The 72,089-nt window shown below is 46.8% G+C and overlaps 1 long non-coding RNA gene across 1 annotated transcript; it reads left to right on the top strand.

Annotated features, from left to right (window-relative positions):
- The first annotated feature begins 17,500 nt into the window (after nucleotides 1-17,500).
- LOC125945191 (uncharacterized) lies at nucleotides 17,501-39,495 on the top strand. Its single transcript, XR_007466685.1, has 3 exons — nucleotides 17,501-17,681; nucleotides 38,371-38,528; nucleotides 39,392-39,495. It is a non-coding gene; the product is annotated as an uncharacterized LOC125945191 (long non-coding RNA).
- The last annotated feature ends 32,594 nt before the right edge of the window (nucleotides 39,496-72,089 follow it).

Genomic DNA, 72,089 nt, shown 5'->3' with positions numbered 1-72,089 from the left:
GGGTCCCGTCGAGGAGACGGCCAGGAGTTCTTGAGTCCTGGCGGCTTCCTCGGCCCGCTGGACAGCCCAAAGTTGATCGTCAAGGGCAGAGCTGACCAACACAGTCTCCCAGCGCACGCGGAGGCGTTCGCGAGAGGCTGAATCCCCATTATTGTTTGTTATGCCTCGACATTCCCATAGCTTATGTTCCAGATTGGTTCTAGAACAACAGTTGTTGCATTTATTTGTCTTGCACATGTTTGGGTAAATGATGTGCGAGATTGCCGGGTTCGGATAAGTTGTGGTCTGTAACTGCCGCCATATTCGACAGACTGCTTTTTGCTGAGCTTTTGTGAGGTGGTTGTAAAATGCACCTTTGCAATTTGTTGATGGTGAGAATTTATTGCCATCCCCTTTGAAACAAAGCGGTGACAAATGGTCACCTAGCCAGCTAATGATGATGATTACTATTATTTATTGGCATCCCCTTCGAAACTCGTTGGGGTCATAGTCATCTAGCTAGCTTGATTTAATCAGGTACACAATCTAGCAATTTCTAACATTTTTGTATACATCTCCTTAAAGTTATTTTCCTTCCTCAAACCTTCTACCTTGTACCGCTACCTGTGCATCTGCTGCATGCAATACAAAGTGTGCACGCATGTGACATACGCGGCGCGCATGTCACATCATGGGCAAAGCCCATGGCTTTAATCGCGTGTTTTCTCGCCCGCTATAGGGCATTCTTCCGCTGCAAATTAGCAAGCTTTGGAATGGCTAAGTTGCAGGATATCTCACTCCCCCGCAGCGGGCCCGGGTTCGATCCCGGCGGGTACTTGGTTTTTTTTTTCTCATTCCCGGCGACAGCAGCTACGGACACCGGACACCACCACCGGCGGCGGCGGTGGACACCATCGCCAACCGAAACGGCTATTGGAATGAGCCCATAACAGCCCACGCAGTAAAAGCGAGGCGCACTGGCAGAGAGAGGGGAGTTCCAGCGCCCAGCTGCCTGGCCAGAACGCCGCCTCCATCTGCCCGCTCCATCAAGCCGTCTGCGTCCCTTCTCGAAGCCGGAGCTCCCGTGCTTTGGTCGCCTGTTCGACTGTCAACCACATCGACCTTTTGGTGAGACTAACTTCGCTTCTCCAGGCCGAACTGCTGCACGGACACAGACTCATGGTCTGCCCTAACTCGTGTCATTTAGATACTGTTCTAGCTCCGAGTGCATTGGTTTCTTGTGAATTTTTCATTGAGTGTTTGTTCTGTTTCTTTTACCCTAGTTGTTTTAAGAGTTTCGTGTACGTTTTTGAAACAAACGGCTTTGTACTCAATTGGGTTCTCGGAGGCTCCGCCTCAGGGAACCGTATAAAACGATAAATAAAAAACCTGCATCACAGTGCTCGCACTCAACACTGCTGGTAATCCTAGCACTGCTCAGCGGCTGCGGTCGTCTTGGCGCCATTACGGTATATGCGACAGCGCTGCGGCGCCATGAACTGCTGCGGAAGGCGGCGCAACGTGAACTGATGAGGCAAGCAAACTACTGCAGGTGGCGGCGCCAGGTGCGCTGGTGACGTTCCGGTCCGAAGCCACGGCTGCTCAACAGTTTTGGGTTAAGGTGTGCGTACGGCGTTCCTGAGTGCATACGTCACGAGCGCAGAGACGCGCTCGTGCCACTGCTCACGCGTTCGTCGTCGTCGTCTTCCAAGCCGGCGAAAACATTGCTGCTGGTTCTATCTTGAAAGCGATCGTCTTACGCGAAGGACGGACGGACGCTCGGGTAGTTTTCTCGCTGGGTAACCACATAAATGTATGAGCATTTAGAAAAGACCATTGAGATTTACAAGAATGAGAAGAAAGAAATTAGAAGGGAAAATCTGTACTAAAACACAAAGGGTAGTTAGTGCCTTGCTATCTGAGGCTTGAGCCGGTTCCCTAAGGACAAAAACTTACCGGAGCAAATATTCGCAACAAGATGAGGCATGTGTATGCTGCATCAAATATCCGGAGACCACTCAGCACATCCTAATGGAATGCGAAGGGATTCACCCAGCGAGAGGCGTAGGTAACGTACACCTTCCAGAAGCGCTTGGATTTGAAGTGGATGGAAGCGTGAACCGGTCATAACTCGAGATAAGCAAGAGACGTTTAGAGTATTGGTGGAAAAAAAGTAGGGAAGAGATTGATACGAGTGGATCTCTGACAGTCATAGGCAGCGGTACAAGGTAGATTTTGAAGGAAAAATAAAGATTAAGGAGATGTATACAAAAATGATAGATAAAAATTGTAAAGCATAGCTGATTAAATCAAGCAGGCTAGGTGACCATTTGTCACCGCCCCGTTTCAGAGGGGATGCCATTCAATCATCATCGTTATCATCATCGGTGGAGAGGAGTAAAGGGGCAGGAACCAGGTTCTCGGAACACGCGGCAGGCATCTTCCTAAGGAGGCATTGACCCCGGCCAAGAAAGGCAAGTACGCCCCAGCGCAAAGGTGAGGGTCGCTAACCATAAGTCCCTAGATATGTTTGCTTTTTTTAGAAGTAACGACAAGCTTTGAAGCGCGGCCGACGAATCTCATTGGGCGGCTCTCGTTCCGGCAGCCATGTTCTTCCTAATGCAGTTCTCCCCGCAGTCACTTGCACGCTGCTGCGAGCAAACGTTTTGTCTTTTCCTTGTGCGAATGATTTTATACGGCGAGTGTTACTTCTGTAAGAAGCAATATATCGGTGAAACAGGACAATAAATGAACGTCAGGCTAAACGGACATCGCGCGGACACAGCTAAAAAGCTTCCCAAAACCGTCGCCGAGCATTTCAACCAATCAGGTCATAACTTTGATGAACTTAAACTCTACATACTGCAGTGAAATTTTCCTTCTGCGTGAGACAGATAATATAGAGAATCGTACCTCATTCATAAGTCTAAGACATTGCAACCAATAGGCATGAACGTTTGAAAGGGGGCTTTAGAATCTATACGCTATGCTAAATTGAAAAGCATAGGCAACAGCCCTTGGTTATTGTAAATTGAGTTGCTTATTTTTTCCTTTTTACTTCGTTATTCGATTGTCAATACTATTCCAACCTCCTTTTGCTTTCACTCAATCCTCTCGTTCTTTTATCTATTTATCTACGCCCCCCCTCCCCCCGCTTCACCTTTTTGTGTGTGCGCCCGAACACCATTTTTCTACCGCTACTTTTATTCTCCGGGCCCTGTCAGACACGATAGTTCACTCACCTCCAGCGAAGCAGAACCCCCCCCCCCCCCCCCGTTGTCAAAACCCCTTCCATGAAAAGAGGAACCTGCTAGAGCACTGCATGGGCCGATTTTTGCGGCCCGGGCCCGGCCCGGGCCCGTTTTCACATTGGGCGGCCCGCCCGAGCCCGATCAAAACTTTTATGGCGAGACCCGGGCCCGGCCCGGGCCCGGAAATAATATACGTTACCCGCCCGGCCCAGCCCGCCACCCCTTTACCTTAAGCCCGAGCCCGGCCCGAGCCCGACTCGAAACTGGCCCGAACCCGGCCCGAGACCGAAAAATACATGTTTTTCAGAGTTGAGAAGCCCGAGAATAACTCGCAGAAAGCCCGAGCCCGGCCCGGGCCCACGTCAAAAAACCCGAGCCCGGCCCGGGCCCGGGTCAAAAAGCACACGCCGTGCCCGAGCCCGGCCCGAGCCCGTGAAAAAACTGGCTTTCGGGTAAGCCCGAGCCCGTGCAGTGCTCTAGAACCTGCCATGACACGTCAACCTGCTAACACATGGCGCTGCCTCAAACTACTCCTCCACCGACTATCAGTAGTGCGTTCTGTTTCTTTTCAATTCTACACGCTCGCCGCCAACACACTCTCGCTCGTTACCTCACCCACCCGGTTTACCTTCTCTCCCCTTTAAAAGAACCCTACCTATATATACTGTGCCGAGGAGAGCATATGTCGCCTTGAAGAAGACAAGTCCTCTTGTCGAACCGTTGGCTCCTGCTCTCACCTTGTTCTCGTGTTACTCATCAAAAGGGAGCGTTGGTTCTCGTCCATATAGAAGATAGAAGGGAGAGTAGCCGGCGGTGTCATGGCGTGCGGAGTTTTACACAAGGGTGACAAAAGGTAGCGCGGTGCCCCAGTCACGGTGATCAGAAGAAACATACATAGAGAGCATATCAGTGATAGTGCGATTCAGACGTTCAATAAGACCATTCGTTTGAGGGTGGTACGCAGTCGTAAGTTTGTGTTTGGTGACACACGATCGAACTAAGTCTTCGATGACTTTAGATAAGAAGTAGCGACCCCGGTCGGTGAGAACCTGACGAGGAGCGCCGTGATGTAAAATTACATCTTGCATCAAGAAGTGGGCGACGTCTGTAGCGTAACTGGTAGTGAGAGGTCTTGTGATAGCGTAACGGGTCACATAATCTGCAGTAATGGCAATCCATTTATTGCCAGCGGTGGAAAGAGGGAAGGGGCCGAGAAGTTCGAGGCCAACACGAAAAAATGGCTCGGCTGGTATGTCAATAGGCTGGAAGAGCCCAGCTGGAGGAAGAGCTGGCCTTTTTCGGGAGTTGGCACGACTCGCAGGCAGCGACATAACCTTGAACAGAACGGTAGAGACCGGGCCAGAAAAAGCGCCGCCGTACACGGTCATACGTCCTGGAAACACCAAGGTGGCCGGCTGTTTGGCTCGAGTACGATCGCCCGAAGGTGTGCTGGAACGACTAAGAGTAGTTCCTGTCCCTCGGGGTGCATGTTACGGCGATAATGTGCCATTTACAATGACGAGCAGGCGAAGTGACCGGTCCGACGAGCCAGACTGCAGGCGGTTGATGAGATCATTTAGGGACGTGTCCCCCCGTTGCTCGTCACCAATGTGGCTGAAAGCGGAGAGCGAGAAAAGGCCGGACGGTGTATCCTCCGTGGTAGCTTCGGGGGTGTCAGCGGGGCGCCGAGACAAGCAGTCGGCGTCCTGGTGTAGTCGGCCGGACTTGTACACCAAAGTGTAAGTGAATTCATGGAGACGTAGAGCCCAGCGACCTAACCGTCCAGTGGGGTCCTTGAGGCGCTAAAGCCAGCACAGAGCGTGGTGGTCAGTGGTAACAGTAAAAGGCCGCCCGTATAAGTAGGGGCGAACTTTGCTAACTGCCCGAAACAAGAGTGAGGCACTCGCGCTCGGTAATGGAATAATTGCGCTCGGCAAGGGAAAGAAGCCGGCTGGCGTGTGCAATAACTCCATCAGAACCACGTTTGCGTTGGGCTAAAAGAGCGCCAATGCCAAGCCACTCGCATATGTGCGTACTTCAGGTGGAGCATTGGGATCAAAGTGGGAGAGAATCGGCGGGGTTGTGAGTAGCGTAATAAGGTGTGAAAAGGCTGTGGCTTGAGCCAAACCCCACGAAAACGGAGCGTCTTTCCTAAGAAGATCTGTTAGTGGACGGGCTATGTCTGCAAAATTTCTGACAAATCGGCGGAAATACGAGCACAAGCCTGTGCACAAATCTCCGAACATCCTTGGCACAAGTTGGTACAGGGAACTCGATGACAGCACGAACCTTGGCGGGATCGGGAGGGACGCCAGTTGAGTCGATGAGATGCCCGAGGATGGTAATTTGGCGGCGACCGAAGTGGCATTTCGAAGAATTAAGTTGTAGCCCAGCCGCACGAAACACCAACAGGATGGATGAAAGACGTGAGAGATGTGTGGCAAATGTGGGGAAGAACACGATCACGTCGTCCAGGTAGCACAGGCAGATAGACCATTTAAAGCTGTGCAATAGCGGGTCCATCATTCGCTCGAACGATGGCCGGGGCATTGCACAAGCCAAATGGCATAACTTTCAACTGATAGAGGCCGTCAGCTGTAACAAATGCTGTCTTTTCACGGTCCCTGTAGTCGACGGCAATCTTCCAGTAACCAGAGCGCAGGTCGATAGATGAAAAAATAGGTCGCGCCGTGAAGGAAATCCAGAACGTCATCAATTCGTGGAAGAGGATAGACATCCGGATCTTGGTGATCTAATTGAGATGCTGATAATCAAAGCAGAATCGCCAACTGTTGTCTTTCTTTTTAACTAAGACAACAGGGGAAGCCCACGGATTCGCGGACGGCTCAATAATGCCTTTTGAAAGCATCTTGTCAACCTCTTGTTGAATAACTTGGCGCTTGGGTGGTGACACGCGATAAGGTCGCCGGTGAATCGGAGCCGCATCGCCAGTATGTATGCGAGGTTTCACGAGAGAGGTTTGACCTAAGAGCTGGCCGTCAAAGTCGAAGATGTCGGAGTATGTGAAGAGCAAATGACGAAGGTCGTCTACTTGAGAGGGCAGAAGGTCCGGGGCAATCATCTTTGTGATAGCGCTCTGTACTGACGGAGAAGTGGGCCCGTCGGCGGACAAAATTGCTGATGTAGGATCAGGGGACAGTGACGAAATCTGGCACTTATCTAATGGCGACAGAGTGGCCGAAACTATGCCTTGGGGAAGAACTTGAGGACAAAAATAATTAAATTATGGGGTTTTACGTCTGGTTGGTCACAACAGTGTGGGGAAAGGAAATGTGCGGCCGAAGGAGACTGGTAGACGGAGTAACCACATAGTCACCATCCAGTACACTGGGGCAGTGTACAGCGACAATACAGGTGAGTGCTTGGAGCGGCAAACGAACAAACTCGGCACAAGAGAGTTGGCTCTGGACTGCGCCAGGAACATCTGGTGAAGCGGGGAAGTCAAGTTCAACGACACCGGCCGAGCAGTGAATTACAGCGGAGTGGTCAGTGAAGAAATCAAGTCCAAGGATTACATCATAAGGGCAGTGGCGAAGAACATGAAACAACGCGCAAGTGTGCCGGCCAGCGCCGCTCACGCGTGCGGTGCATATTCCAAGCGCGGCAGGAATTCCGCCGTCAGCGACACGCACAACGCGGGACTCTGGAGGTTTTAGCATTTTGTGTAAGCGTTCACGGAGATCAGAGCTCATGATAGAAATATGTGCACCGGTGTCGATAAGGGCAGTAACGGGTAGGCCATCTACTTCAACGGCAAGTTGGTTCTCGTGCGTGGGCAAGGTTAAAAGAGGCTTTGCAGGTCGTGCGTCGAATGCAGCGTTACCTCCGGGAGCTGCATTGCTTAGTTTTCTTGGGAAGAGCGGCCAGAGGGGTGCGGCGATGAGTAGCGGCGCGGCAGAGGTGGCCGGGAAAGACGATCCTGCGGAGAAGGTGAACGGCTGGAGCTGCGGGTTGGTGCAGGAGTTCCTCGGAGCGTGGAGTTGTTACGAACAGGAAACTGCAGGGGCGGATTGTCGTTGCGGCGAATGCCAAAAAATGAGCGAGGGGAGGAAGGTAGGCGATACGGGCAGTGACGGGAAATATGTCCAACGCCATATGGCAATGAAAACATATGGGCTTATTATCCTGGGTTCTCCACTGGACCGGATTACGATAGCGGCGCAACGTTGCTGTATTTGTGTAAGGCGGAAGAACAGGACTGACCCGAGGGTGAGGAAGGGATGCAACAGGCTGGAGTCCTGCGTTAGCCAGCTATTCCCTCACGATGGCTTGGATTAAAAAGGCTGTCGGTCGGGAATCGTCGGAAGGGACGTGTGAAATAGGAAGGTGGCGACGCCAGCCTCAATTTCACGACGCACAATGCGGACAAGGCCATCGGTGGTCGGTTGCTGATTAGGTGGCGGAACGTCCGCGCAAGACAATGTAGCGGCCGTGTTTGGAAGCCGCATGATTGTTGGGCGATGCGGCGACTCTTCAGTGCTTCAAAACGCCGGCATTCCTTGATAATGTCTTCAACGGTCGAGCAGTCCTTAAAGACCAGCAAGTTGAAAGCATCGTCAGCAATGCCTGTCAGGACGTGACTTACTTTGACCGCCTCGGTCATGGTACCATCAACTCGGCGGCAAAGGGCGATAACGTCAAGGATGCACGACACGTACGACTCCGTGGGAGATTGGGCGCGACAGGAGAGATCTTGCGAAGAGGCGCGCTGGCAGCCAATTGGTTTGCCAAATAGTTCACGAAGCTTCTGCTTACTTAGATCCCAGCTGGTCAACTCCGTTTCGTGAGTGTCAAACCAGACGCGCGCTGTCCAACTGAGGTAGAAACCGACATTGGTGAGTGTCACTGTCGGGTCCCACCGATTGTTCGTTGCGACGCGCTCGTAATTCCCAAGCCAGTCATCGAAGTCGACGTTTTCGGCGCCGCAAAAAGAACCAAGGTCGCGGGGTTGGATCAAGATCACTGGCTGGGGTGCCGGTGTTGCGGTTGACGCATATCCCCGCCTGTTGACATGGTGGAGCTTGCCAAGACACCTGCACTGCGGAGTTCCGTCTTCAGTAGTACCCAGCACCTCCACCAAAATGCCACGGGAAACGGCATAAGTGAAAATATATTTACAAGCTATTTACAGCGAGTTGTAGCACTGTCCAGATGGCGGGAAGACAATATTTTCAATCGTCGTCTTCTTCACCCCAGTGGTCAACGTCGTCTTTGTCCCATTGCGCGCAGTCTCGTGACAATATGGCTAGGTTTGCTAGGTGGGTCAATTGGATTCAGCAATCCCGCAGGCTTCACAGCTGGCGACTTTCGGCGCTGGCATTCACGCAGGCTTGGACGTACCGCTTAACACACTGGGTAAGTTTCGGCCAGTAGTAGGATTTGCGCACTCTATCAAGCGTTCGCGTAAAACCCAAATGGCCAGACGTAGGCTCGTCATGACAGGCGAACAAAACTTCGGCACGGAGGTCTGCTGGAACGACCAAAAGGTAGGTCTTGTTGCTGGCAGCGGAGTTCTTCTTATACAAGACGCCATCTCGTAAACAAAAAGACGACAATACTCGAGCGATATGCCGCGGTACTGATGGGTTTCGTCCTTCCAGATGTTCGAATATAGGCCGTAGTGCGTCGTCTGCGCGCTGCCGTGTGGACAAATCAGTAACGCTTACGAACGACCTCAAGGAAAGCGCCGTCGTCCTCAATGTCTTGGTCGGTAGTGTCGATAGGGGCGCGCGAGAGTACATCAGCGTCTTCGTGTATGCGACCCGACTTGTACACGATGGTCACGTCGTACTCCTGCAAACGTAGACTCCACCGTGCCAGTCGTCCAGAAGGGTCCCGCAGATTTGCAAGCCAGCATAAGGAGTGATGATCGGTTACCACTTTGAATGGGCGGCCGTAGAGATAAGGTCGAAATTTGGCCAGTGCCCATACGACGGCAAGACACTTTCTCTGTGGTGTAGTTGCTCTCTGCACGCGATAGCGTGCGACTTGCGTATGCGATCACTCTTTCAATGCTTTCCTGCCGTTGTACAAGCACCGCACCAAGACCAACGTTACTGGCGTCTGTATGAACTTCCGTCTCCGCCTCCTCGTCAAGAGCCAAAACTGGTGCTGACACCAGACGCTGTCGAAGCTCGGTGAAAGCAGTCTCTTGCTCTGCGGCCCAGACGAACGATACATCGTCTCTCGCGAGGCGAGTCAGCGGCTCCTCCATCTTCGAAAAATTTTCGATGAAACGCCGGTAGTATGCCCAAAGACCCAGGAAGCGTCGGACACCCTTCTTGTCGGTCGGTGTTGGAAACGTGGCTACAGCGGCAGTTTTCGCGGGATCGGGGCTAACGCCTTCCGCGCTGACGACGTGTCCCAGAAATATCAGCTCCTTGTAGCCGAAATGACACTTCTGGGGCTTAAGGGTGAGGTTAGCCGATCGGATGGCTTCGAGAACTTGCCGCAGTCGTTTCAGGTGGTCGTACAAATGTCGCCGCAAAAACAACCACATCGTCGACGTAGACGAGGTAGCTTTGCCACTGCAGCCCAGCGAGAACGGTGTCCATCATTCGCTGGAAAGTTGCCGGTGCCGAACAGAGACCGAAAAGAAGTACTCTGAATTCGTAAAGGCCATCTGGAGTGACGAAAGCAGTTTTTTCGCGGTCTCGTTCATCTACCTCAATTTGCCAGTAACCTCTCTTGAGATCGAGAGACGAAAAATAGCTTAGCTCGCAGCAACCTGTCTAAAGAGTCATCAATACGTGGTAGTGGGTACACGTCCTTCTTGGTAACATCGTTCAGGCGTCGATAATCAACACAGAAACGAAGCGTTCCGTCTTTTTTCCTGACCAGAACGACCGGTGAAGACCACGGACTGTGCGAAGGCTGAATGACACCATCATCTAGCATCTCCTTGACTTGGGCTTGAATTGCCTCACGTTCTTTCGGCGAGACACGATAAGGCTGTTGTTTGATGGGGCGTGCGTCGTCGGATGTCGTTATTCGGTGCTTCGTGATTGGCGTTTGGCCCACCTTAGTAGACCGAGCGAAGCACTGCGCGGAATTCGTTCAAGAGTTCCTGCAGTGCGTTCTTTTGGTCGTCCATAAGCTCAGAGTTTACATCGATGTCTCTGAGCGAACCGTCGTCTGTGTCCACTTCAGAAACAAAACACTCGACGATCTCCGTGGATGGTTCCGCGTAGGCGACGGCAGTGCCACGAAAAATGTGCCGATGCTCAAAAGTGAAGTTGGTAACGAGGACCGCTGTCTGGCTATCACGAAGTTCCACAAGGCTTCGCGCTACACAAATACCTTGGGTCAGCAGCATAGAAATGTTGCCTTCTACAATGGCTTGACCGTCGTGTAGCTCGTCGGACTTGACCGGAACCATAACACTCGCACGCGGCGGTATCGTGATGCTGTCGTCCGAAACGCGAAGTGCGGATCTGTATCCAACGGCGTCGGTCTGTGCTGATGCCCTTTGTGTCGAAAACGTGATGCAGCGCTCGCGGAGGTCAATAATGGCGCCATATTCCCGGAGAAAGTCCATCCCAAGAATTAAATCGTGGGAACACTCGCGTAGAACCAGACAAGTGGCGAGAAAAGCAGCACCAAGAATTTCTACTCTGGCGGTGCATAAGCCAAGCGGAGTGACGACATGGCCACCCGCCGTACGAGCTGGTGCCCCATCCCAGGGCAACGTTACTTTTTTCAGAACGCTCGCCAGTTTGCCACTAAGAATGAAGTAATCGGCGCCGGTATCTACAAGCGCACTCATCTTTCTGCCGTCGATCAACACAGGTATGTCCAGTGACATCTTGTTCGCGGGGACTGGTTCTGGCGTCATCGTGTTTTCGTTGTTCTGCGGTCGTCGGGACGATACGAGGTCTTCAGCGCGTCGAGTATCAGCGGCCCCGCCTCGGAAGGTCGCTGACGTCAGTTTTCCCGGCGTGGACTTGGTGATCTCCCTTGCGTCGTCCTCGAGGTGGTATCACGAGCAGGGAAATATCGCCGCGGTGAGGATGAACGTGACTGCCGCTGCGATGTGTCCGGCCTGCGCTGCTGGTCGAGGAATTCTGCAATGTCGGGAGGCTGTTGGCCGAACCTAGGTCGAGATGAATCGACAGAAAAACCGCGCAGTCCGAGTCGTCGGTAGGGGCACTCGCGATACACATGATCCGCTTCGCCGCAGTGGTAGCACAGCGGCCGTCGATCGGGTGCTCGCCAAACCTCCAATTTCCTCGCGGGTATTCGGCGGTCGTCGAAGTACGGTAGCGGGGTTGTCGGAGCGGCTTGCGCCGCCTGCAACGCGACTGGCGACGCAACATAAGTAGGTGCAAAAGCTTGGGCGGGGCTCAGCAATGTTTCCGCGTAAGTCTTGCGCCGGGACTCCCTTGGCAGAGGTGATGCTTCGCTGCTGGAAAGAGATGCCTGTAGTGCCTCCTTTACTTCTTTACGTACGACGCTGGCGAGGGAGCTGACTGGAGGTGGCGACGTACCGTGGTGCTTCTGCAGCTCGTCGCGCACCACGGAGCGAATCAGCTCGCAAAGCAAGGCGACGTCGCACCCGAGGCCTACCGGCGTATCCGGAGTGCAGGCGGCATTGACTTGCCGGTTGTACATGTTCGACCGTTGCTGAAGCGTCTTCTCCATCGCGGTGGCTTCGGTGAGGAACTCCGCAACAGTCTTGGGCGTATTCCGAACAAGACCGCCAAAGAGCTGCTCCTTAACGCCTCTCATCAGATGACGCATCTTCTTCTCTTCCGACATGCTCGGGTCGGCACGCTGAAAGAGACGCGTCATGTCCTCCACGTACATCGTGACGCTCTCGTTGGGCTTTTGAACGCGTGATTGGAGGGCCCGCTCCGCTTTTTCCCGGCGATCGGGGCTGGAGAAGTCTCCAGTAGCTTGCGCTGGAACTCGGGCCAGGATGACAGGGCACTTTCGCGGTTCATAAACCACGTGCGAGCACCATCCTGGAGACTGAAGTAGACGCGCCTGAGTTTGGTGTTGTTGTCCCACTCGTTACACGCAGCCACGCGCTCGAACTCCGCCAGCCAGTCTTCCACGTCTTTAAATGTGTCGCCATGAAAAGCCGTTGGCACTTGGGGGTTCAGCACCGTTAGGTAAGTCGGTGTCACCCTTTCCGTAGAATTCGTAGTGGTCGCAGTCATCCCTTGTTTCTGGAGGTTTCCAAATTCTGGGGCGAGGCCTCGGATTCGCCGGCTTGTGCGGTGAACTGGAGTCAGCTACAATTGTGGGGCGAGGTTCTTGCTGTCCAGTGGGGTCTCCTACATAAGTTGGGCGTACCCAGCAAGCTCCACCGAATTGTCGCGTATACTCTGCTATAGAAAACACGCTGAATAAGAATCCAGGCAAGCGTAAGCGTCGACGCGCGATGCCGAGACGAACCTCGTTCTCTTATTTTCTCAATCCCCTCGCTGTGCCACACCATGTGGCAATATGTAGAATAAACCCTTTTTTTTCTCTCGCTCTTACTCTCTCCTGGACGTACTCATCCCTTTGGCTGACGGATCACCGGCCCAAACGCTACCGCGAGTCCCAAGAGCCCCGCATCGCAAACAATTCGGTGTCGGCGTCGACGCCAGCAGTGGAGTCCCGTGAGCGAAAATTGCCGTATATATTTAGGTATATGTATATGCCACGCTTTGCTATACGAAATGCGGTATATGTGGGTTATATTGCCGCTACCTTTTGTCCCTAAAGTTGCTCATAGCTTGTTTTACATTCTTGACAAAGCTATTCCTCGGAATTTTGAGAATGACAGCCCACAAAAAAATGTCTTGAAACAAAACGCTGACAGCGCATGCCTTTTATGTTACACCCTCTCAGACTTAGATCTCCGGGATCCGCCCACGCAAGCGGTCGCGTTTCTACCAGAAAGCTCGCCTTCGTGCATAGCGTTCGCCGCCAGCTTTTCCTTGTAAACATTACGGTTACATTGGTGGCCGTTGCCGGGAAGCGTGAGAAGGAGTCAGGGACCTTTGAATGCTATCTCCACCTTTCAAAGGCGAAGCTTAAGCGTCCTCCGAATTTTTTACTCTTGATACTTGAAGTGGGTATGCCGCTCTCTCCATTGCGCATGGGAACGCTCAACGTTAGAGGTCTCGGCGATACGCAGGCAGCGTCAGCTCCGACGCGTAATGGTGGCGGAAGACTTGCATATCTTGGTGATTCACTAGACTAAAATAGAGAGTGAGAGTCAGACTGTCGGTTTGGTTTTGCACTTTAGTACCTGCTATAGTGCATGCTCCTTGATTACGCGATGCCTCTATGACTGCTGGAATCTGTACTAATCAAATGCCTTTTCATATGGCTATGAAAGCCATATATAGAGGTTTATTGTACTCCGGAGATTTCTTGATTACCTGATTGATGGTAATTACCTGATTACCTGATTGATGGTAAGAATACCCCTTCCTGAAACCAGCATGTTCTCTTGGTTGATTGAAGTCAAGTGTTACCCTGATTCTATTAAAATTAGCTTGGTGAATATTTTATACAGTACAGAAAGCAAGCTAATGGGCCTATAATTTTCCAATTCTCGAACGTCTCCCTTCTTATGGATGAGTATAATGTTGGCTTTCTTCCAGTTTTCTGGTACACTTGAAGTTATGAGGCATTGTGTATCAAGGGCCGCAAGCTTTTCAAGCATGACATCTCCTCCATCTTTTATTAAATGACTGTTATTCCATCTTCTGCAGCCGGTTTTCCCCTCGTAATGTCTTGCAAGGCCGTTCTAACTTCATCGCTACTTGTAGAAGGAGCCTCTGTATCCTGTTTATCGCTACATCGAATGAAAGTAGCTTGGCTTCTCTGGGTGCTGTACAGGTCAGTGTAGAATTCTTTCGCTGTTTTTACTATGTCATCGAAATTGCTGATGAAATTACCCTGCCTATCTTTCAGTGCATACATCTTGCCTGGTCCTATGCCAAGTTTTCTTCTCACTGATTTAACGCTGCGTCCATATTTTACGGCTTCCTCAATCTTGCCCACGTTATAATTTCGAATATCCCTTACGTTCTTCTTGTTGATCAGTTTTGACAGTTCAGCGAATTCTATCTGACCTCTCGAGTTTGACACTTTCATAATATGTCGTTTATTTATTAGGTCCTTTGTTAGGCCCTTTGGTCCTGCGTCATCAAGGATTACAGGAGGTATACGTGAATATCTTGAGAAATATCTACAAAAATTCCACAACTACACTGGTTCTCCACAAGAAAAGTAGAAAGTTACCTATCAAGAAAGGGGTCAAGCAAAAAGACACAATCTCTCCAATGCTATTCACTGCATGCTTAGAAGAAGCATTCAAGCTCTTAGACTGGGAAGGCTTTGGAGTGAGGATCAACGGCGAATATCTCAACAACCTTCGGTTTGCAGATGACATTGTCATATTCAGCAACAATGGGGACGAATTACAGCAAATAATTGAGGACCTTGACCAAGAAAGTGTAGGTGTGTGGTTGAAGATTAATATGCAGAAGACAAAGATAATGTTAAATAGCCTGGCAAGAGAACAAGAATTCAGGATCGCCAGTCAGCCTCCAGAGTTTGTAAAGGAGTACGTTTATCTAGGTCAATTACTCACAGGGTGCCCTGATCATAAGAAAGAAATTTACAGCAGAATAAAATTGAGTTGGAGTGCATACGGCAGACATTGCCAAATCCTGACTGGGCGCTTACCACTGTCGTTGAAAAGAAAAGTGTACAATCATTGCATTCTACCGGTGCTAACATAAGGGGCAGAAACTTGGAGGTTAACAAAGAAGCTCGCGAGCAAGTTCAGGACCGCACAAATAGCGATGGAACGAAAATTGTTAGGCCTAACGCTAAGAGACACGAAAAGAGCGGTGTGGATCATAGAGCAAACGGGGATAGCTGATATTATAATTGACATTAAGAGACAAAAAATGGAACCGGGCAGTGCATGTAATGCGTAGGATGGATAACCGGTTGACGATTAGAGTTACAGAATGGGTTCCAAGAGAAAGGAAGCGCAGTCGAGGGCGGCAGAAAACTAGGAGGGGTGATGAAGTAAGAAAATTTGCAGGCGCAAGTTGGAATCAGCTAGCGCAGGACGGGGGGTATTGGAGATCACAGGGAGAGGCCTACGTCCTGCAGTGGACATAATTACAGGATGATGAGGATACTGTATGCGCTAGCCATGTTGTTGGCACAACGTCCGGCTGCTGCATGTTTATTAAGAAAGGTTTCGGCATAGTGAAAGAAACAGTTATAAGTTGTCAGAGTGGACGATTCGTGCTGTGCGGTTTTGTAAATCGCAACATGGAATTTGGAACATTGTGTGTGTACGCACCAACAAAAGTGAATGACCGGCTGAGTTTCTTTCAAGAAATATTGCATTATATGAAAACAGACAGATGTTTGATAGCATTAGAAGATTTAAATTTCGTTCTGAACTCGTTCGCGTGATGGATACTGGGCTGACAAGAGCGTTGGGTTCCTGAAGGGGGTCATAGAAAGAGCAGTGTTGGTGCACATTGCATATTGCGAGGATGCAGCTAGGTAATAATCGGCATTATACTAATTTTAAAAGCAACAACCGTGCAAGGTTAGACAGAGCTTATCGTTCGTAAGAAATTACTGCACTGTGTGATGATTACAAGGTGATGAACATAGCATTTAGCGGCCATTGTTTAGTACCCTTCATGATAGAGAAAAAGATTACCGTAAGGCCTAGAATGAAGCGGGCAACATGGAAATTAAACGCGAAACTCTTAAAGGACGCTCAATTTCTAAAAAAAGGTGTACGAAGAGAAATTGCTTCATGAAATAGTCACTGTGAAAGCAGATGGGGTGAGCGAGGTTTAAGGACGCCGCAAAAATGAACGCCATACAGCGAGCAGTAGAAATACGTTTTGAAGAGCGCTAAGATGAAATTAACCTCAAAAAAATGCCGCAGGAATTGGTGGATACTGTAAGTGTGAGGCCAGGCACCTTTATGGAAGAAATAAGAGAAACAAAGAATAAAATTGAGGCTGTTGACGCGGGAAAATACCGTGGCGCACTTGTTCGCGCACGGACGGAAAAGGTCTTGGCCGATGAAATGCCATAAAAGCGTTCTTAGAGAGCTGATAAAGTATGTGAGGACGAACCAAGCAGTTGAGATTGAATACCAAAAGAAAATATCTAGAGATACAGAAGAAATCAATTATGCCTTTAAGGAATATTACTGAGAGCTGTTCAAGTGAAGAATACCGAGCAAGCCTGGTTATGAGAGCCCTTTTCTAACCATTATACCTAGATTCGACGCCGATGAAACTGAAAGATTATCGGTAGATATCACAGCAAAGGAGACTGAAATGGCCACAGAACACTTTAACTGTAGAAAATTGCCAGGACTGACGGCTTAACAGCAGCTTTCATTGCCATAATAATTATATGGACACTCCAAGCGGATTTCTGCTGTCGGCGTCGTCGCCGTGAGGTTCCGTATAAAGCCCAAGGGCGATAATATCGCTGCCGTTTGGCGTGCGAAATGACGTGCGACAGCTAGCTTTGCTGAGATAAGCAAACGGCAACATGTTTTCTGGGCGCGCGTGAGACCGCAGCCACGAGCGAAACGTGGCGAAACAGGCTTGACAAGTGAGTGCACTCTCCCCGCCGGTCAGACACATGCGAAACACAAGTCAAGCAGTCAAATCGAGCTGCGCTCCAGCTATCGTCAGCAGCCGCAAACATACCGAGATAACAGCGCTTCGTGGCGCTGGCGTCAGTCCAAGTCGGTTCATGCCACGCTGCGCAGCATTCGTGTTAAGCGTGCTGACGGCGCTACATAAAGTTGAGTTAAAAATGTGACTATGGCAGGGTGCTCAGAGTGATAGAAGTAATGCTGTCGTGCAGCCTCAGTCAACGACTCCTGCGTTTCACCGGCGCTAGGAAGTGTATTCATTCGTTTGGGTGTTCGGGGAAGCTTCTACCCTCTGTGAATCATGAATGAGACATTTAAAGCAGCAGAAAAAGTTGACATTAACATCGTTGTTGGCATCGTGCCGTTGTGGTTAATATCAAGCAGGGATAATTGTGATCATTAAAGTCTTGCAATTTAATTTTTTCATGGAAGCGGTGGGCGACGTAGGTGTGTTTAAAGAGTTGACGCAGTTTCGAAAGAAATATCGTAAGGCAACCGTTTTGAGAGAAGCGCGCACGCGAGCAAACTTATTGGACAAATGGCCTTTCACGTATGATTCCTCTACCCGTCCAGGCAGTGTTTATAAAAATGTGCCGCAAAGGATAGAAAATGGCATAAAATAGATCGCCAAGGGAGGAAACCGTAACGACCAAATGAAGATTTTAAAGGCAATTATTGTATTGGCTCTTTCTATTGTAGCGACACGATGTCACAAGGAAGTGAATATTTCCAGTTTGTCTGACCTTGCTAAGTTCCAAGACCCATGGAAGGTAAGGCATTTTTATTTACCAGTAGTATGTACTTTCTTGTGTATAGTATGTGCTTTGTAGTGCCGTGTGTGCTGTAGTATGAGCTGTATAGTGCTAATAGTGTATGCAGTATACTATGCGCTTTCTTTCGATAGTATGTACTTTCTTCATCATTGTGAGGGACATTGATCCAGTTGGGCTAAGAGGACTGGTGACTATCATATAGTATTTCTCCATCATCCTTACTCATCCTCTTTGACTTTTTGTTTTCCCGTTTACCTCAGTGTGGAGTAGCAGGCCAGAGTCACGCTCCTCCGGTCGACCTATCGTAATAAAATCACACGTTTTCAAAAATAATGCTTGTTATATAATATAATGTGGTACCTCTGAGTTCTATCGTTCTGACTAAACGTTTGTTCTGAGACGCACGAGAATGCAGACGCCTTTCCTTCTTTAATATTTTACACGGGATGTCCTCATCCCAATAAAAATTGGCAGACCCCTTTCATATGTGAAATTGATGATAGCGAAGCTTCCCTTCATGATTTCTAAAGTGTCTTCATTTCACGCCCCCTCTGTGTTGCTCAAGGCTTGTCGCTCACTGAACGCTCTCGTTGCACACACTCGGCTGTTTCTGATGCTGACTTCTTCACTTCTCTGTAGTCGACTTTATTGCAGGCACACGATTAGGTGTAGTGACGATTTATCACAGAGATCAAGGGAAACGAAAGCGCTCCGATCACCGGCCAAGCAGGAGCGGGCCGTGACCCTTCGACTTTTACAAGCTCGTGCGTAGCTTAACCTTGTGGTTGTTCACGCTATATGCCCTGAAAGGTATCCCAGTGCGGACTGCCCTGCCTGTGGACTAACGGCAACATTGAACCATGTGTTGTGGGAGTGTGAAGGCATCGGCTCCGCCTTCAGCGAGGATAGGTGGGCTAGACTTTTGGGCAGCCCCGAATTCAATGACCAAACCCTGGCCCCAGAGTGCCCGCGATTGGGCCGTCAAGCTCGGCTTGGCGGTCCCTATGTGGGACTAGCCGGGTGACACGGGGTCTCCCCTGTGTCTTCTCTGGACCTAAATAAAGTTATTTCACTCACTCACTTACCGGCCAAGCAGGGTGAGCGCGAGCACCAACAACAGTCGTCTTTTACGTCTTTTGCTGATGTTGGTATATATCACTACGATCACCCCCCGGTGAAAAAGGAGCCACTCTGGCGACCTAAGGAAACGGCGATACTGGAGATTCGCAGTGCGATTTCAGCTGTTCGACGTGAACCGTATCGCGGCCGCGGCTCCGTTGGTCCGTAGGTGGCTGGAAGGGCTCAATGACGTAGTTGACAGGGGACGTCTGATGTAGAACCCGGTAAGGACCGTCATACTTGGCAGCAGCTTGAGGAAAGGCCGGGAGCGGAGAAGGGAACGCGGAGCCATACGAATCTGCCAGGCGAATGCGACGGCGAAGAGGAGCTACGGTCATGACAGTCTTTCTGGATGGCCTGGACTTGCGAGGCAAGTGAGTGCGCGAGGTGGCATTCCTCAGCTTAGGTGGCTACTTCAGATAGTGTAGTGGTTTCGGAGGCATCAGAGCGATATGGCAGGATAGTGTCCATGAAGGTGGAAGGTTCACGGCCGTAAAGAAGGGAGAAAGGGTACATCATATTGAGTTTACCCTCTGACACCACGAGCGCACCGGTACGGCGCCTCACGAATTGCGCGCGCACAGATCCTCGATTCTCTTCGGGGCGATCGGTGGTTCGAGAGCATCTGTCGTTGCGGCTTCTCTTCGGCGATGGTGCTCGACATCGCGGTGGAGCGGTTTTACGTCATTTAAATAGTGTCCTCTGCAAGCGCAACTTGCGAAAAGTGAAGCCACGCAGCGAGGGAGCGAAGTCGTGGTGGACACCTCAGTTGAGCGGGGTATGCCTGAGGGTATGCGGGATGCGCAGGCGTTACCAGCGCGCGAGTGATCTATGCGCGAGCTCTTGCGGGAGCAGTATGCCAGCGCCTTTGCCGTTTATAAGGGTAACATCCGCCGGGCTACTAACGCCGCCGATCGGGCACTGTGCAACGATGCTGCGGCGAAGAATATCTTTGGCGAACCTTTTAAAGTCGCCTTCGAGGAACTTCCACCTGCCTCGCATCTCCCCCCACTTGAGGGCCCGGACGGCACATTCACTGTCTCGATTTTGAACTCCGATGCGCTGTTACTGCATTAACATGTTGCCGCGGACGACCCCAACGCAGACAGCAACTTCCATCGTAGCATTCCTGCTGTCGCAGCGAGTCCTTTATCCACCGATACCCAACGATCATCTGTTCACGACGACTGAAGTAGAGCACGCATTGCATCAGGGAAACGAGCGTGGGACGCTAGAGCTGGACGAGCTCACCGCCATGTTTGTGCGAAAGTTATATAATTTGTATCCCCACTTATTTCTACTCATCTTTCCCTGTGCTTGGAAGGTAGGCCGTGTCATCTTTATTCCAAAACCCGCCGTCCCCCTCATCTACCTTCCGCTTATCGACCCATAGTCATGAACGCAATATTGGGCAAGGTTTTGGAACGCTCACTAAATCCCCGATTTTATTATTTCTTAACTTCCCGTAGCCTCATACACGCACACCAATTCGGTTTTACGCACGCGCGGAGCGCCCCTCTGACCCTGCACGCCCTGAAGCAGCGGCTGTGCGCGCTAAAGGCCACGAAGACTCCGGCTGTCTTAATCTCTTTAGACGTCACCGGAGCTTTTAATAGCGTGTGACATGACGCGGTTCTCTTCTACCTACGCCAACACTAATGCTCTGCGAGCCTCTACCACCTGCTCAAGTCATAATGACAGGTCGCAAGGTGGTGTTTCGCGCGAACGCGGGCGAGGTATCGGCCCGTCCGTACATTGGCAGTCCGCAGGGCTCGCCGATTAGCCACCTGCTTTGTAATCTGGTAATTACTTCCTGCTCGACCTCCACGTCCCGCAGGGCGTGCACATTCAGGCGTATGTGGATGACGCTATCGTACTCCTTTCGGGATCATAGCACTTGCAACTGCAGGCTCTTGCAGAATCTGTAATCACCTTGGTTTTTAATTGCGCCCGTCAAAAACAAGGTCAAAATCAGTCAACAAAATTCATTTTTCGCCTTCAACAATGGACACATTGGCACATCCAAGCGCCGTCCGTCTATTACGTTAGACGGCGCCTTCTAAAACACAAGGACCAAAATGAACTCCTCTGTGTGGTCTTTCGTGACAAACGGAATTTCCACGCCCATGTTGATTACATGAAGACTAAATCCGAGGTATTGGTCGCGTGATTGATCGATTTGATTCGCATGCATCTCACGCTACATACCGTGATTATACGGGCGTTTATACAGGCAGGTTCTGTTGCCTGCGGTTGCATACGCGTCCGCCGTCTGGTGGCCCGCTTTCCCAACGGCGCACTTGACCACCCGAGTGCTGTCAGTGCAGCGCTCGATTCTGGTGGCGCAAGGTCTTGAAATGTTCGACACGAGCGCAGTTCTTGCCTCCAGGACTGCGACAATCAGTTTTCCGCTTGAGCGGGCTGGGGTCGATGGAGCATAGGGGGAAGTGAACAACAACGTGGGGATGTTGACCGGCGTGTGTCGAAGGCGCGCTGACCCGACGATAAAGAATCAGGCGCTGGACTAGATGAAACCGGGCGTGGTGGTGGCTCAGGATGAGCGTAGCCTTGAAAGTGGTCGCCATTACGTATGCGGAAGACGCGGCGATGGCAAAAGCGTGTTACATGGCCAGGAAGATGGCAGAAATAACAGATTAGCCTGTTGTCCGCAGTTCGCCAAGGGTTGGTCGGCATCGGGGTGGGAAGCAGAATAGAGAGCGGAGCCGGAAGTACAGGTGGCTGCGCCCCCTAAGAGGCGTTGGGTGGTTGCTCGGGATCCGTGGCGAATGAAGCTCGAGGTCTGGCTGTGATTTCAGCGAAGGTCAAAGGCGCGGAGACAGGCGGATGCAGTTGAGTATTAGGCATGAGGCATTAGGGACTGGGCAGCGTCTCAGAAACTTGCTATTGAGTTACCTGTCGAAGCACTGGGGCGAGCGATTGCGTAGGATCCGGAATGACGGGCACGAGGGACAACTGTCGTGCCACTTCCTCGCGAACAAACTGATGTATTTGCTGCAGCAAGGAAGTGTGGTCCCCGGAAACATTACCAGCACAGAGAGCCTAAATGCTTGCCGTGTCAAAAATAGAGCGCCGTGTGCAAATGCGCTGTTTCCGCAGCTCGTCGTAACTTTGACAGAGCTGAATGATGTCGGCGACCGTTTGAGGGCTTTTGGAAACGAGTATGTGTAAAGCGGCGTCCTCAATCCTCTTCATTATGTGCCTGATTTTTTTAACTTCCGACATGGCGGTGTTCGATGCGGCGGCGGAGGTCGACATCTTCAATGTAGGACGTAAAGTTTTCGCCTGATTGCTGCGCGCCACCACGCAAGCACAGCGGGTCGGCCGAATACCTCCGAGAAACTAGTCTTAAAAGACGACCAGTTGGCAATGTCAACTTCGTGGTTGCGAAACCATAGATGGGTCACATCGCTCAAGTCAAAGACAACGTTGTTTAGTTTGGGGGCGTCATGCCACTTGTTGTGCACCCTCACTCGACCGTAGGACAGCCAGTCCTCCATGTCGTGGTCGTCGGTGCCGTTGAATTTAACAGGGTCACGCTGTCTAGGAACGCCGGAACAAATGACAATCGAGGCTGAACTAGCCTCTTGTGCTGACGCGTCGGCAGGCATAGTAGAGGCTGGAGGTAGAGTCCGGGTACGGAGTTCCACGGTGAAGAGGAAAGCCAGCACCTCCACCAAATGCAGGCACACGTTTAGGTGTAGTTGCAATTTATCGCAGCGATCAAGGGAAACGAAAGCACTCCAACCAGCGGCCAAGCAGGGCGAGCATCAACAACACTCTTCTTTTACGTCTTTTGCTTGTGTTCCTATATAACACTGCAGCCGTTTTTGTTGCCGACTTATTTACTGCTCCTTAGCTCAACGCTCCTCGCTCACTGCGCGCTCTGGTCTAATTTCGTACTTCTTGCTTCTTTCTCCGCACTCCGCTTTTGTTGCCGGCTTCGCCACTTTTTGCCTCTTGTTCTAACCGTCTATTCGGGCACAGCCCCAGTGGCATAGTCGCCGAAGCTGTCTATTCGGAAACATACCAAATTGCACGTAACCAGTGGCCCAAGCTTTCCGTTCGGAAACCTACGCAATGACACATACCCTGTCGCTCCTACTCATTGCCCCAAGTTGTATATTCGGCAGCATACCCACTTGAACATGCCAAGTTGTGCTTTCCCGATGGCCAAATTTTCTATTGCTGCTTATAGCCAGTGGCAAACGCGCAGTGCTCAAATTCGTAAAATGGGAAAGACACGAGCTGCCAGCAGGAAGAGGCAGAGAAAGGTTGGCTTTAATATATGAATGTGATTCGAATTCTTTTTATGCCGCAAAGTCCGCCATGCACGGGCTTTGACACTAAATGACCCAGCGTGGAAAGCGGGAGCGAGGAACCCGGCGGCATACACGCCTCACACATCAGCTAATCCACCACTGAGCCACGCCAGCGCTTGCTAACTTGCAAGGGAAACATGCAGCCTATACACGATTCCTTGCGCGCGAGACGACACGTGGCATAAGGTGCGCGCCGCGTAGCCTCGATACGTGCACACTTTGCATTGCAGTTGCATATTATTACACCAGGTTGCACGCCATGTAGCAATTGCATAAGTAGCGGTACAAGGTAGATAGGGAAGGTTTGATGAAGAAAAAGAAGATGAGGTGATGTATATAAAAATGCTAGGACGAAAAACATGTATAGCATACCTGATTAAATCAAGCAGGCTAGGTGACTGTTTGTCACCGCCCCGTTTCCAAGGTGATGCTAATAAATCATCATCACCACCATCATCATCAGCATCGTATCGTGCCACTTGTAACGCGATGTGACATGCGCTCCGCATAGCGTCCCTACGTGGAAACTATGGATTGCAGTTGTGTTGTATTCCACCAGGCGTCACGGCCTGCAGCAGTTGCATCTAATTGTGCCACGTGTCAATATATGTAACATGTGCGCCGAGTAGTCTCGATGCCTGTTTTCCGACCTGTGGCATTTGCATGTTGCATGTAACTGGACGTGGTTAGCAATAGACCGATAATTTTCGACTAGCAATTTACTATCCTCCTTAAGTGTCGGCGTTATTTGGCTAAGTTATAGTGCTCAGAGAAAAATGCCGCATGAGAACACTGTATTTGGAGAGTGTACTAAAGGCTCCACAACAAAATTTACTGACTGTTTCAAGAGGAGCACGTAAATTTTTGCAATAGCAGATGATTGAATTATTATGTTGTTTTCATCATCAATAGCTAGTAGTGTTGTTGGCTGCGTCCTGTCCTTCATTGCAGAGCTTAGAACTTTACAGGTTTGAGTCATATTATTAGCGGCTTTCAACATATTCGAGTGATTGCAAGGAGCTTTCGAAATCTGTAAAAGGCAATAATCAAATTGCGAGACGTTTTTTTTTATAGATTTGGTATTTTGCAACTGAGTCTATTTTTTAAGGGCATAGCTTACGTTCCTAATGGAATTATTCTTATGATTTATAGATTGTAAACGACCTTGTGTGAGCCACGTCTTTTCCTTAAGCCTCTTCGGCTGCCAGATGCTACGTATAGTACGCTAACAAATGCTTCTAGTTTTTGTAAGCAGTATTGACTTCAGTAGGATGAGCAGGAGTTCGATTAAAGTGTTTGCATGGTGTATTATTGTAATTGGATCATCAGGTGCTCAATCTTCGAGAATTTTTGTGACGCAGTTAGACTTGGCGGTACTCGTGGGATAGAGAATGATTGAAGTGAACATTGTTCCGAATGATCCTGCTGCTAGAGGACTACGCTTGTTGCGCAGACAGACAGACAGACAGACAGACAGACAGACAGACAGACAGACAGACAGACAGACAGACAGACAGACAGACAGACAGAAGACAGACAGACAGACAGAAGACAGACAGAAACAGACAGACAGACAGACAGACAGACAGACAGACAGACAGACAGACAGACAGACAGACAGACAGACAGACAGACAGACAGACAGACAGACAGACAGACAGACAGACAGACAGACAGACAGACAGACAGACAGACAGACAGACAGACAGACAGACAGACAGACAGACAGACAGACAGACAGACAGACAGACAGACAGACAGACAGACAGACAGACAGACAGACAGACAGACAGACAGACAGACAGACAGACAGACAGACAGACAGACAGACAGACAGACAGACAGACAGACAGACAGACAGACAGACAGACAGACAGACAGACAGACAGACAGACAGACAGACAGACAGACAGACAGACAGACAGACAGACAGACAGACAGACAGACAGACAGACAGACAGACAGACAGACAGACAGACAGACAGACAGACAGACAGACAGACAGACAGACAGACAGACAGACAGACAGACAGACAGACAGACAGACAGACAGACAGACAGACAGACAGACAGACAGACAGACAGACAGACAGACAGACAGACAGACAGACAGACAGACAGACAGACAGACAGACAGACAGACAGACAGACAGACAGACAGACAGACAGACAGACAGACAGACAGACAGACAGACAGACAGACAGACAGACAGACAGACAGACAGACAGACAGACAGACAGACAGACAGACAGACAGACAGACAGACAGACAGACAGACAGACAGACAGACAGACAGACAGACAGACAGACAGACAGACAGACAGACAGACAGACAGACAGACAGACAGACAGACAGACAGACAGACAGACAGACAGACAGACAGACAGACAGACAGACAGACAGACAGACAGACAGACAGACAGACAGACAGACAGACAGACAGACAGACAGACAGACAGACAGACAGACAGACAGACAGACAGACAGACAGACAGACAGACAGACAGACAGACAGACAGACAGACAGACAGACAGACAGACAGACAGACAGACAGACAGACAGACAGACAGACAGACAGACAGACAGACAGACAGACGAGACAGACAGACAGACAGACAGACAGACAGACAGACAGACAGACAGACAGACAGACAGACAGACAGACAGACAGACAGACAGAAATACAGACAGACAGACAGACAGACAGACAGACATGACAGACAGACAGACAGACAACAGACACGACACGTGTCTAAAATCTTTTTCTTCCAAAAATGGGCGGGAGCCCAAAGACTCAACACAACATTGAAGTGTCCTTCGCTCGGCGAATATTAAGGCCACACGCAAAGAAAAGTATGTGGTTTGTTGTCTCGGAGTGTGACAGACGCTACAATCAGGGTCCCGTTCTCGTCCAATCTTGTGAAGGTATCGGCGAGTGTACCCCACACCGAGGCGTAATCGATGGATGATTGTTTCCTGGTCTCTCCTCCGCAGTCGAATGGGACGCCGGAATGATACACCAGCGTCAAGTCTATGGAGGTGCTCTTGCCAATGTTCGGGGTTGTTCCATTGTCGCGTCATAGAGGTTCTGATGGAGTTATGGAGCCGGGCGTTGATATCATACCGGGAAAAATGAAGTTTTATAATCTTCCCGTCAGTGTGTGCCATTTTTGCCTCCGCGTCAGACTGCTCATAGCTGGAAAGCTATTCCACAATGGCTAGGAATCCACTGCACTACAATGGCATGCCCGGATTGACACGCCTCAACAAGCAGAGCCATGATGTCGTAAATCACAGGACTATATGCCCTTCTGTGATTCATATAATTGCTTATGAGTTGCAGCGCCAGTTTTGAGTCACCGAACACTATCCGCTTATCGAGGCTTTGTTGCAGTATGCAACGGATTGCTTCTCGAACGCATGTAAGTCAGCTGCTGTAGACGATGTTCTGTGTCCTATCTTGAATCGTTGCGTTATCCCATTCTAGGTACCGTGTATGCTGCCACTGAAACAGGAAATTTTATTGTGCTTCTCAGTGTGATCGGGTCTGCTGGAACCCGTTGTTGGCATTGCAACGTGGTGTAAGTGTTGCAAGCTGCGCTATGCAACGCCCAGGGACGGCTGTAGGTCCGAGACGTGTTAAAAGAAATTATCATCACCATGAGTAATAAGATGAAAAAGTTCGCGCGCACTTCCGGTAAATGCTGTGCTACGATCGCCCAGCTTCGCTTTTTGAAGCGTTGCGCGGCCGAGTACAAGGTTAAGCAGTTTTTACTTGCGAAATTTTACATGAGTGGCGGACACCCCAATTTAACAATAACTGTCCATTATAGTGCTTCGGTTTTTCCCCTTCCTCTCCTTCTCTCGTCATCATCATCGACATCATTATCATCGTCCTTATAATCTCCACCACCGCTTCCGATTTAGGTCCATTGCAAAAGGAAGGGCACTCACCAGAGATCTTTAGTTCATGTGTTCTATACGTGCGCATGTTACATTTGCGGAACTGGTGCTTTTCAATGCTTAATTCACGCTCACTCCGCAGCAATCCCGAGATAAGCGTCAATTTTGAGACATCGCGTTCTATTTGGGCAGTGAAGCGTATTGGCGTTTCAAGCGTCAATTTGCCCCTATACCTTTTTGGTGACTGCGGGACGATACTACCCCGTACAGACGTGCATCTCTTGCTGACGTCGGGGCAAGATGTTATTTCTATGCAGCAATCAAACTCGACATTCCTACTTAGTAGATGTGGCTTAAGACCGACTTCCATTCTGCGACGCACGCTTGAAAATAATGAAACGGTAAGGAGTGAAGCTTAGTTTTTTTGGTGTTTTGGTGAATATTTAAAAATTTAGTATGTCTGCCATCGCGGTAGATTTTAAACCACAATTTATTATTCATTTCTGAATAATTTATTTCAATTATACTTGGAGGTACTCGTATATAAGACAACTCGTATTCTTGTAGTTGCGTCCTAACAGTTACTTAATTCCGTTCGCAACAAATTTAGTACATGTAGCGCAATTCATGGTCTATCAGTACCAAATGTTTGTATTTTTGGCGATGGAATCACCCAAGCTACAGTTTTATGCGCTTATTGTCTTAAAATGCAGTTATTCCTGAAAGAAAAATGAGTAGAGCGGAAACCATTCTTGATGGTATACTCTGCAAGGTTTGTCTTAGGAGTAATGTCAGTGATTATATTGTGAAGCAAGTATATGTCGCAGCACGCTCCATGGCACGGCTTGGGATTGGTGGAGGGGGAAGTTAGCTTATGCATGCGCGGTCGCTCACTCGTCTGCGGCCATCTGGAGAGTATGGACAGGCTTTCAATTCCCAAGCAAACCATAATAAAGCACTCGTTGGAACAAAGGATTGTCATCAAGTTTTGTATGAAACTCGGCAAGCCCGCAGTGGAAACCTTTCCTAGGATAAAGACGGCCTTTGGTGATGATTGTTTGTCGGAACGTCAAGTACACCGGTGGCACAAAGCCTTTTTAGAAGATAGTGAAGAGGTCAGCGATGAAGCGTGCGCTGAACGGCCATCAACGACCATCACCAATGAAAATGTGACGTGTGTCAGATATATTTTGAACTCAGACCGTCGTTTGAGTGTCCGTTTAGTGGCACATAACTAAACATTCCAAAACGCACAGTTCACGAGATTTTGACGAATAATTTGCAGATGCGAAAAGTGTGCGCCATGATTGTGCCCAAAGGGTTAACGGGAGACTAAAAAAAAGCGCTTAACCTTGCACTCGGCCGCGCAACGCTTGAAACAGCGAAGCTGGGTGATCGTAGCCCAGCATTTTCCGGAAGTGCGCGCGAACTTTTCATCCTATTACTCATGATGATGATAATTTCTTTTCGCGTGCCTCGGACTTATGGCCGTCACTGCGCGTTGCTTAGCGCAGCTTGCAACACCGACGCCACGTTCCACCGCGTTGCAATGCCGACAACGCGTTCCAGCAGACCGGCTCCGTGATCAATGCGTCTCTCTCTCTCACTCACTCGCTCTCACATCGGCCAAAACCTTTTCTTCACCTCGCAGAGCACGAGCGTGCGAACGCGCCAGCTGTGGACCAAGACGACTACGCTCGAACGCAATCATATGCATAACATGCATAAGTGCATGTTCTGCAAACCGTGGCTGTATAGCCTAGTGGTTACGGCGCTCGCCTTGTTCGAATCCTGCCTCGGCAAGAAAGTTTATTTTCTTCTATTTCTTGATATGAACCAGAAAGAACGCGTTGGAGGCTAGCCGCCCGATATTAATCGGCCAGCTTCGCTGTGTCTTGAGGTTTGCGCGGCCTACTGCAAGTTTTCGCCTTATTTAGGGGCGAATTAAGCTCCTTACGCCGTGGGTCAGTCTCTCCTCCGTAGTAGCCACCTCGTCTAGTTCGTGAAGTGATCATTAGATGGCGTTGGTGGCGCTCGCTCCATAGAGATACATGCTAAAGACTAGTGTGATGGGATGTCACTAGATGGCGCTAGCGCAGCATAGTTGACGCATTAAAATACGGGATGGCGCTGCGCCGCTCGCTCCATTCTAATGTAAGTAACTCGGGCCAGGTGATATTAGTAGGAGATATGAACGCGCACATGGACGATTTAGACGGATATACTGATTACAACGGCTCTCTAGTGCTGTATTTGTGTGATGAACAGAACCTTATAGTAGTTAACAGGGAGAATAAGTGTCATGGACAGGTAACGTGGCAATGCGGAAACAGGCAGTCATGTATCGACTACGCCTTAGTCTCAGAAATGGTCTACGAACAACTAGACCAAATGATAATAGACGAAAATGGAAAAAATAGCCTGGGAAGCGATCATAGACGTTTAGCATTAAAGTTTGGGCGAGATACCAGCGCAGAACATGAACCAATAGCCTCAGAGTTTTTAAAAATGAATGACGAGCAAATAACAGAGATCGCAAACAACATAGAGAAGAAAATTGAGGCTTTTCCTACAGCAGTCTGGGAATATAAGGAACTGGTGGAGGTTATGCAGCATGAAATAAGGCGGACACGGCAAAACAATTGTTGGATTGGAAAGAGGAAACCACGTAAGTGGCGGAACAAGGAAATTAAACAAGCTATAGAAGAGCGTAAAGAGGCATCTAGGATTCATCGAGAAGCCAAAAAGTTGGGATTACAAGAAGAAGAGGTGCTCCTTAGATGGAATACATACCGAGAAAAGAAAAGGGTTGCGAGTGAGCTCGTGCAAGAGAAAATTAAATGCGCAAGTGAACGTTGGGTGCATAACATTCACAAAAGAGACAAAGGCGCCCCAAAAAGATTCTGGAACCATATAAAAGCACTCGGAGCTCCAACTAGAAACTCGCAAACGGCTATAAGGGATGAAGACGGTAACATCTATGAAGGCGATGATGCGCTGCGGTACATCGCAGACGTTATCAGGCATAACTTCGGCACGAGAAAAAGCGTAGTTCAGACAACAGATCCAGCAACGTCAGAGAGGCCTGAGAGATCAAAATTTAGCATAGAAAGCTTTTATTGGAAAAAGGCAGCATAAAATGTCCCTAACAACACGGCAGCAGGACCCGATGAAATCCCAATACAGCTAATCAAATACCTCGCTCCAAAAAGCAAGGCACTGCTGACTAATGCCATAGAGCAAGTGATTAGAACAAAGAATATTCCCGTTGGATGGCGTGAAAGCAAGATGAATCTCATCTACAAAGGCAAAGGAGATAAGGATAAGACGAGCTCGTACAGGCCAGTTACAGTAACGTCGGTGATATATAGAATGGCAATGCAAGCCATAAAATTAGAACTGTCGAAGTGGGTGGAGGAAAACGATGTATTGGGGGAACTACAGAATGGGTTCAGGCCAGGCAGACGTTTAGAAGACAATATGTTTGTACTAACTCACTGCACAGAAATTTCAGTAGCTCAGAAAAGACCTTTATGGGTAGCATTTCTAGATATTAAAGGAGCTTATGACAACGTAGACAGGGAATTGTTGTGGGATATTCTTCAATACGAAGGCATAGATGACGATTTCGTGGAGCTGCTGAGGGAGATATATCGAGACAACCAAGTACAAGTGGCATGGGAAGGCCGAAAAGGAAATGAAATGGTGGGAATTCACCAAGGATTGAAGCAAGGATGCCCTCTGTCACCATTGTTGTTCACGCTTTACGTCAAGGGCATAGAAAGACGACTGGAAAACAGCGAATTAGGTTTTGATTTATCCTACATGCGTAATGGACAAATGGTGCAACAGAAGGTCCCTGGACTGATGTACGCAGACGACATTGTGCTACTAGCGGACAATAAAAAAGATTTACAGATACTTGCGAATATCTGTGGGAATGCAGCGACAAATCTAGGCCTTAAGTTTAGCAAAGAGAAATCAGGGATTATGATCTTTAATGAACACACTTCGTGTTGTCAATTCAACAGCAAGTAATCCCCATAGTGAAGCAATATAAGTACCTCGGCGTACACATAAACGAAGGAAAGAATTACTCAAGCAACCACCAAGATAATCTGAAAATAAAGGGGAAGCGGAATGCAGCAATAATGAAACACAGAGCACTGTGGGGCCACAATAAGTATGACGTGGTGCGTGGAATCTGGAAAGGAGTAATGGTGCCAGCGCTAACATTCGCAAATGCCATTATATGCTTAAAATCGGATATATTGGCGGGTTTGGAAGTTAACCAAAGATCAGTAGGCCGGTTGGCTTTGGGAGCACACGGTAATACGACAAATGAGGCAGTGCAGGGTGACATGGGTTGGGCCTCTTTTGAGGTCAAAGAAGCACAAAGCAAAATTAGTTTTGAAGAAAGGCTCAGGAACATGGATGAAAATAAATGGGCGGCTAAAGTGCACAAGTATCTCTACATGAAAAGCGTGGACACAGAATGGAGGAAGAGGTCAAGGAAGTTGGCAACCAAGTACAGGATAATCGAAACTGTAAATAGACAACCAGGGGTCATCAGAAAGAAAGTGAGAGAAATAGAGACCGTGAATTGGATGCAAAGAATGGAAACGAAAAGGACAATGGAGATTTACAAGAATGAGAAGAAAGAAATTAGAAGGGAAAATCTGTACGATAGCACGAAGGGCAGTGCCTTGCTATTTGAGGCTCGAGCCGGTTGCCTAAGGACGAAAACATATCGGAACAAATATTCGGAACTAGATGAAACATGTGTATGCTGCAGTAAAGATTCAGAGACCACTCAGCACATCCTAATGGAATGCGACGGGATCCACCCAGCGAGAACCGTAGGTAACGTGCAACTCCCAGAAGCGCTTGGGTTTAAAATGGAAGGAAACATAAACAGATCAGCCGGAGAGATCAGCAAGAGACGATTAGAGTACTGGTGGAAAAAAAAAAGCAGGGAAAAAATGGATACGACCTGATCTCTTAAAATCATAGGCAGCGGTACAAGGTAAATTTTTGAAAAAGGAAAATAATGAGAGGTATACAAAAATTCCAGATAAAGAACATGTATAGTATACCTGATTAAATGAAGCAGGCTAGGTGACTATTTGTCGCCGCCCCGTTTCAAAGGGGATGCCAATAAATCATCATCATCATTCAGATGTATGGGAGCGCATAGCGTGATGAACGATCACTAGATCATTGGATGGAGGCGATCGTTCGAGATGTTTCGATGCAGTGCGATGGGAGACCGCTAGGGGTGAGAGCTATAAAATGCGCTCGCTCTTGGCGCGCTTCCTCTTTCGCTCGGAGTCGCTGCGCCATATGGAAGACAAGGCGGCGGAGCGGAGGGCACGGAAAACGGCTGCAGCGCGCGCTCGCAGACAGAACCCGGAGGTGAGAGCCCGCGAAGCCGAAGCTGCACGGAGGCGCCGAGAAACGGATCCAGACGTTCGAGCCCGCGAAGCAGAAGGTGCACGGCGACGCCGAGAAGCGGATCCAAAAACTGTGAGAGCCCGAGAAGCGGCGAGGAAACGCGCGTACAGGCGGGCGGATCCCGAGGCTGCGCGAGCGCGGGAAGCTGCTGCCAGGCGCCTCAAGCGAGCTCTGCCCGAAGGCGGAGATGCGCGTTTCAAGCGCGACTTTCTAGACAACAGTTTCGGCCACAGCTGCAATGTCTGCGACAGATTGTGGTTTGCCAACAACCTCGTACGTACTCTGCCTTACCGAGACCTGGAATGCGAAACGACCGTTCATTAAAGGTTTCGTTCCCGTCGTTTGTACCCGAATACCGTCGTTTGTACCGAAGTACAAGAATGCACCGTTCATACTGGTTGGTGATTTTAACGTGGATATCGCAGACAGGAACAAACAATAATTGGCTTATACAACACATGGCTTACAGATATGCTCTCATGTGCACATCCTTTGACTACTTGAAACCCACGACCACCCGAGGGACGTGCATATACATTGCATTTACAAACGTCCAACTGCAACCCATACAAGAACCGCTCTCCTTGCATTTCACGGACCATAAAGCCGTCATTTGGAAGGGACAACGGAAGCCAAACCTCATCTAAGAAAATGAATAAAAGTTCTTATATAACCTCACACACTGGTTCTCACGTCTTTCATGATGATGTAATGGGGGAATTTTCACGGAAGAGTCCTGAACCTCCGGAGCTTCGCCCACTCATCATCATTCACCCCGTGAATATGCTGCGAAATTTTTTTGACAATGTCATCACAGGTGACGAATCTCGGGTGTTTGAATACGACCCGACACAAAAAGGCAAAATGCCGAGTAGCACACCTCCTCCGCTCGCACCAAGAAGGACAGAATAAGCAAGTCGAAGGCCAAGCTCATGCTCATTGTGTTCGTTGACATCAGGCAGCTCGTCCACCATGAACTTGTACCTCATGGCATAACCACAAACGCCAAATTCTACGTGGAAGTGCTCAAGGGACTCAAACGAAGGTTTCATCGGGTCCTGCCTGACATCGCGGGCGATTGCAATCTGCACCACGACAACGCGCCAGCCCACACTGCCTTCCTCTTGAACCGCTTCCTGGTCGATTTAAAGGGGTTAACGGTACCCCATCCGCCATACAGTGCTGACGTGGCTCCCCCAGACGTTTTTTTTTTTGTTTCCGCGCTTGAAAACTCTTTAGGGACAGTTGACGAAGGCAAAGAGGCTTGCACCAAGGCTCTAACAGACATTCAGGAGGGGGCCTAGCGTGACGCGTTCGATGCCTGGAAGTCTCTCCGGAAGCAATGTATGTATGCAGGAGGAGCCTATTTTGAAACATTTTATTGTGTTGTACTGATCTGATCAATAATTTTTTAACCGACTCACTGACATTACTTTCGAATGTACGCTGTATGTCATGCGTAGCACTTTTTAAAGGCAAAGACGACGCAAATGTGTGCAAAGAGTGGCGACAATGGCATCATTACGATGATGCGACGGCTACTACAATACGACCATGGGATGAAAATGATGAAGTGACGACGATGGTATGATGAAGGCAGCCTGACGGCCATGATATAACGCTGATGTCGCGACGACTGCACGATGACCATGAGATGACGACGCTGCAGTAACGACACGGGCGTGATGGCGAGAATGGGACGACGACGGTATGACCACGACGGGATGGCGAAGCTGGAGTGAAGCCGATGGAATGACTATCTTAAAATGATTACAATGGTATGAAGGCGACTGTATGGCGATGACGACGTGTAGATGATGGCATGATGACAAATTAATGGCGAAGGTGGAATCACGAAGACGGCATCAAGAAAAGGTATGACGACAATGGGTTGATGAAATTGTAATCACTACGACAAAAAATTGGAGGACGCTGAAGCTTCGCCTTTAAGAGTGGAACGCGATAGCGTTATCGGGCGCCGTTCGCACCGCATTTTTCTTTATGAGTAGGCTTCACTGCAACGCACTACGTGAGAAAGCCAGCTTACAAAGAACAAGCTTACACCGATCCCCTTGAAGTCGGCTTCACTTTTAAACACAGATGCATTGCTGGGAAGACATTTTTACAGGGGCATTATAAGCCGTCTTATATCAAAATGTAAATGCTCTAGGACCTTTTTCATTATTTTATTAATTGTTTGCGGTTGGCCCGAGGCGCGCGCGTGTCCAAAATTTGGAGGACGCTTTAGTATTCAAAGATCCCTGAATGCCTGTGAGGCTTTCCGGCAGCTGCAGCTTTCTTTTCTTTTTTTCCACCTTCGCCTCTGCGCGCCGCTACCGTATTACGCTGCCATGGAGGCGAGCGCCATCTGGATGGGGCCTTCGCAAGCAACCTACCCGAGCGCGCCGCTGTTGTTATGGTAGAAATGCTGGAAAAGGGCTTTTTTATTTGAGCTTACTCGTAACAGAATTACTGTTTTCTCGTACATTCAAATTACAATCCGACGCTATCGTCTCTGTAGGTTGTAGTTAAGTCGACCTTTACGATTTTTCTGACGGATTTTACTTTGAGAAATTCAATTTTTGTTCACTAACGCCTTGCGCCACGTGGAGAGCCTGTACGGTCGGCGTGGTTCGGGGTGAATTACTCCGCCACGAACGCTGATGCCCACGCCGACGCTGGATTTACTGCTACACGGGGACCTTAACAGTGTCGTGTTAAAAATCACGATCGAACGACCCTGAGGGCATGATGGCGACTGTGATGACGACGACGCCATGGCCAGATTGTCATGACGAGGACGGCATAACAACGACGGCATGTTGCTGTTGGGTCTCACTTCCGTGTTCAGGTGCATCACTTGCCACCGCAGGCCGCCTTATTTCGCATTATATCCGGTACTGGCCAATCAGGTAGCCTTAATATACACTATATTCGGTGTTTGTTTACATTATAACTGTTATTGGCCAATCGAGCTACCTACGGCGAAGCTGTATAGCTCTACATCCCAATGGGTCCGTCGTCTCCGTCAAGGCCGATTCACACTAGGCCGACACGGTGCACCGATTTTAGTCTGCCGACTATTGCATGGCGACAGCATTTTCATTTCTTTAAACCGTTGGCCACAGCATTTTCCGTCCTGTAAACTGCTCGCGTCATCAGTCGGCCGACCAATGTCGTTCTCGTGTCGGCGTAGTATGAATCAGCTTTAAGCAAACACTCGCCGCTGGGTTCCTTGCAGCACCAGCAGATGGCGCTCGCCTCCGCACATTTACGGCAGCGGTGGTGCTGGCCTGCGGGGAAAGAAAAAACAACCAGAAAGCTCGCCTTCGCGCATAGCGTTCGGCGCAAGCGTTTTCCGTAAAGATTACGCTTGCATTAGATGCAGTTGCTTGGAAGCGGCAACTGTAGCAGACGAAGCAGGGAATGACGCAACTATACTTTCGTATGCAAAACAAGCAACTGATTTGTGTTGTGACCGTGCTATGGGAAGGTCACGTATAGTGAGGACTTATGAAGAGCAGCGTGTGGTGAAAGCGTTGTTAAGTGCATTTCTCATCTCTCGGGTACACTCTTTGTAGGTGTACGAAGTAGCGGTGCAAGCGAAGTCGCAAGCCGTTGAAACGTCTTGGGCTACTAATTAGGTAAAGTGCATCTGAATGTCGCCATGTGAACAATTTCAACTACGTCGTAATTGGTAATCGTTCTAGTTGTTGTTTACAGCTTCGCTGTCCTGTATCTTGGAACGTCTTGGATATTCCGTACGGATGACCAGCGCACTGACAAAAATCCTCAACATGAATACAAGAAACTATGCACGTCTCACCGATTCCCAGGAACATGCATCCAATCTTTTACATCGGACTGCGACAAGCCCGAGCGCAGGCACTCGCAAGAAAGTATGAAAACCACCCCAACGTCTTGTACGTAGAGGTGGCCAACACGGAAAGAAGCACCGCATTCGTCACCAACGTAGTCGACAATCACGGGACAGAAATAAATGTGTCGTCGGTTTCCAGAGCAAGCGCTGCGGAGGCAGAGGAACTAGCGATAGCGATAGCGACAGCGACGAGACCGCACTGGGATTACGCCATAGTTCTGACGTACTCTCAGACGGCATGCAGAAATTACTCCAGGGCCAAAATTTCCGAGCGCCGCACATCTCATTCCGAGTGGAGCGCACCAGCTCCCACCATACATACAAATCGTGTGGACTTCGGGGCATGAGTCCTTACGCGGCAATCAGCAGGCACACGCCTACGCCCGAGCGCATGCACACCGGGAGCCGCGAGAGGGCCTAGCTCGCCGAGCAGTTCCATCCCGAGCCCATATCAGTAACCTACACGCACATCCTACAACACTATCGCCTTTCACGAAGAACGCTACCTCCACCGCATAATGCTCCGACGCGAGAGGACGACGTAATATGGCGAACACTCCAAACACATATCCACATTTTAGTCTTTACCACGCCATACACCCTGCGCTGTATTCCTATAAATGTCCACATTGTGATCAATGCGCAACATTTCACCACATGGTATGGGCTTGCGCAAACACACCACAGCTAACACCCATAACACACCCCACCACACGGCAATGGGAGGCAGCCCTGTCCAGCTGCGACTCGACGGACCAACTCAACCTGGTCAGCCAAGCGAGAAGGGCAGCTAAGGCCTCTGGACTCCTGGACTGAGGGGACCACCCACTGCAGAGCGGAAGAGCTACCCACGCTCGTGTGCTCTTTACCATGAAGTTTATTCTCTCTCTCTCTCTCCAATCACCTTCACAGCGTGGATCGGTGATCGTTCTTTTTTTTTTTTTGTGCACTATGTCTGGTGGCATTTCGAGCAGCACTTTCTCCGGGATAGGCTCACATTTTTCGAAAACAAGATTGGCGCGTCCTTGAGCGTGACCTTTCTCTGACCTTGGTTCCGACTAGCCAAAAAATGCTTCACATTTAAAACAATAAATGATGGGAGCACGTCGTATTGACTACGCAATGCATTGAGATCAGACAAACCGTTAATAATGTTACGTTATGCACTTTCTGTCCCTATTTTTATAACTTCGCCCTGCTTTTATCGATTTTTACTAGAAGCACCTTCGTTCAAATCTTTTCATGATGTTACTTAGTCATTAACAAGAAGCTTTGTCGGTGTATTCTGGTGACTATTTAGTTCGTGTGAAGATTATGGTAAAAAATTTTACGGCGCCAATTTAAATGTGACAGACCGAGTAAGACGGGACTACCGCATCGGCCTGTGTCCTGTATATCTGGCTCTGTCCCGTCTAAATATGCGTCATAAAATTGTTTCATAATATATGTAACCTACTAGCCCATCTTGCTTGTTGATATGAAGAGTTGCTCATGTTTTCAACTGAGTAGAAATTCTATCAGTAGGATGTATTCGATCCATGCTGACTTGCTCGGATATTTGCAGGCAACCTAATTTCTTTTCACCAAATAAGACATCAGACCAAAAAGTTACGAAACAAAACGCCCATCATAATATATTTCGCATTATCTTTGGCTTTTTCTTCACAAGATCAGTTTTCCATCTCCCGGAAACTGCTTTTACGATCAATTCAAGCATAAAAACGTTTTGTGAATGTGGACGCTTTTTTATTTTCCTGCCAGCAACGTGCCGCTATGTAGATATGAATCAATTCGCTAATTTGCCATGACGCGTTGAGGAGACTGTATTAATTAGCTGAATAGAGGATCCATTTTTTCAAATGAGAAGGACGTGCTAACTTGCACAGCGGACGCGCTCTACATACCTTTGTTGATAGCAACTTGCATCTATAACACGAGACACCTGTTCTCCCCGCCCATTTCCTCCTCTCTGCTTATTTTGTTTCAGATTATCAACAATACAATGGATGTTTACCTCGCACGCGTCTCGGGTGTTCCCATGGAAAGAGCAAAACATTTTCACTGCGTGCGCTCCTCATACCAAGGATATGAACCCCAAAATCAAACCGTATATCGTTCTGTCAAATTCGAGTACAGCAACGACAGGTGAGCGGATCGGTATTCATCGCGGTATTATTGCTTGAAGGTGCGTCGCTAGCGACGTTGCATGAAATGGCGCTTCTATTACCGTTAAATAGGTGCCTAATAAAGAGCACAAAAATACAAATTTGCACTCTGCTAAACAAAAGTTGAACAATTAAGCATAACACGCTGTCTTTAAGAGAGATAGGGGTATATAACGTGTGTCCCAGCTGACGTTAGTCAAGCTGCTCAACGAATAGCACGATTTAAAACACCCGGTGCAAGGTACAGTCATAGAACTTACGGGGTTCTGTCATCAGACGTGTGGCAACCGGATACCGTAAGCTTTATAATTGTACCTTGCACTGTGTGTTTTTAAATTGTGTTATTCATTGAGCAGGTTAGCTAACGTTAGCTGAGATGTCCTGTGAGTGTGCATACAGTCGACAAGTAACCACGAATGACTTGCATATTGACAAAGAAACTTGTGGGAGGATATAGATTGTATGCTAATACGGCTGGCGCGCACTATAATGCAACAATATTACCGATGTATTTGAAAATTACCTCATCAGTGTGTTCGACCTTGACTACTTAATTAAGCGCTGGAATTTGGAGCAGAACGATAATACCCGAGTTGTAGCGAACGATCATGCAGTGTGAGTTGGAAAGAGAAATAAAGCAGTTATTTGTTCGTTTCCTGACCGAACATAGCGTACCTTATGGAAAGCTGATGATGGTCATATTAAATGCAAATATTTTCAAACGTAAGGGGAGCACACTAAATATATCCGAGATAGTGATGCCAAAAGTACGTTCCATTACGTTAACATATCTAGCACATTGAAAACAATTGTCACTTACTTGTTTTTCTACTTTCTTTTCAGCGAAACTTGGAACAGGTAATATGCACGGAGTTTGGGGCTGTCGCTTTTCAAAACAATGCCATTTGAGTTTTGCTGAATGCAACAGTTATTTTTTCCCTCTGAGAAGCCCGCAATATTATCGCAGGTGTAACTCATCCGCACATGGTAAGGGATATCTATTTAGGTTTGTTCATACACCGTCCATGCAGTTAGGTGTAATGTGTGATTTACTCCCGAGGCCTAGGTGTCGTGAAAATTTGGCCGCAAAGTTTAGTAGTACGTACTGACAATAAGGTGGACATGAAAGCTGTGACTCTGGCTACTATTCACACATGCACAAAAAATAATCGGGGAGGGAGCAATGCGTAACATGTTTTGGCAAAGCCACAGTACCCCTCCCCTCCTACCCCCTTCTTCTTTCTTATTGCGATTAGCATTCTGAGACTACTTCAGCTACTTTGTGTCGATATATTCATCTAGCATCTTTACGCAACTTTCTATTTAATATTGTTATGCAGAACCCACACACATCTTGAAATATATGTGAAGCGAAGCATTCGTGAAGCGAATAACAAATTGCTTTAAATTTGCCTATCCCATTTCCTGTGTTTTTGGCGTAAACACCGTACAGAAAACCAGCGCGTGGGCATGTGCTCTCGCGCACCCGTACTGCGCATCGTGACACACGCAGCGCTGCGTGTCAACTCGTTGACACGCAGGAGTTTGTCATCGCTGGCGCGTAATGACAGGGAACGATGGTGTGGCTTGTGGAGCCAGGTAAGTAGCATGGGCGCCGTGTAACGTTCGTGTGCTTTGTCGGTCCCGGAGCGACGGCGTTATTTCAATTAATCTTGGATAAGGACACGCCTGGCTAACGTTTGAAGAACATGTCATTTCAAACACCAACGCTAGCTTTCTTAATTATTGAGTGAAGCGAAAACTGTCCATGGTGCACACCGCACGCACGTTTTCATGAGCTGAGGAGAGGGATCGAATGCGTGACTTCTCGCTTCCGTTGCCTCTTCGTCTTCACAACCACTATCACTCTTCTCTGCGGTGCGTGCTGACGAAACAGAACATTGTCGATAGGCAGTGAGTTTGGCGAACACCCGTCGAAGAGAGGCCCACCAGGGAGACCGGAATGGTGCTAACGAGTACTCTGACGTCAACAACCGCCTCACGCAAGAAGAACTGAAAGAATGCTGTCACTAATGTACCGAGAAAGAAGGTCAACGCTACAGAAGGCCACAGAGACGAAACATCCCCTACAAGAAATTAGTGTGGTGAGCGCCCGTAGTAAATATAAACAACCATATCCTAAATAGGGGTATTCGAATAGCGCGAATTTGGAATCAAATACGAATGTTCGAGAAATACGGCTAGCCAATACGAAATCGAATAGCGAACACTTTAATTCTGCAGCAACATGAAATGTGATGTTTGCGTAGAGTGCACTTGGTAAAAACCCACATCCAGCTTATGTGACTACCCCACAAGACGCGGGGACGGAAGGAGCCGGCGTACAAGCTAGCTCTCGAAGTTTTCAGTTGAACGTCTCCCTAATCATCCGATACACTGCCGCTCACACAGCACCCATCTAGGTAGCTGCGGCAAAGGCCACCCTTTCGAAGAATTATCCACCGGCGCTTGTATTCTCCGTTCCAACTGTGTCCGTCTGTGCCCTGTCTCTGCTCCGTCGAGGCGCACTCGTGACATGGCGTCGTAGCCAATAGTAGTGTACTAGATTGGGGGAGTGGGTCCAACGAGGGCTCTGCGCTGAGGCATTTTCTTTAATTGAAAATCCAGGTGGCGCCACCGTCGCCTTCTCCAGAACGCCACGGCAGACACGGCCGCGCGCGCACAGAACACCCATACAAACGGCGCGTGGAGCAGACGACAGCTCGGCGCCGCCGTCACCGCCGCCGGTCCGTCTGTCCGCAGAGGCACCAGATTGGCCGGAGCTTCGGAAGAAGGCGATGGCAGCGCCACCGCAATTTTCCGCGTTTTTTGCTTCACCCTCTCCGTTTGCCGTGGCCTCCGCTGGACCCACTCCCCCAATCTAGTATACTCCACCAATAGCAATGCTAATTTAGGTGCCGTTTGGTGCTACAGACGACAGACTCCGGCTTTTTCGCTTAATGGGCCATCTCACGATTTCGCTTCGAAAGTGCGCGCTTGGATTTACGGCGGGAGAGGGAGGTGGAGAACCTCGTCCGAGGTGTCCAAAACGAGGCGAGCGAAGCCCGATGAAGAAACGGGCAGAGACGGACAGAAACAGACGACCGCGTGGCGAGTCTCGATGCTGCGGTGATCGGAGAAAACGCAACGCTAACCCAAGCGAATCGACAGCGTCGATGAGCTCAACTCGGTGAATGACGACTGACACAACCGTGGACATTGCGTCTTCGCGCCGCGTGAGATATGGCCACTCTTGCTTTCGGGCTATGCTATCACGAACGTTTTCAGGAACATGCTCCTGAAGGGCACTAGGTGGAGGCTACTTTGACGGTTTAGTTTTTTTGTGCTTAGTTATTCATAGTAGATCTGTTTGTCACACTTCCAAATGTAGCGTCTATCACGCTCCCTTTGTTTGTTTGCGAGCCTGCTTATTTGTAGTACTACATTTTTTTGCTCAAAATTCTTCAGCATGTTGTACATACTAAAGAATTCTAGGACTTTATTAATTTTATGCTGGGAGCGGGGGTGCGTAGTTCAGGGTTTCGAAGGTACCTTCTCCGCGAGGTTATGTCACTTATATACGAAATCTCTCCAACCACTTCGTGCAGTGCGTTTAAGAAATTCATTTCGCAAACTTTCAGCCACATCAATGTGGTCACCTTTAAAATACTCCCTGTGAGACACAATATACTGGGTCCACCTCTTCATCCATTGGTCGAAGCACCTTTGAAGTCATCGTCTGTTAAGCGCTCCAGCAGCGATGTCGTTTCCTTCTGAATTGTCTTGACATCCTGAAATGCCGCCTTCGGAGCACCAACCAGTTCGCATTTGGGAAAAGATTTCGCAGGTGGCTAAATGCGGCAAGTTTGTTCATCAGATTGAGGGAATTGCGTGCCAAAATATGCTACAGAAATTCTGAGAATCGTCTACTAATGCGTAAGCATTTTTTTGGCTCAGCTGTTACTTCGCTTTTCCTTACTTGCTTTTCCTAGCTTATGCATGTCTGCCCATCGCTCTTCCGGAGCCAAAGCAATGAATCCATTTACTGAACGATGTGGAGATGAGTTGCCAGGAAGGTGCATGATCCTTTCAAAGCGAACCTATCAACCGAGACGGAACGCCATCACAACTGGTTTCCCCAACTGCTGTTTTTCCACCTTTTTACTTTATGTTATGTTTCTTTTCTTTTTTATTACGACCCTGACGCGGCGATGGCGATGTCACCAGGTTTTTTTAACACCACCAATCATTTAATATCATTAGTACACTATTATCAAATGTACCAATCGGTTATTTTTATACTCGGAAACCCCACAGCAGGCCGCACAAACCTAATGTTTTTTTCGCTTTTTATTTTATTTTCTCTTTTTCCTTTTTTATTACCACCTTGATGCGGCGACAATGACGTCACCACTTTTAACACCACCAATCCTTCTATCCTTCAATCCTTTATTATTATTATTATTATTATTATTATTATTATTATTATTATTATTATTATTATTATAGTCCCTCAGGATGGCGCCTAGTAAGGACGCATGCTTGCTCTGCTCGTGCCCTTTTTTTCGGAAAACAGCAGTTCTTTCGCTGTGAAAAGTGTGAAAAACGTGCGCATACGAAATGTGTGACCTAGCCAGACGACGAACTGGATCTTTTGAAGTCCGGATCGCGCTCCTTTTGCTACAGCTTGTGTGAGTTAAATCAGCAGGGTGTTAAGCCTAGCGACAACGACCCGACGGCGTGCTCCCCGCAGCTTTCCCTTTCCCAAACTGGCTCACCCTTCTCCTCTCGTTCCCTACCGGGTGACCTTGGCGGCGGCATGGCAGGTCTGCGTCGCCTCCTCCTCGACGCGCTGGAGGGGATCTCGTTCCTGAGCGAAGAAGTTTCCCAACTGCGAGAGGAGAATGAACGCCTTCGTAACGGACCATTCCCGTGGCGTGGAGCAACAGACCCAAGTCGTCGCCTCCCTTCGAGCGGAGGTTCGTTGCCTGCGCGACGAGCTGTCGCGGCGTGCAACTGTCATGCCTGTGAAGACGCCTGTCGACTCCGGAAAGTCATCTACCCTTACTACTTCTACTCCTGCCTCAACGCGAGCTGATGTACCTGTGTCACAACGCACTGCTGAACGACGAGATGCCGTTTCCCCACGTGATTTCGCTTCGTCCACTGAAAAAGCACCCGAGACTACACAAAAAAACAAGAGTCCTGCCTCGGTTGGAGCCCGAAAGACTTCGAGATTATCTGTAGCTCAACGGCCGCACTGACCTAAGACAATTTTTGTCTCTAATTTGAGCTCTGAAACAGCCTCTTCCGACCTCACCAACCACTTAAAGGCCTTCAATTTTTCTCCCCGCTCCTGCCGGCGACTTAGAACTAAATATCAACCGTATTCTTCTTTTCATGTAGCCGTCGATGATGAAGCCTTTAAGCGCCTGAACGACCCGTCAATGTGGCCAATGGGTTGCTTGTTCAAGCCGTTCCGTGGGGTGCTACACGATGACATGATTCATGCAACTGAAATAACCCCCAAGGATCAAAGTGGCGTGTAATTCGGACATTTTTTACCAAAACGCTCGTGGACTTCGCACCAAAGCACGTGAATTCTTTTGCAATGCAATCTCATCTTCTTTTCCTATTTTTTATATTTCTGAAACATGGCTGTGTGGTGACATTTCGTCTTCAGACTTCTTTCAACCGCACTACAACGTCTTCCGCAGTGACCGGGACTTCAATGGATCTCAACAAAAAGGTGGTGGCGTACTGATCGCAGTTGACAATTCGCTGAGATGTGCACGGCGCATCGACATAGAAAGTGTACGGGAGTCCATATGGCTAGAAGTCAGCCTAGCCCCGATGAGAAAAATTGTTGATTAGTTCGTTCTATGTACAGCCGAATATTTCCCCTGTTTTGGTTGAGGAGGTAATCTCTTCCATTGAAATTGTAATATCCTCCCATAGTAAGCACAAAGTAATTCTTCTCGGTGATTTTAATACACCAGGTATTGATTGGAACACACTTAGATAATCTCATCACAATCATTACACAGAGAAGAAATGCAGCCTGTTGTTGGACTTTCTGTCCTTCTGTTCCCTTGAGCAGTATAACTTGATCGCCAATTCCTGTGGCAACGTCTTAGATCTTTGCATCTCGAATGCTCAAGTTTTAGATGTCTCTCATTCCGAAATTTTAATTGTGCGTACCGATAAGTTTCATCCGCCACTAAAGATAACTGCCTCTTTGTCAGCACTGAGGCAGAGCTCCTCCAGTGACGTAAATGAATCCCCACGCTTTGCTTTCAAGCGTGGTGATTATCTTGGTTTATATAATTCCTTGTACACCACCGACTGGTCACTGGTTACAGACAAAAGCAATGTTGATGACCAAGTAGATCAGTTTACGCAGCTTGTTTTGAGCAGTATGCGCAAATACATTCCCCAGTACAGGCCTAAACGCTCTAGATATCCCCACTGGTTCTCATCTGAACTCATAATTGCCCTAAAGCATAACGATCGCGCACACAGAAAATCTAGATTTCTGTTGCCAGAAGAAGTGCAGAGAAGAATTTCGCTTGTTTCGGGCTCTCTGTAAACGTCTCCATAAGCGGGAACAAGACTCATATATGGCATTCTTGGAAAAGAGTGCCTCCGACTGGCAGGCGGAATTTTGGAAGTATATCCGTAAGGCACTGCAATAAACGTGGAGAGAGTTTTCGCGTACTTGACTAGAGGGGCAGAAGTCCAAGCAGTCGCGGATTGTTTTTCAGGCCATTTCTCTGCCTTATATAAAGATGCAGGTTTCAACGCTGGTGTCAGTCCGCAGCACACGACAGTTCTTGCATTTAGTGCGGTGTTGTTTGATGAAAAGCTTGTCCACGAATGCCTTAAGCGCTTGAAGCCTTCCCTATCCTGCGGCCCTGATGGCATCCCCTCCACAATTCTAAAAGCTTACGGCAGTATATTTGCTCCAGTATTGACATCAATATTTATTAACGCTGACTACTTCCACTTTCCCTGACATGTGGAAAACTGCTCGTGTTTTTCCTGTATTTAAGTCTGCATGTAAATCAGATGCGTCGAATTATCGCCCAATTTCTCTTCTGTGTGCTACATCCACGATTTTTGAGCTTGCTCTTCACAACATATTGTCTTTTACTGTTAAGAACTCGCTCATTCCGAATCAGCATGGATTTCTCACCGGTCGCTCCACTATCACAAATCTCGCAAGTTTCATGACACAGATCTCCACGCCGGTGCTTCAAAGGGGCAAGTTGACACCATTTCTTGTGATCTCAGCAAGGCTTTTGATGTAGTCAGCCACTCGCTGCTAGTGATCAAGCTTACGCACTTTGATGTTGACTCGTCAGTTGTGAATCTCTTGCGCAGTTATCTTCTTGATAGATCCTGTTATGCTAACGTCAATGGCCAAACGTCTTCTTCTTACATGACAACTAGTGGCGTCACTCAAGGGTCAGTAATTAGGACCACTCCTATTTTTAATTTTTATTAATGACGTTCTTTCTGTTATTCGGAACTATTCTTTCCTTCTATATGCCGATGACATCAAGATTTTAAAGAAAATTCACATTGTTGATGACTGTCGAGCCCTGCAGTCTGACCTGTTTTCCTTTTCTAAATGGCGCAAGGATAATAACCTTACCTTGAATGCTGCTAAGACCAAAGTCATGACTTTTACTACCAAATAGCAAGTATTTCTTTTTCTTATCTGTAGATTCTTTGCCGTTGTGTAAGGTATGCGAGATCAATGATCTTGATGTACTTTTTGATGGAACCTTACACTTTTCGGCTCACACTAAACGTGTTGCAATGTGGGGTATGCGCTCTCTTGGTTCTGTATGCAGACTATCGAGGAAATTCAAGTCTCCTACATCATTCCGCAAATCGTACACAGCCATCTGTCTTCCTCAACTCGAATATGCGTCGGTCGTCTGGAACGGCTCTTCTAGATCCAACAGTGACATTATAGATCGTGTCCAGAAAAAGTTTCTAAGCATATATAACCACCGCTTTGCAAACCTGGACTTTGCACCCTGTACTAGCACTGTTGGATTGTTGTCATTGCCCTCACTTTGCGACCGACGTAATCGCGCTGACCTTCTGTTTCTCTTCAAACTCCTTCACGGTAACCTCACGTGTCCCGAACTACTCAGGTGTGTCATGTTTCGTATCACATGCAAGATCACCAGAGAACATAGACCTTTCCATGTTCCTGCCTGTCATCACGAACACTCAACTGTCCACAGAATACAGAATCTTTATAACGCTTGCCTTCGTGATCTTCATATCTTTCATAACTCCTTGTCATCCTTCTTTTCCGAGCTTTGCCTTGTGTTATAATTTCATGCATTGTTCAAGTGCCCTTCTCCCCCTTTCTCTTTTGTATTTAGTTTGCGCTTTGTTGTCGGTACTCTCTTCTTTTCACAATTTTAATTTTTCTTCATTTATTTTTAATAATATTCCCCTGCAGTGTTTTGTTTTTGGTTCGTAATGTATGCGTGCGCCAGCACTCACACCTTAGGGTTGTTCCTGGGCACGTTAAATAAACATGATTGATTGATTGATTATTATGGGCTTACGTTATAAACCTAACAAAGGTTTTTGCCGCCGACTGCAGAGTGTACCCTGTAGAGTGGTATTATGGACAATTGTATTGCTTGTAACAAAGTGCTGCCCGATGATGGTCGTTTTATTATATGTGCAGAGTGTGTAAACCCGTATCATTTGGGACAGCAATGCTCAGGGCTAGCTCAAAGCACCTTCGCAGCGAAGAGTCAAAGTAAACGTGATTCATGGGTGTGCAAAACATGCCGCGTGCCAAAGTAACGAGGTGGGGCGGGCTCGCAGTCCACAAGTACGACTCCACCAGAAGACACACCGGAAGCTGCGTAAATGTCAGAGCTCGCAAGTATTAAGCAAACTTTAACCTCGTTGCTGACCTTGCATGGAAAAGTAGACTCACTGCTCCTCCTGGAAGCTGAATTCACAAATTTGAGTATGGCAATGAAAGACCTAGAAGAAACAGTATCTTTTATGTCTAAACAATACGACGGGGTGTTAGCACAGCTTTCGGCCAGTAAAGAACGGGAAGCTGCGCGGGAAGCACAAATCGCTAACCTGAAAACACAAGTGGAAACACAGGCGGTGCAGCTTCAGCAGCTTCAACAGGATCTAAATGAAAGTATGGCAGAAAACTGAATTTGGAAATTGAAGGGCTACCTGTAGAACACGAGGAAAACCTAAAAGAAGTCTTATAAAACATAGCTGGTAAGCTGGAGCTATCAGAGTTCTGTAGCTCTGATATCGAGACGGTGCATCGCTTGCCAAACAAACATAAGACAAACCCAATAGTACTAGTACGTTTTTATTCTGTGACCGCAAGGGAGGCGTGGTTTGATGCACGGGGTAAGCTAAGACGCTTGCACCAAAATGGACAGCTACCGAGGCTTTTTATCAATGATAGTCTGATAAGAATGAACCGAAATCTGTTCTGGCGAGCTAGAACTGCAGCAAAAGAAAAGAGCTACAAATTATCATGGGTTAAGGGCAGAAACATTTCCGCGAAGAAGGATGAAAATGCACCCCTGATCCGAGTGAAAAATCTAGCTGATATTCTTCAAATTTCGTAAGCAATATGGCAGTGAATTTTTCCTCTGTCTCAAATTTCAGTGAGTTCAAAGACTTATTTGTTGCCAGCCGTGAACACGATTTCACAGTAGTAAGTAATAATATCAGAAGCCTAAGAAAATATTGCGAGTAATTTAGTGTGGTAGCTGATTCAGTCGCAGATTTAGTGGATGCATTTTTAATAGTAGAAACTAATGCACCAGAGGATTGCACTCATATGTATAAATTAAAGGGTTACAAAGCCCATCTTATGTCACGGCAGAAAAGACGAGGAGGTGGATTGGCGTTGTTTGTCAAGACAAGATATGACACTGTGGTTATGGACGTGTGTTTAAACGAAGCCGAAAGCCTGCCAGTAAAGATCACGCTTACTAAGAATTATTGCTGCTAGCTATTTATCGTCCTCCTAATAATAATGTCACACAATTCTTGAGTGAACTTGAAGAAATTTTAGAAAGCCAAATAGAAGCGGATCAGATTTGCTTGGCGGGTGACCTAAAGATCAGTATATTGAACACTAATTCAACTATTGTGTCGGATTACCTTTCCATTTTATCAACCTACGGCTTACAAATGACTATAAATCAACCTACGAGAGAAGAACTCCTGCAAAATAGACTAGTATCCTCCTGTCTAGACCACATAGCAATAAGAGCACCAAATTATTCATTAGCGGCTTGTGTCATTAGTCAAAAGATAGCGGACCACTATTTTGTGGCATGTTGCATTAGTGCAAATCTTCCCCTTCCCGGAAAGGACAAGTCAGAAGAAAAAGATAATAGCAAACAAATGGAAGTGCAGATTTTTAATAGGAAAACATTTGATCATTTGATTGCACAGTTTGACTGGGCGCAAATGACTGGGGATTCGAACTATACTGGAGTGTATGAAAAATTTTCTGAGCAGCTAAAGAAGTTTGAGCTTTCTAGTATGCATACAATAACTAAAAAACAAAGAAAAGATTACGCCTGGTTTACGGCTGACATAATGAGAGCTATTTCCTACAGAGATTGGTTATGGAAAAGGAGCAAGCGTGCGCCGAAAAACAAAGAATTGAAAACGGAATATAAGATTGCGAGAAATAGGATCGTTGCTCTCTTGAGATCAGCAAAACGGCGGTATTTTTTAGGTAGATTCAATCAAGCATACAAAAATTCAGCAAAAACATGGGCTTTAATAAATAATCTCCGAGGCAATAGTGTCGCGCCTACGAAGTTCCTAGAATCTTTTTCAGATAGGCCAGATATAGTGGTAGATAAGTTCAATCAATTTTTCACACGTTTTTCTAATACTGCGCAGTCGCAGAGACACACTTGCTCACTCAAACAAACTGTCGAAGCATCTGCTTTTTTGCCTACTTTGACGAAAGAAGACTTGAGAATAATTTTCAGTTTTCGAACTAGTAAACAACCAGGTATAGATGGGGTGGCTGTTGCCACACTAAGAAGAAATTTTGACACATTAGCAGACATACTACTTTTTATGATTAATGGTTTTATAAACACCGCATCAATTCCAGAAACATTAAAAACCGCAATTGTTAAGCCGCTGTATAAAACTGGGAAAAAAGATGATGTGGAAAATTATAGGCCTATCTCCATTTTGCCTATACTCTCCCAAATACTAGAAAAGTTTCTGTTTGATTGTATGACTTCCTTCTTAAAGAAATTTTCTGTACTAACACCAAGACAGTTCGGATTTATTGCTGAGCGAAGCACTATAACACTGTTAGAAGAGTTTACCGATGATATATGTTCTGCTCTAGATAACAACCTGTATAGTTGTGCTTTGTTTTTGGATTTGGCAAAAGCGTTTGAAACTGTTAACCATGACATTTTATTGGAAAAGTTGTTTCGTTTGGGTTTCAGGGGACCCTTTTTTGATCTTCTCTATAATTATCTGCATGACAGGTCCCAGGTGGTCATGGGTAGTAAAGAAATTGTTAGCAATAGGAGATATATTACAGCTGGTGTTCCCCAAGGATCGGTGTTGTCACCGCTGTTATTCAATTTATTTATGAACGACTTTCCCTCGATAATCAGAAAAGCGACGGTGTATCAATATGCAGATGATACGGTCCTACTCACACGCCACATACGTTATGAAGAAGCTATTAACACTCTACAGAGTGCAGTTCATAAGGACATGCAATGGTTTGAAGAAAATTGTGTATTTATAAATGCTAAGAAAAGCAAACTCATGTGCTTTCGAAGTCCATTAAAAACTCAAAACATAAACTTACCAATATTTTTACATGATGAACAATGCAATTCATGTACATGTACTGCTATAGAATATGTAGACACATTCAAATACCTGGGTATAACGTTCCACAGCGGCATGTCATGGCACTATCATATGGCATTTTTATGTGGTAAACTAAGGAGTGTGGCATATCTACTCTTTAACATAAAGGGCTTAGTACCTGTACCAATCAAGAAAATGATAGTCCACGCACTAGCATACAGTGTGCTGAGGTATGGCATAACAATTTTCGCCTTTTGTTCAGAGAGCTGGAAAAATCGGTTTGATACATTACTAAAAAATATATTAAAAAATGTGGCATATGGTACTGCACTAAACTCCAATAATATATTTCATGAATTGGGATTTTGCACTTTCGAGGATTTGTTTATCAGGACGGTTATTATTCGCCATAATTAGAGTGATGAATTTAAAGAGGCATACATTGCTCTTCGATTGTTGAGAGAAAAAAAAACGTTTTAGAATACCCTATTCTGCTACTAAGTATGGAGAATCTAGAAGAATAGTATACATCCCAAAAATATTTAATGATTTGTCTGATGAATTCTTTTCTGCAACTTCAAAAAAACAGTTGAAGAAATTATTGTCGAAATGTTGAATTATTGTTCCCATTCGTTATTGCAATTATTTATGCTTTTGTATCTTTCTTTGCAATGTCATTGTCTGTTAATATGTAATTAGTACCAACTATTTGTCTGAAAGATGTTAAAAAATGAGTTATAATGTAAATATGTAACCACATCGCTGTACCGACTCTGCCGGGCCTAGTCACACAAGTCCTCATGGACTTAGACAGGCCCGTTTCTTTGTATTGCTATTGGATGTGTATCAATAAATTATTATTATTATTATTATTATTATTATATTATTATTATTATTATTATTATTATTATTATTATTATTATTTGATTTGTAAACATATACAAAGGAAAGAGAAAGCGAGGAGCAAGGCTGGCAACTGCCACCAGAAGGGGCACAACGCCTGCCTACTCTTAAGGAACGACGAGAGAAACATAGAAAGGAAAGATAGAAAGGAGGGGAGGAAGGAGGAGAGAAAGGGCGAGATGACAAATCTCGAAGAATAAAGTAAAACATACAGTAGGGCCCGTCCCTGCAGGTCACGCTATATACTAAAGAATGTAATATAAAAGAAACAGTTGCTTGGTTACAAACGTGCCCCTAAGTTCGTTGCTTCTAGAAAAGTAAGGAGAGCGCGATGAGCTTGATCACGTCGAGACGCACAACCACTGAGGTATAAAGATTCGTCTAGAGTCGCACACCACAGGCCAAGGAGATGATAGTCCCTCACTAGCGAAATGCGTTGCGCACTGAAAGTGCGACATTCCAAAATCAGGTGCTGAAGTGTCTCGCAGCCACCGCAAGACGTACACGATGGACTGGTCACACGTCTTTGTCTGTATAAACGTTCGTGCACGTTAACAAAGCCGACCCTTAGCTTGAGTAGTTGCGCTCTAGCGCGACGTACGGTGCAATCCTCGATTGTGAACACGTGGCGGGAATGTTTCATTTGCGACGCGCTGGTCTGGATGCTACTTGAGTAGGTGGCGACGAATCAGCAGACGAGCGTCATCAAGCTTGCACAAACTTTCAGGGAAAGCACAGTCGTTATGAGTGCAAGTTGAAGCCAGTCGATTAGTCTCTTCATTTCCGGCGATCCGTACGTGCGAAGAAGGTATCCATTAAGCAGCGAGAGATACCCCACATGAGAAAATTTTGTTGGCAGAGTCAGTAATGCTGCGCACAATTGGGCAATCAACCTGACTGCGTTGTAATCTGCTAAGGGCAGCGCGGGAGTCCATAAATATGAGAATCTTCGCTGTAGTTAACTCCTCTTGCACGTATTTAAGTGCAACATTAATTGCTGCTAGCTCCGCAGTTGATGACGAGGCTGGATGGGGTATATGAAATATGCATCGTACTTGAGTTGAAGGGCAGAAAAAAGCTGCAGAGGTGCCTTGACCTTCGCTGTGTACAGATGCATCTGTAAATACTTGAAGATACTCTAGAAATCTCTCGAACATGTGCGACTAAGTCATTTGGAATATGGCCGAAACAGGCATATCAGACTTTTTGTGTATGTCAGGGATTGTAAGGCAATTGGGCAGTAGGTGTTTGGTGATATCTTGTGGAGGCGAAGGCATAACTGAAGCATCATGTTTCAGAAATGTCAGTAATGTACATAATAATGCCGCCATTTTTCCAATGCGAGAAAACGGGCGGTGAATCAGACGATCAAGGAGCATTTGACCATTCGATGCGCGATGCAGACGCTCAATATGATATAGAGCTCTCTGGTCTGCTTGTAGCCTTAGAGGCAAATGATGTGCTTCAGTGAGTAATGGAACTGATTGCGCCTCACGAGGTAATCCCAGCATTAGTCGAAAGACAACGCGATGATCACGTTCCAGTTGGGCCATCAAACTAGGTGGGACGTTCAGGAATGGTAACGCATACATCATGCCTGAGAGTACAGATGATTGGTACATCTGCAGAGCCGTTGTTTGGTCACAGCCAGCACCTCAAGCAGTCAAGGCGGCCACATACTTAAGCATGGATTGCGATTTGTGTCGTACGAATTTAACAGGAGGCCGCCAAGAGATGCGATCATCCACAATTAAGCCCAAATAACGGTGTTGTCACACCCAGCTTATCCGCGTTTCGTCAAGGTATAGTCGGCTCATTGTTCGACGAGCGCGTTGTTTAGGGTGGTATGCTATTGCAGCCGACTTGGCAGGTGATATCTGCAGGCCAACTTCACCCAAGTACTCCGAAGTCACGTTCAGAGCTCTTTGCAAGCTTGCACGAAGCCGCGGGCCAAGGTGGGAAGGTCCGCTTATCCACAGAGCAATATCATCTGCATAGACAGCTATGCTCACAGGGAAGTCACTGTCTCTAGGCAAGCGGCTTGGAAGCGCGGCGAGTACTGTGTTAAACAGAAGCGGCGATAAAACGCTGCTCTGTGGGACACCGCACTTGACAGTTTGGGATTCACTTGTCATTGCTCTGACCCGCGCTTTCATCCGGCGCTCCGATAAGAAATTGCACACAAAGCGAAGCAGACGACCCGAAATTCCGGCGGTTGCAAGAGCGAAAATAATCGCCTGATGCGGAACCGAGTCGAAAGTTTTCTGTACGTCTAGGAAGAGCATGTAGGCGGAGTGCTTGTTTCCTTTAGCACATTCAAGCGCTGAGACAAGGTCTGAAATGCTGTCCAGAGCTGAACGGAGGCGACGAAAACCGCTCATCACATCAGCGAAAAAATTTTGCTGCTCTAGCCTGTCTTCTAGATGAAACAGCACCATTCACTTCATTAACTTGATGACATTTGATGTTAGGGATATCGCCCGTTAGGACTTGAGGTCTCGTGTAGGGCGCCCGGGCTTTAAAATTGGTATTGCCACGGACAATTTCCACTCAGCAGGGATTACACCAGTTCTCAATACCTCAATATACTCGTCCAGTATACGGTCATGAAAACTGTTATCAATGTTCCGTAATGCTTGATACGTCACACCGTCTTCACCTGGGGCAGTGCGGCGTTTGTAGAGGCTGAGCGTGTGTCGCAGCTCCTCAAGAGTGAAGTCTGCCTTGTCCATCTGGCAGGCTGGACCGTAGAAAGCAGTCATGGTACTCTGACTTGTCAAAGAAGAAAGGTCGCCATTTGTGGTGTCACCGGACATAGGAGAGACGAAAAGTTCTGCAAATTCCTCCGCTATAGAACTTTTGGTGAATGGCCAGTCCCTATGCACAAAGCAGCCGTAGTGTTCTTGCAGATTTCGGGAATATTTGCCATCCCTTGCAAATAACGCAGTGGGGTCTCATGCAAATGGTATATCTGCAGGTCAAGGCGATATATATGACGAGAAAGACCGTAACGCGCAGCTTCATTTGTAGAGCATGTTCTTTCACACTTCATCAGGCACAGCGAGTTAGCACGAAATTTACCTATTAGCAAGAAGAGACTCTATGATGGAATGAAACATCGACTTGGAGCACAAAACTAATTTATTATGTCAAAATAAGCTTGGAATCGGCTATGTGACAGTAAAGTCAACTCTCCATGCATAAATTTGAACATGTGTGTTTAATAAATTATACTGTATTGCGCCTCGTAGGCAAGATGAGTTGACCCTGTGGGTGCCTGCAGGTATTAGTTCTGCAGGGGCTTCTAAAACAAGACATTGCGGTGGGATAGCTCGTATAGCGTGGGGTGGTGTGTGTGCTGTGTTGCTTCTTATGCGGCTTCTTGCAATGACATAGGCACAATCGAGCCCAAATATTATTTAGAAAGCATACATTCTTTACAAAGTGAGGGGAACTTAACTTCATTTGAAACAAAGAATCATAACAGGGAGGAACACCCATATTACAGGGCGCTTGGTTAACTGACAAACGATGCAAGTCATGTGCCTTTCTCACCGATCGCTTCTTGACGCTGTTGCTTGTTCATGTCATGCACCAATCGGTTTCTATATGCACTACATATCGAAATGTGTGTAGTCACCACAGATCAGACAATTGATGAGCAACAATGTACCAGTTCCATTATAGCAAATAAACAAAACGTGCAATGTAGCTTCGTCAACCCATTTCATCACCTAGGGAGCACAGATGAAATTCTTAACATATTCACTGTGAAGCACAACTGAGCGTTACCGTGTTATACAAAATTTATTTGGCTTCAGACAGAAAAATTGTCTAAAAATGTTTAATTAAAATAGTATGTTTTCATCTTATTAATTTGCGAGAAAGAGACGAAGTAGATATGATATTTGGAAGTACAGTTAACTGAAAACGATCAAAGAAATGCAATATATTCAGGCAAGCAATGCATAGGAATATGACGTTTATTCGAAGCTGCTGCATGTGCATACCTAGGGTGTCATCTCTGCCTTCAAGGAGGCATTCTTGGAACACCCAAATCATGTAGTCGGCATAAAACAGAACACCTAAGCCGTAGTAGAAAATACGTGATCTCTACAATACATAGCACGCAGATGCACTAAATTATGCGTCATGCGCTAGTAGTTAACTGTAGCTTCTGCGACCATTAAATAATTATTGAATGGTTCACTTCATTGCAGTTGTCATGCTAGAGCACGTTGAAGGTCATAAGTGCTCATCAGCAATATAGACCGAGCATTTTATCGAGTGACCGGACTGCAATACAATTTATGACATGCGAAGGTAATGAGAATAAAGCTGTATTAGAATTATCGGTGACTTCGTTCAGGTGATGTGGAATAATTTCCAGTGACGTTCACTGTCTATAAGTAACATAGCAGATTTTGCGGCTAAACTAAAAAAGACGCACAAATGCACCAAGGTCAATTAGTGATCGATAAATGATATTGATGTCTATATATATAGAAACACAAAAGCCGTTTGTCGGGGTTATACCTCCTTCGACAAACAACAATTTGAACGTCGCTCGTCCTAAACTTCGTGCAGCGGTCACGCCCCAAGTAAACATGTACAAATTGGGCGGTTGCTAATGAAATCAGTGAACTCTAATTCCACAGTACCTATAAAGCTGAAAAGGTTTCGTGTGGGCGACACAACACTGTTTTGTCTAAAACATATCCATTCTGCACAGTGATTACAAAAGGCCAAACACCAGAAACTAGACTGTTCAAGACAGCGACAATATTCCGCCTAAGCGAAGCTGGCAGCAGAGCGGACGACCATGACAGTATCCAGTGGATGTAGCTGGCAAAGAAAAATTACGCTGCTGGAACGTGACACGGAACACACGACAAATGCAACGGGTTCCAGTAAGCAAGAAGATGCCGGTGCGACCCAAAACAGCCGACTGGAAGTTCCGGAGGTGGTCCATCAGCGTAACTTGCCTGACGCGCTATATCTTGCCGGCGGAATCCGGGCATCCGGTAGAGAAGTTGAAGCAGAAGGAATCCCGGGGTGACGTCTTCAAAGACCAAGCCATTCATGTTCGGCAAAGCTTCGTCGAGCAAGCTGTCTTTTTTCGTTGCACAGTTGAAGGATGATCGTCTCTGACAGAAGAGGAGGGGGGAATGAAAGAGGCGTTGGAGCGCCACATTGCCACCTCGATAAATAATCCCGGGATTTAACGCTTCTAGGAATCGTCGAGGAGGCGCACTTCCTAATCCTAGGGCCATCTTCTACAAGTGAGCAATAGGGGAAACGGGTATCGGTAATGCGCGGTACGGCTTCTTTTTATGCGTGTTTTTACGTGTTGTTTTGATTTTCTTTTACGAGGTGTTTTTGCAGTCTACTTGCTCCGCCGCAACTGCATGCACTGCAACAGAACGTGGGTTCTTTTTCACGTTAAGCTTACAAGGTTTCTAAGAAAGTGATCCAAAGGACGGTCCGTATCTCTGAGTGCACAGAAGGAAACTTGAGCTCTCCAAGGTGAGAGTCGTGCCTGCATTCTATATAAGCTGGCTTGGCTCTTTACAAAGCAAGGAATGCTCTAGTTCTGTAAAAATTGTGTACTTTGTCGCTCAAGGAGAATTAAAAACTTTTTGCTGGCGCTTACCAGGAGGGTGCCTACACTTCATGCCACTTACAGTAGCCAACAGTTAATTCAAGACATTCGGTATAGCAACATTGAGGTTCTCAAACAATTTGAGTATGATAATTTAGAGGACTCCCCTGTGCATACATGTTTTTGCAGACTTCAATGCATACGGTACCGATATAAAAATAAAATGTAAGTTTTGTGGTTGTACAACACATTTTAGAGCTGCCTATTAGCCTCCTTTTTAAGTGGTGCCGAGCACAGTAAGCACTCAGCAGATATTCACTAGAAATGTTTGTTACCACAAGAAGTCACATGTTAACAGAATACGATGGAGTGCGAACAGCACACGGGAGGTGACAGAAAGAACAAGCGCGCCGCGTTACTAACGTCTGACGTCTTACTGCACGCGAAGAGTGGATGTACGGTGGCGCAAGAGGACCCGTAAACAAGTTCAAAAAACACCAGCCGCTATCGAGAAAGAAACTGGACTTTTTGACACAGGAAGACGGGAAGCGCACTTACTTATCGCTTTCCCTGTTTACTTCAACGCCTTTTTCCTATCTCGAGTAAGCTGACCACTATTCTCGATCAAGAACTGTGCATTAAGAGACCGCGACTTATAACCGTTGGTACACTTTGCAAGCGCAAAAGTAATGAAACATATACACCGTGACCTAACAAAAATGAACTAAGAAACAACGGATATTCTTGAGCTTTTACCTGCAAGAGAAAGCAGAAAGTAAATAAGAGGCTACTGCTATTAATGAACGGGAACAACGTGTAGTTGGCTCAGAAGTCAAAGCGTGCTGTTATCCCTTACGTCCAAGGCACCAGAGTTCCTCTAGCTCATGCTATCGGAAAACATGGAGTAGAGATTGTGCATGTGCCCTCAAGCAAGCTGCGATCCTTCCTTTTAAATGTGAAGGATCCTGTGGTTGGAACAAACGTTCTCATGTTCATATTTTCGGTTGAGAATGAAAGGCATGGACGGCGGGAAGGACTAGACGACACGGGCGCAATTTTTTTTTGTGTAGTGGATAAAGAATTATGTAAAAAAGGCTATAAATATTTTAAGAAATGCACTAAAACCACCAGAATGACGTGAAGAAAGAACTCGCACAATCAAATGTGCTAGCTGAACACTTGAACAAAAATGGGCACACGAAAAGTGGGATAGGACTGAAATCATTACCACGGGTGATCGAAACTTCCCTACAACACTTCATTTGAAATCACTCGTCATTAAGATAACACCTCTTACCCTGAAGTTGATAATAAGGCCCCCTTATATTTATTAAGGTAAATTACTTCTACGCACACTTAAACGTTTATAATAAATACCTCGCGAAACTGGTCCCAATGTGAACAAGACTTCCATGCGGAATTTGAGACATACGTAATAAACGCAATTCACGTAATATACCAAGTGAGAAAACAGTACTCTGTAAACATTTGAGTCAGTTAGTGTTGCGGATGCCTGTGTTTCTTAGATTTAGAGACGGGATTGCGCGTGTGAATTCTTGCGGGACGGTTTATTATTTACTATATCGTTTTTGGACGTGATATTCTAGGCATGCTGCGTTTGTGAGCATTTCTGCCGGTATTTATTTTAAACAACCACATCCGTATTTCTTTATATATATTCGCGTCTGCTATGTCAAGTATAGTACACGAGTATCACATATAGTAGCTATATTAAAACCAACCTCACAATATCATTCTACAGGTAATAAACTAGTCAATATAAATAGTCACTAGAATAGCCAATATATAAACAGTAAAACAGTAGCCATAGACTAGACAACTGAGGAGATTGTAAGAACAGGCAATGCAGTACGCGCGGTTTAAGGTACACTTCCGAAATACTGATCGTATACAACGAAAAGCTGTGGTACTTCTTTTGGAGACATCCTGTTTTGTGAGGATTTCTTTATTGCGATGCAATTATATGGTCACTTCTAGCCGATTTCTGCCGTCGGCGTAGCCGTCGCCACCGTGAGGTTCCGTATAAAGTCCAAGGGCGATAATATCGTCGCCGCGCGCCGTATGTGCGAGTGAAAGCGCGCGGGGACGCGCGCTTATACGGAGAGCGAACGAACGGCGCAGCGCAAACGCGATCGTCGCGCGAAAGGCCGTGGGGAGGTGTGAGGGATGGAAGGAGGGGGGCGACGTTGTGCTGCGGCACCAACGGCGCAAGGGGAACTGGCGACTCAGTCTCGCACACCAAAGGAGGCAAGCGGGAAGGCTGCGCGGGAGGGAGGTGGGGGGGCGGTTTCTACTTCGCCCGCCACTGTGTACTTGTACTTCGTCCGGCTGCGGCGGTCGCCCGCACCGTATCTTGAAAGCAATATCCATACGGCTCGGACCTTTGTATGCGCTGGCTTTCGGCCGCTCAGTTTCCGTTGAAGCGATAGACCGCACGAGCCTTCGCTCGCTGCGGCGGCCGCGCTCCTTCACGCCAGCGTTCTGACAGTGGTTGTCTGCGGTCATCGAGTGGGATCTATTCATGTTTGGTTGTGCACGCTGACACCAGGCTTGTTAATTCGGTTAGTAAGCGAACGTGTCCCAGTTTATGCAGCCGATAAAGCTAGTATGCCTACTCCGTATAGCTCTCTACTAAGTTGTTATCGCAATTGAGGCTTCGCCTTTCGGGCGAAACTGCGACTTTTTGTTGTTAATTTTTAGCTTCAATTCTTGTGATCATTTCCTGGTGCTTCTCATGCAAGCTGAGACCGCGGATGTGCTTTGATGATATTATGAACCCTAAAAGTGATAACGTGGTATCACTCCTGCATTAGCATTGACAAACAGTGGTCGAAAAATGAATTTCTCTCAAGCCTTCGTTTGATGACTGATGATCTCCATCTTACTTTGAAGCTCTAGCTTGTTTGTATATTTACATATGTGCTATAGTTTGAAGCGTTCCAATAGTACAAGCTTTGACTGAGCACCAGTAATTGAATTATTGCAAAATACGCTACTACAGATAGTGAACCCAGTCATATGCGTGCATCTGCTTCATGAGAATGCCCTGATAATGCGGACTATATTGACAAATAATTTACCTTTCACAGGCCGTGGGACTTTATTTCCGAAGCTTACTCCCAGTTCAGCAAAGCGCGATGAAATTTAACCATTCAAAACATCGCCAAATAATGTGTTTACCCCGTCGCGTTTCATTGAATTATTATTGCAGCCTCATTGCACTATTACGCAACAGAATGAAAAAAGTGCTATAAAACAATACCTTATGCGATGTTTCGTCTCATAAGGTATCGCTTCCTTTTTATATTGGAACCCGACTACCCAAAATCGCAATTTGCATCTCCACTGAATATGCAATGGCGGCAAAAAATGACACTTCACAATGCGCCAGATGCTCTCGTGGCATAGTTAATTATGCTTCAATCATCCTAAAATTGGTGGTGCTCCATTTGTGGGCTCCTGTGCACAAATATTTAGCGGTCAAGAAGCGAGATTTCAAATAAATATTCATGTTTTGAGTGGCCTCCTTAGACTTGTCGCAGGTGCCTGACTATCGCGCCTCAATTATCATGCGGATTTGTGATTTTGTTATTGCCATAATTATCTAAGCCGAGTACCCGAATGGCAGTAAGACAAGAATAACGATAGCTGTAATGAATTGACATAAAACGCCAGGTTAAAGCGTGCGTTTTTTTTTTTGGGCCAAACTCCATTTCTTCGTGAGTTCACCTCCTCTAATCTAAATGTTTTGCCTGAAGTAATTCATTTAAGTTTCACCATTTGCCACCCCTGGCTAACGTTTGCTGGCAATGTTAAGAGAAGCAGAAATGGCTGTTTAGCGCTGAAGAATCGCCTCGATAGTCGTACGTTTCGCACCACACAAACACTGATTCGTCAGACCAGCCATGTTGCACCTTATAGCAACTTGAAAACAATTTCCCAAAGATAATGATGACTCTTATCCGTGCAGCTGAATAAATGCATTCAGTTAAGTTTCTTGGACTGTTCATTGTCATTGGAATACCTGTGATGAGAGTGCTGTTTTTTTTTAGCTAATAGATGACAATCATTCGCCAGACTTCCCAATACTGCCGCAACGTCGAAGTGTGAAGATCAGTCCGCACAGCAGCATGCGTCGCCATCAGATGACGTGGTGCGATTCCTTCGACGTGAACTGGAAGGGATGGCGCCCGCAACTTTCTGTTCGCGTAGCCCTGATGCATGCTACCCCTCTTTCAATTGCCCTCGTACAAGCCATTGTTCACCAGGAACTTGAAAACATTGGTCTACATTCTGTATGTGTGGTCGCCAACCCCCCAGTTTTATCCATCCTCAAGTCCGCCGCCTGTTGACATCATGCACGTTTCGCGGCTGAAGCCACACTTCGCTCGCAGTTCTTCGCCTGACGTATATGCGCCGAGACGTTGCTTCAGCACCCGGGCATGGTGTTGCGGAAGGCTAAAATAAGAGAAAAGAAGAATATTGCAAGACGCTGGGTGCTGCGTGTTGTTGCTGGTCAGCTATCTTGACCCCATAAACTCTGCGTGTATATATATTGTAAATAGATTCTGTCTACACTCCCAACATCTCTCTAACAATATTTTTACTTGATGACTATATATGGCGTCCAAATTAGGAATGCTATCACTTAAGCATCGCGTTATGACTTAGACGCTTAGCTTTGATATGTCCAAAAATTGACACAACAGGCTAGAAGAAGTAACACGAACGCTAAAAACAATAATGTCTATTTATATTCTGCGAAATTATTGATAGCATAATTTTACAGCATTAGCGGTAATTTCGTACACCTTGCTTATCGGGCTTTGCTTTTAACTTGACATTGCGTCTTTCTTAATCCTTCCGAGCTGAGGAAATGATTGCAGTGCTCCGACCGAGTCGTGCACGCCCCGTAAAGACAGCCTGAGACATTCGATGAAAGCACGGATGCGAGAACAACATGATCAATAAAGACGTCAAGTTTCAGTTTCCGGACACAGAACTTGCGCTTTGCTGAGGGACGTGGAGAAAGTGAGTTAGGGAGAGAGAGAGCACGAGCTATCACGGAAAGATTGAGGGCGCAAATTATAAACAAAAGGCTGCCAGATGCTGCTACACCAGCCGCGTACCAAGTGGTTGGGCTATTTCCAAGTGCCGATGCAAAAAAGGCTTGCTACGCAACATTGATCATTCGTGGGCGCCCTGGGACCCCAGCTCTGCCCAGTGACGCAGCGCCACCGAGCGCATTGTTACTCGAATCACGTCCGCGTCATTTGCGCCTGCAAAGGCAGTGTGCTGATCGACGCACAACGAAGCCGGTGCCAAGCCCAGCGGCGCGGGTCAAACGATAATGCGTGTAGCCCCGCACGCCCTTCGCTGTTGTGCGGACGCGGCGCCCTGTACTGCTTGAACTGGCTTCAACTGTGCCGGATGTAAGTCAGCGAATGGAACAGCTAGGCGTCACGTGAGAAAGGCGCGGAAGAAATGTCGAAGGTCCTGCACGCAGGCCCCCCTTTTATGCGATTCGCTTATTTGGTACGAAAGAGCGTTGCCGTGTATAAAAGCGTTGCCCGGATTCAGCATGGCGTGACAGGTGCTCGTTGCGTGGGCTCCCTCAACTGTGGCCGGAGCACGGGTTTCCCATTCCATGCGGACATTATATTCACGCCAGTGGGCGTGCGTGTCCTTTGACATGCAATCTGCCGTCACGCTGTACCTGTATTTTCGATTGCTTCTTCAATGTGTGCTCGTGCGAACACAATTCTTCTACAAAATGCTATGCGTGACAAAAAGTATGATATTTCTGTCGTGTGTAAAATGTGTGTAGTGTCGATTGGTGTGGACTCCTTCTGTAGATAAAGCTGTGCAAACAAAATGTCGGCGAGAGATAGCATATTTTGAAATAAAAGAACACAGTGTTAAATGCAGGTAGACCAACGGAACTTCTGCGCTATAAAATAAGCCTGAAATAAAATAATACAAAATTTTGCTATGCTTTTAATGAACAGGTACATAGAGTAGCGGCTTAAGAAGTGGCACCATCAATTCAGGATTGCAGGTTTACCAAGAAAGTGGCTTGTTGGGCTAGTTGGTACATGGCTATACTTGGAGAATGCCAGCAAACTTGAAAGTAGAAAAAATCGAGAAGAAGACATAGACAAAGCGACAGGAAGGTGGCTGTACTAACTAACAACTGAACTTCATACATGAAAACAACGTCCCCCAAGTCCGCACTGAACATGCGCAAGGCACAATATAACATAAATACGGTCATCATCTTATCTATACACGTATACACTCATCAAGAAATAAAAACTCTTTCTTGGTAAGGAACACATATGGCGCGCTTACACACTTCTCTGGCCCTAGTTTATAGATTTGATAGGCTTCAATCAACTCTCTTTCCTGCTGAGTCTTAACCTTCCCAAATATTGAAACTTCACTGAAGATGGGATTACAACCGCACTCCTTACAATGTAGCGGAAGATTACCTCTTGTGCCTGTAGGTATCAGATTCGCATGCTCACGCATCCGATCATTCACACAGCGACCGGTTTGTCCTATGTAATCTCTACCACATTTCAAGGGATTACTGTACACTACACATGTGTAGTATTCATGTGTACACTACACATGAATACTACACTACACACTGCAATACCAAGCATCTCGCGAAGCACCGCACGTGCGACACATGTGTAGTGTACAGTATTCCCTGGAAATGTGGTAGAGATTACATAGGACAAACCGGTCGCAGTGTGAATGATCGGATGCGTGAGCACGCGAATCTGATACCTACAGGCACAGGAGGTAATCTTCCGCTACATTGTAAGGAGTGCGGTTGTAATCCCATCTTCAGTGAAGTTTCAATATTTGGGAAGGTTAAGACTCAGCAGGAAAGAGAGTTGATTGAAGCCTATCAAATCTATAAACTAGGGCCCGAGAAGTGTGCAGGCGCGCCATATGTGTTCCTTACCAAGAAAGAGTTTTTATTTCTTGATGAGTGTATACGTGTATAGATAAGATGATGACCGTATTTATGTTATATTGTGCCTTGCGCATGTTCAGTGCGGACTTGGGGGACGTTGTTTTCATGTATGAAGTTCAGTTGTTAGTTAGCCCAGCCACCTTCCTGTCACTTTGTCTATGTCTTCTTCTCGATTTTTTCTACTTCCAAGTTTGCTGGCATTCTCCAAGTATAACCATATTTACCAAATCACGCATTTTGAACAGCGATGAAGAGTAAAGACACAGATTTACACAGGAAGAGGGAAGACTCAGATCTTCATCTTCATTTATAGTGTGAGTTCGGTTAAGCTTCAGGACATGAACCAACTTGTGAGAAGTTCGACTAAGAGGTTGGTCCTCTTGTTTGTTAGAGCAACTGTCTGAATACAAACCAATATTTCTTCCCCAGCTATGTCAATATTTGTTTGAGAATCTTTGTGGGCGGAAGTACCGGCTCAAAGAATGAAAGTGTAAATTAACGGAGATAAAATGACATTTTTCTTTTTCACTGCATATAAATCTATATTTTATTTACTGTGCTGCACTGATGCAATAACGCTTTTTACCGAGCACGTAGGCAGTGTCTCTATACGGAACATTAGATCTGTGAGCACTACGTTCCGGATTTGAATTCTGATGGCGGCATGGGCATCTCAACGCCGGCGAAACTAAAAAAAAAACGCTCGTTTACCGTGCTTTGGAGGTAAGTTGATGAGCTAAGATGAGTTGAAACCTGGTAAGGAGATCTGTCATCCTTGCTAGCGAATTGGTACCGGAACATCGTATGGTAGTACTCGTGGGCCTTAGTCGCGATGCATTCCTATAGGCACACTGCCGTAAGTAGCTAATTTAAAGGGAAGCTGGAGCCGCGTTCTAATCAGGTCATAAAGGAGTGCGAAATTGAACTTAAGGGTAACGTGAAGAGTGAAGTTGCCGTGAAGTGCCTCTGGCGGAGATAAATATGACAGACGTCATCCGACTCAGCGTGCATTGGGTATTTGCAAAAAAGTGGCGTGCGTCCTTGGCATTTTGTTACTGTTATTCTGGTCACCAAACGTTTTTGTCACACCGACAAAGAAGGGGATCAAAGTTACGAAAACGTCTGTGGATGTCGAAATAAGTGACGCTTTATGACTTCATAGAATTCAAGATGGCATTGTTGCTGCTTGAGTTGCGAAATACATCGAAGTGTAGGATGAACAGAACGCACAAGCAATGCCAATAAAAGAGAAGCAAATACTTCGTAGTTTCTTATCGTGCCGGAGAATAAAAGAAAGAGGTCATTTGCACTGAACCGATGTGCAGACAAATGTAAGAGTGAAAAATAAAGTGTGGGGACGGGGACAATGCAAATGTGAGCATGTGTATGAAATTTTCGTTTACCGAAAGTAAAACTAGAAGATAAATCATGGAAAGCAAAGCCCGAGAAGCGCGTACCCACAGCACGCATTAGGCGCAAGATTTTTGACATTCTTTGAGAATGTAACAGGCCAAATTCCCTGTTTCATTCACATATTCATGTCTTTCTTTAGGTGACCTTGGCCAATCTATTTTCTTCAGTTTGTATATTTCTGGCGCTCAGCACCCAACGTGTCTGGGGCCAAATTCACGCGGCTTTTCGTTCGTAAGTGTTCTTCGCCAATCGCTGGTCACCTTAACTATACTATCAGGATTGGCTGGAATTAGCTCTCAGTAGCGATTACACGGTAAGAACTATTTCTGAATACAGGCCTCGAAGGGCACCAACCTCGTACCAACCACTGTGTAGCAACCATATAAAGAAAACTTGATATTTTGTTCTGCCGTAAAAATGTTGCTGCGGAGAGATTTATGTAGAGATTATCTATGCTACTCAATTTCTCTGTCACACGGTAAAAACGCAACAATAAATGATGATACCAAATAAATTAGTCAAAAAATGCCATAAAGCTTCCAAAAATGACACCACTACCACAGAAAGTTCATTATACCATCGTAGTCCTTCCACCACCCTTTTCCAGCTTCTTGATCTGGCTCTTGTCATGCCGTCGTCAACACGCGTTTACGCCGGCCCAATGAGCCAAGTTGTCAATTAATTTGGGCCACAGGATGTGTTTTCGTGGTCGTTGCACGGTCGTCCATTCAGCTTTGTCATCAGAATCGCCTGATGCCGTCGTCATCACGTCATTGTCGTCGCACAGTTGTCATGCATTCGTTGCCACACTGCCGCCGCAATGCCATCGCGGTCGTTCAATTGTTATTGATCCAGCTTTGTCATACCACTCTCGGCATGCCACCCTTGGCCATACAAGCTTCATCATGCAGACGTCGGCCGGCAATTATTGCCATACACCCATTGTCCTCATACCATAGGTATTCCACCGTCATTGAGCCATCGTGATACAGTTGTCATGCATACGTTGTCACACCGTCGCCGTCTTGCCATCGGGGTTGTGAAATCGTCCTCATTCGGTTGCCATCATCCAGTCGTGGTTACATCATCGTCGCCGTACACTTGTCCTCATTTCATTGTCATGTTGTTGTCACGCTCCCGTTGTGGTACCATCGTCATCATTTGAGTATCGTCATCTCATTGCAGTCATGCCGTCAATGAAACACCGCCTTTGTAGTTCCATTGACATCATTCCTTCTTCATGTCACTGTCGTCACTGCATGCAACTATGCTCATGAGGGTACCTTATAAAGCGAATGCCATAGCGAATAGGCAAAATACCACAGTATTTTGCATAGAGCCGAAGCAACGCAAGTCTCATACTGGCCAGTACAGTTGTTAAATAAATCAGGCTTTAGAAATTCGAAGTGTGGCTACATTGGTCGAATTCTCATCGCATTCCCATCTGTAGCCATCGCGAGATTAGTTCTTCCGTAATTTTTATTTGCAGCGACCATACAGCTTACTGAGAGCCGTGCTGTCACTGTGAATAAATTTGCGTTGACGCAGCATGAAACCGTGACGTTAGTGGCGGAAACCTGGTGAAACAGTGCTGGTTAGACCTAACAGCTGAGGCAGGCGCGGCGATGCATGGCTAACCGTCGCGGGAAGTTTGCCGCTCATGGGTGATCAGGCCGCAATTCATGCGCGCGGGCTAGACTGAAGAACGCGAAAGTGGCGAGCGTATCTACCAAGCTCGTGTGCGCACTTGCAAAACGGAACCGGTTAAGCTCGCGTGTGGACGGAAGGCATCAAGCTGAATTTGCACAACAAAGCATAAACAGTGTAGTCCGGGTCACCGTTCACAGTATCGCGACGATGTACGGAGGGCGATGATTTGGTCGCAATTACACTCAAATTTTAAGTACACTGAAGCACAAAAAAGAGCCGGAGCCTGTAAAGAAATTTTCTGTGCAGCTGGAGTTGACGAAAATGCTGAACTTGCATTTTTGCAGTAAAAAACCAGGAAAACGACACTTTGAAAACAAACTGACTCCAGAGGTGAACCTGTTTCCTTTTTGGGCAAGCCGAATAATAACTTTCCTTAGATTGGTCCGTACCTTGTTTTTGTGTCAAGGTTTTATGCAAGTCCCACAACTATTCGATGTATTTGCTTCGAAATTATTCGATATGAACTACTTCGTGTCGAAAAATTGAAATTTGCGCAAACCTAAATATTTCAGTTGGCGCCGACCGACTCTTATCCGTTCATTTCATTTCATATAATATGCACGTGCGACGCCAGTGGAGCCACTGGCAGCGCTCATCACGCCAGCGGTATGAGACACTTGACATATTGCTTTCAGAGCACTGTTCCTTCTGCCCAGCACGAGTTTCCTAGCATGCTGCATCGTACTAACATGTCGCACCAACGTATAGTTACAACACCGTCCGAGCAAGTCAAGCGCAACACTAAACCTTCTTATCACTGTTGCGGCTTAGCCCGTCTGGCGAAACTGCAAAGTGCTTTAAGCGAAGGCATTCTTTGTCCTTTATTATTTCCTTGTTGAAGCTAGCTCTTTGAGACGCTGTGTTCGACTGCAGTACCTCCGGGATGGGAAAATGAAACGCCGTTACAAATGTACCTCGCGCAAGCCGGCGCTTTATACGCTAGATGATTTAGCGTGTCGCATTTCCACAATTTACTGGTAAAAAGTGTGCGCGCGCATCTTCTAGATGAAAGTTAGGGTACACGTTTCTTCTCGAAATTCGTTGCGCGTCTTTGATGGGACAGGGTGGCGCCTTTCAACAAGGTCGACCACGTCGTGCCTTTTGATTCAACTATGTTATATTATTGAACAACATTTCTTGTTGCTCTTCAAGGTCCACCATGGAGCAACAAGGTTTGAGACAGGCCTAGTTGGTATTTTATGTAACTATGAAAAAAAGGGATGTTCGTGATGTTTTTGTTATACTGAAGGCTGATACTTCATTCTCTCTCAAAGGTGTTCAGCAGACACTAACAGTTTTCAAGGAATGCCGAAGTCGACTCTAACGCGTGAACTCGAGGTCGATGTCTCTAGCCGGTTTTCGGATCTTAGGTAGAGGCCTTCCTTCAATCACAGAAGCTGGAACTATTCACCACCTGCTAAGAAGTACCTTTCTCCCATGTACGTCGTCACACAGTAAGTTTGTAAAAACGACTATTCAAACACAGTTTTACGACACGCAATAAATACATATTGCAAGCATTGTGTTCAGAAAAGTTACGGTGCAGAGGCTTCTAGGATACAAGATTCCGGGTTGTCAAAGCCGTTGCTGATTTCTTTAGCTGGAGTACTGTTAAGAAAATTCACGCAATCTAAGGAATATGGGTCACAATTGGCGAGCCATATACACATGGTTCATAGTGTATATACACTATGAACCATGTAATACAAATATGAAATAAACAACTTCATTGATTGAATTAGCCACTCCGTGCCCAAATTTTACTGTTATTCTTTACAGGGTGTCCCAGCTATCAGGCAGCTCAATTTAAAAAAAAGATAAACGGCGTTACGCGAAGCAAACCTAGTGCGTATTGTTTCCAGTGCAGTGGAGTAGCCGCCAGTAATTTTTGTGTTATTGAGATTTAATTATTTATTGTAATTAATTATCTAACTCGAGAAGTACTGTCCTAATTATCAAAGTGCCAATGAGAAAGTTGTAGAGCACCATGAAAATCTCCCGGTACAGCTTTCTGTTGCTCAACACGTGCTATATAAAAGTTTTTTTCGAGTGTGAAAGAAGCCAGCGAATACAGGCAAAGTGCCTCGAGCGGCCGGTCGTGCGGCAATTCTGCGTGTATTCGCGGGCTCCTTTCACACTCGGAAAAACACATTTACGTAGCTCTTATTGAGCAACAGAAAGCTGTAGCGGAGTTTTTCATGTTGCTCTACAACTTTCTCATTGACACTTTGATAATTAGGACAGTAATTCTCGAGTTAGATAAATAATTATAATTACCTAATTAAATCTCAGTAACGAAAAAATTACCGGCGGCTACTCCACTGTACTGGAAACAATACACTCTTAGTCAAGTACCGTATAATGTCCGGCACATATGCGGTATATTTTCGTTCCAGCGTATAGTACTGCATATAAACGGACTTTCGAGCAATATTATGCGTGACAATGGCTGCGGCGGCAGGCTAGGCCCGCTATATGCGGCCGCGAGCGGACGCAACGCTTACATGCAGCCTTGCAAATGTGGCGCGCAAAAAGCGCGCCGAAGCGTTGAGAGAGCGCTACAAAGAAAAAGCTGTAAGGAGCAGTGAAATTCAATCTGGCCAAACTTCACTGCTAAAGGAAATGAAATCCCTGCAACGTAAGCTGTCCCACAGTGACAGCGCTATAAAGAAAATTAAAGACCGTCTTGCCAAAATTGAAGAAGACTGCGCATCCCTGGTCGTAATAAAAAAACAAGTTGATGACATCCGGATTCTTGCCGATCAAAATGCAAAAGATATCGCATTGATCAAGGCCAGGCTGGATGACTCGGAAGACCGCGCACGACGCTCAAACCTAGTATTCTTTGGATTAACAGATCGCGAACGTGAAACTTGGGCCGAATCAGAATCGTTAATAATAGAACTATGCCGTAAAGAATTAAATATAACTGTTCAGTCGATGGACATCGAACGCGCCCACCGTTTGGGCAAATTCAAAGTAAACAACACTAGGCCGATTATTGTTAAACTTTCCCATTTTAATGTAAAGGAACAAATTCTTTCACAAGGCAGGAAACTGAGGGGCACTGAATATAGAATTATAGAAGATTACTCTCCTAACACTCTAACTGCTAGAAGGCGTTTAGTCGAATTCTCCAAGACACAACAGAAGCCTTTCAAGCTCCGACACGACAAGCTAACTATTGGTAACAAAGCTTACACGTTTGATCGTAACACCCAAAAGGTTGTCCCTCGTACTTTAAATGCCTAGGCCCCAGCAATGCTTACTCCAAGAAGAATTTCTTTTCGTTTGTTTTTACTAACATTAGAAGCATTTTACCGAAGCTTGACGCTCTCAGTAATCTTGCCGACACAACAGAGTCTGATCTAATCGTAATTACTGAATCATGGCTTAACTCTACAATAGAAGACTCTGAAATACTGTCATTTTTTCCTAATTTCAATATCTTCAGGCATGATCGAACTACCAAACGTGGTGGCGGCGTATTCATTGGCGCACTAAGGACTTTCAGTGTACTGAAATTAAGACATCGTCCTCCCTAGAAATTCTGTTCATCCTGTGTAGCGCCTCTTACCCACCCACAATAATCGCAGTCTGCTATCGCCCCCCTGGTAATGATCCTAACTTTGTTGCAGAATTCCACGAAACATTGCGTTTGGTAACTGAATTACATCACCACTCTCCAATATTACTGTTCGGTGATTTTAACTTTCCCACAATAAACTGGACTAACGTGACATCAGCAACTTCGCAACACAGTACCGAAAGCGATTTTGTCAACTCATGCCTAACCTTTGGATTAACGCAACTTGTCACTGAGCCTACACGCCAAAGTTTGAATTCTTCTAACATACTCGACCTCATTTTTGCTTTTGATCCTGACAAAGTATATGCAATGACGCATCTGCCTGGCCTTAGTAATCATTCCATAATCCACGCATCGTACTCCTGTCAGCTTACACAACCTACAAAGATAACCAAAGTGATCACACTGTATGACAAGGCGAATTACTCGGCCATTAACTCGGAACTCGCACATTTTGCTGCTTCATTCCACACCAGTTTCTTGATGCGTTCTGTCGACACTAACTGGCTGCTTTTTAAAAACAAAATGCTCGATGTGGTCGCAAAATACGTACCCGTTATCACCCTATACCGAAAAACCGTCAACCCCGTGGTTTAACATCACACTAAAGCGTCTTAACAATAAAAAGGAAAGGCTTTTTCGCTCGGCTAAACGGTTTAACAACGCAAGCGCATGGAATAAATATTACCTTGCAGAAAAAGAATACGAAGCTCTAGCCAGTAAAGAAAAAGGCACTTTTTTTTCGCAAACGCTGCCGACTATGTTAAGAAATAACCCCCAAAAATTCTGGAAGGTTATTTATTAACCCTAATAACTCCCAGTCATTAGCTCTGTTTGATGAACAAAACCATCGTATTCCCGATCGCGAAACTGCTTAACAACTTAACTGTGCTTTTTCTTCCGTCTTCACAATTGAACCTGTTAACATATTACCTCACTTGCCTTTTTTGGATCATGCAGTTATGCCTGATATTACCTTTTGCCCTTACGGCATTGAAAAACTAATTGATTCATTAAAACTTACATCATCATGTGGTGTCGATGAAATAAATGCTAAAATGCTGAAAAACACCAAAACAAATGTGAGCGCCAGTTTATGTGCTATATTTCAGCAGTCATTGTCATCAGGAGTGGTGCCGGAAGACTGGAGAGTAGGCAAGATTGTTCCAGTCCCCAAAAAAGGTCCTCCATCGTTGTGCTCTAGTTATCGTCCCATTTCACTCACCAGTGTTTGTTGCAAACTAATGGAGCATGTTATTTACTCTCAGATCGTAAACTTTTTAGTATCCAATAACCTATTTCATCAGGCTCAACATGGCTTCCGTAAAAGTCTTTCATGTGACACTCAACTATCTTTATTTCTTCATGATCTAAGTTCTAACCTCGACTTGAACGTATACCTGTAGATGCCATTTTCTTAGACTTT

This window comes from Dermacentor silvarum, chromosome 4 (assembly GCF_013339745.2).
Source record: "Dermacentor silvarum isolate Dsil-2018 chromosome 4, BIME_Dsil_1.4, whole genome shotgun sequence".
In the NCBI taxonomy this organism is placed as follows: domain Eukaryota; kingdom Metazoa; phylum Arthropoda; class Arachnida; order Ixodida; family Ixodidae; genus Dermacentor; species Dermacentor silvarum.
Note: the sequence above shows the minus strand (reverse complement) of the source record. Positions and strands in the feature narration are given on the sequence as shown.